Raw genomic sequence first — 69585 nt, forward strand, 5'->3', positions numbered from 1 at the left:
CACGATGTGGCGTCCCAGCTGCTGCTCTGCGCTGGTTGGTTCCTTCGTGCGCTCCGTTTTGTGCTCGTGGACACAAAGAATGTGAGTTGGTGTGATCGGTCGAGCTTCCCGCTGCACGAAGCCGTTTGCGTGTCGTTCTCAGGCGCAGTGACGGCCACCGGCCGGAGCACAGCCACCGCGCTCTAAATGGATCTCCAGCAGTATTTGACCCACTTCTATAAAGTGATTAATGTTGTGTGTCACTGAGAAACGAATCGCCGCGGGATCCCCCGGCCTCGCTCCGGCGCATACAAAAGGCCACGGCTCACCGTCGCCATGGTGAAGCCAGTGGTAACAGGAAGCAGCCCATAATCTGAGTTTCTCTTTGTCTTCTCCTGTCCAGAGGAGGAAAAGAGTTCATGTGTTATTTAGTGTCTAGATGCACCGAGCAGCTCGGAGCCTTCGCTCCTTCTGCTCTGCAGTTCGTCTGACGTCCAGCAGAGGCAGCGTGTTTGCAGCCTGATACACAAACTGTTCTCCAGAGATCATTTCCTCCTGCATTACGCCCGTTTTCATCACTCACCTGGATTAGAGGCGTGGCCTCTTTGGTGGACGGTGACCCAGGCGGCTGTAGTCTGCTCGGCTGAATCGCATCATGTGACCACTGATGTCCGCTGTGAGGTCACACTGAGAGTTTGATGAGTGAAATTTGAGGGTTTTATTTGCAGCTTATTGAAAGGTGACCGTGGAGGTAACGGAGCTGACGGTGGAGCCCGTCGGCTTTCTTAAAGCTCTGCTCGTCTCTTTCAGGGGGAGACTCCCAGGCAGCGCGCCGCCAACGCCAACGACCCGGAGCTGGCTGATTATCTGAAGAGCTGCCAGCATTACCAGATGATCCAGCGAGAGGACCAGGAGACGACCGTGTGACCTCCCGAACACCTCGCTCCTCCCGCCCTCCTTCGTATTTATCTGCGTCCTCTGCAGAGAGGCGCCGGGTCTCGGCGTAGACGGCAGCGTCGTGCTTCTTGTCTGCTGTGCGGGGGCAGGGCGAGTTATTGTTGTGTTTTTGTCCAAACGCCTGAAAATCCTCCAAAGTACCCAACGTAACAGCGTAAACGCGCCTGGACACTAAAACAAAGTCAAACTAGTTTCCTCTTCAGGCCACAAAGACTCTCAGATCTGGCTCAAACTGCATTTTGAATACGTCTTTATCGACTGAACATTAGCGCTCTGACCTCCGCGTGAAGACGTGCGACGGCGAACAGTGGCGGCTTTCATCCATCTGCAGCTGAACGCTTTCGCCGCATCACAGAAAAGCTGCAAGCGTGTCTTCTTTAAGCTTCTAGTGACCTTTTGGATGTATTTGTTTACTGGACAGAAATAAGTGTTTGGATATTTAACTTAGGCTCACTCAGCTTATTTATGAAGTCTTTGTAGAGATGTAACGGATTTTGTTTGTGATCAAACTGAACTTTAGAGATTTTAGTCACATACGAGCGTATTTCTTGTAACTTGTCACCTGACTGTAAAGCGCGATGCTTCCTGTGATGTGTGTAAATAGCTGAGACGCCCGGTAGACTGGTCAGTGTTGGAAACGTTAAGCTGAAGCTCTGCCAAAGCAGTCACGCCGTAGGATTAATAATCACCTTTAGATAGCAGGCAGGATGACATGATGCTGTATGATATTCAACTAATAACTGTTTGGTTTGATCATTTCTGAGTGACCTGCAATAAAGCATGTCAGCAACACTCTCCACGCCCATTTATTCCCATAAATAATCATTGGTTTGTTCATGTTTATGTTACTTCGTCCCTAAGAGGACCAGAAGTCTCGAGTAACAACAACAAAAACACAATCTCACGCTTTGTGCTGCATCCAGTGGGCGTCTGTTTCCTGTCAGCACTCACCTGTGGTTTTTAACCCCGCCTCCTCCTCAGGTGTCAGGCTGTCCCGTCACTGAAGAAAACACCACCTGTGTCAGCTTACCTGAGCCCGCAAGAACCAGAGCGCTGTCCCCAAAACCTGGGATGGGCTGAAGTCACTGCAGGTCTCACTGATAATGTGAAGTTTATTAAAAACATGATAATATTTTGAAGATACAGAACAAAGACACAACTTTTAAAAAGCCATTTGACAAAAATAAAACATAAGAAAGAGAAAAACCAACATGACAAAGAAAAAAATGCAACACAACAAACTGAGACGTTCAGCAGATCCAGACTTTGTCAGCACAGCCGGAAACGTCGACCTGCTCCCGGCACCAGGAACAGGAAACATGACGCAAGCTGGGCTGTTAACAGTAATTCAGCCGCTTCTTGAGCGGCGTTTGCAGCCTGAGGTTGGTGCTTCTGCCTCACCTGAGAGCCGTTAGCACCCAAACAGGAAAGGCCCTTCCATCAGCGTCCATCGTGGATCCTCTTTTATTTTCAGCGTGTGTGTTCCCCTCCGCATCAGCTGTCAGAAATGCTCAATGCTCTATCAGCCTTCTGCAGATGACGCCTGAAGGTGGCGCTGCACTCTGTCGGCCTCACGGAGGCCTGTAAAGCATTTCTGCTGGTTTTAAAACTCGATCATTGTGTTATTAGGTCGTTACTGATGAACAGCTCCTCGCTCTTTTTGTGCTTTAGTCTAACATCTGACCAAATCAGTTCAATAAGAAAAACAACACCAAAGCACCGAGATTTTGCTTTAGTGAAACCTTTTGTGTTTTTACATAAAGAGAAATCTTCAGAAACCTGGACGTCATAAAGCGTCTGACACTTCGATTAGTGACACTCGTGTTTTACACACAGACTCATAATCACCGTTCACGCAGATGAAATAAAGTCTGTTTCACGACTGTTAGAAGTGAAAGAGAACAGCAGAGAAACCCACTGACACTAAACTCTCGTGGAGTCCTGAGGGCGGAGGAGGACCTGATGGAGCACAGGTTTCGTCTCCAGCTGCAGTTGTTGTGCCAAAAAGTGATTTCCAATGTTTTTGTGTATTTTTTGTGTGTAATATCTTTACGTATGTTGGTAAACGGACAAAGAGCTTTTATACAGAATAAAATTATCTTCATAACGCTGTGTTATTGTACTGACATTGTAACCAATCCGCTCCTTTATCCCCACTTAAAATGTTTTTACTGAACTGTCGTAATGTCGCTTCTGTCCTCTTGGTCAGCTTACTCTGACAAAAGACGTTTTTAATGTTAATGAGATTTGTTTTAACGGCATAAATAAAGGTTCTATAAAAGTCGCTGCCAAAAACTGATCGCAGCTTCTACACGGATGTTGTTTGTGGCTCCAGATGACTTTATGTCATCCATAAGCGATGCATTTGACATGTTTCACATGTTATAGCCCAACAAGTTACTTATAGCAGTTTGATACGAGCAATCAGTTTTTGGCGCACCGTAACAGGGGCTTCCACGCGTGACTGAGCCATCAGCGCGCCTCGGCTCGGCTTTCACTCTGCTGCCCCTCAGAAGGGCTGAACATCTGGCAGCTCGTGCACAGTTAGCGCGAGCTTACACGTTTCCTTTGTTGTGCTACAGTCAGAGGCAACACCACGGTTACTGTTACCACACAGAACAAAGACGCGCGCCACCATCAGGCTGTGGAACATGTTGCCATGTTCACTCTGACCCAAGAAGTTTCAAATCGTCATGTTTTTAAAAAGTATCCCATTACTTTTGTAGTTAGATTCCTTCTTGCTGCTGGCAACACGAACAGTTTCTCTTTGTTTTTTAAGAAGAGTTGCCTCGTGCCCTTTCACCCACACCGAGTGTTTCCTAGAAGCCGTTCCACCTGAAACTCACCTGAAAGTCACCTGACACGCGTCTGTGGGCTGACGCGCACTCCACTCCGCAAACATTCACGCACACATTCTGCATTTCATGTAAATGAGCGGAGCTTGTTTTGTTCCTGGAGACTGGATTAAAGTGTGTGATGTCACCGTGCGCGTGCGCGTGCACGCGAGGGGTTGTTCGGGAGCTGCAGCTGAAGCAGCGACAGAAAGCGAGACTGCACCGCGCGACCGGCCGCTCCTCTCCAGCCCGAAGTAAGTGTCCGCGTTTGTGCCCATACTTCTGTTTTCACACTTTAGGTTGATTCTGCTGCTGCGGCTCATCGGCGACGCGTTTGTTTGCTTGTTTGTTTAGCTTCAGTTTAATCTTGTTGTTTGTTTACTCTTGAATGTGAAGGAAGGAAAGGCAGCAAGGGATTAAGGAAGGAGCCGAAACAAAGACATGAGACAGAAACGGGAGCGAAGGAATCAGAAGAAAGACAGGAAGCGGAACGAAAGCTCGTTTTACTCAAAGCTTTACGTTTTTGACTCGTCTGGAGCGTCTCTCTCCAAGTCACCTGTGTGCGCTCTGATTGGCTGCGGGCAGGTGAGGGGTTCGTGCGCGCGGCCTCCGGTCGGCCTCCGGATGCCAGAATGAACCCCGAGATCCAGGAGGAAGTTCTCCTGATGTCGCCCCTGCTCCTGAACCAGAGGGAGCATCCCACTGCTTTTCTTTGTTTTCTGATGCAAATACGTTTCCATTCAGGGCGGGGGGCGGAGGGGGCTCCTCGGGGGTGGCACAGAATCTGTGTTAGGCTTTAGAGAAATGAAACCAGGCTAGAAGAGGCTTTGTTTTGGGCCAATGAATCAGTATTCTTTTGAGGGGAACTCTAAAGAGCTCATTCAGACGCTGCTCGGTCGCCCCCTCCCCCTCCTCCTCCTCTTCATTGATGGGGGGCAGACTGGAGACCTGCTGAGAGCCGGTTCTCTCCTCATAAAAGGCCGCAGGAGGAGCGAGAGGAGCAGGATTTGCTGTGCCAGCTGACATGTGAAAGAGGACCATTGCTTTAATGGAGGCTGAAAGAGGAGTCTGTCATCTCGCAGCACAATGACAGCAGCGAGGGAGAGCAGGGCCTTCTGGGTAATTGACTCTCTCTCTTTGGAGGCTGCTCTCCATTTGTCCCCCGAGCCGACGGCTGCTGTTGCTGTGTGATGATTGCTGCCGTCAAACACCAAAGGAACGTGCTAATCCTGCAGCACACCACAGATACGTGCAAAACAACAGCCGAGTGTGTGTGTGTGCGCTGACAGCAGCTTCTGCATACATTAGCCCACTTTCATAATCCCACTGCTGCTGCTCTCACTACAATAGCCAGATTACTGGGCTGAGGCGCTGTGATACGGGAGGAGGTGAAAAGATTTGGTTTGGTCTGAATGTTTGAACCATCTGGCTCGATGACCCGCGTCCAGGCTGCGGATCAGCACACACACCACAACTCAACTCACATTCCTGTTTCAGCACAGACAGAAGTCCTGCTTTTCCAGCTCTTTGTATTTTGGCTGTGGATTCGTGTCTCTGTGATTCTGTGTTTGTGTTTCTGCGTAGTTGCTCTCGTGCTTCTTTGTGGCTTCGCTGTAGCCTTTCCGTGTCTCTGTCTCGCCGCGTGGCTCTTACTCGATCGGCTGCAAACATTAGAAACAAATGGAAGGTGTGGTTGTTCGTGGCAGCGCGTCCAGGCCTCTGGCTGCAGGGTGTCCACCTCTTTCTCACTGCTTGTGTCTGACTGACGTTGTATTGTGATGAATAATGTGTAAGTGTGAGTGTGTTTTTGTTTCTGCAGAATGCGAAGTTTGTTCTCAGTGACGCTGCTGCTGCTCCTGGCCCTGACGCTCACCGCTGAGGCCAGCAAAAGAGCCAAACATCACAAAGGTGTGGCTGTCCTTCATGTTCTGTCACCACACCGGGAAAGTCAAGTTTCTCTTCTTCTTCTTTTGTTAAAAAAAGTGCATTCCCAGGAATGCCTGTCACCACAGCAGGCATGCACTCAAGTAAAGCATTAAAGGTTAACGAGCATGAAAAACAAGTTTTTCCTGTCGGAAAACATCCAAAAAACGCTCTTACCAGTTTTCATCTTTAAATTCCAGACTAACTCAGGCAAAGCTTTCCCTTCTGCTTTAGTAATGATCTTTGTGTAAATGACTGGAATATAGTGACTGTGAAGCATTCAGTCCAGAGAGCTGCTGGAGACTAAAGAGGAAAAAGTTTCACGAAATGGACAAAAACACAATAAGACGTGTTTCAGGTGCAGCTGAGCTCGGCTGTCAACAGATTTGTTTTTCTCAGCGTCTCATGCTGATGTACAGGAGCTCTCCCCATACGGAAAAGAAATAGTAAAAACTTATATGTGATTACTCATGAAAGTGGCCACTTTCTCATTACTTTCATACATTGTTTTAGGAAGTATCCAAAACATACAAGTTTCATTATATAATTTTTCAAGGGATCTTATATCTGGTTTCACTCTTATATGCTTTTCATACAAGTTTCACACAAGACAGATACAAACTTTATAAGATTCATATATATCTTTTCCATATGGGTAAGCTCTCACTCTATTTAAATATGACATTTGATGACCTCGCTGCACTTTAATGACGGTATAAAGCCGTGGTTTGACCACCACTGGGATAGTTTCCGGGTTTTTCCAAGACTAGCTGCACAGGCAGCGGGCTGGAATACAACAGGAAACAAAAATCTGTTTGAGATCATAAAGCGATGCAAATGCAACGACCTGCAGAAGCTCACGTTAACATCCAGCTGAAGCAGACAGTGATGTTGTTGCTGTGAGCGGAGTCGTTTTCATCACAGCAACGATGTGCAAACGTGTCTGAGCGGGCCGTGGCGGTTTGGAGACAGGTTTCCTCCCACCAGGTGACCTGACCTGTGCAGAGGGTGAGAGTGTTGCAGGTTCATCCTCTGGGCAACTATTTGCTCACTGCAGCTATTTGCAATCAGTTGATGACGGTGCAATCACAGATCATTCCTCGTCACAAGTCCTAGTTTTATTCCAGTGTGACTGAGCTATAAAATCCCTCCTCACCTCACGCTGTCAGCACAAAACAAACATCAAAGAAAGAAACACTCTTCAGATTCAACAGAAACGTCTTTTAAGAGGCAGAAAAGCTAAATTTATCAGAGTGTTCAGTTATCCAGGTGGAATTAAACCACAAGTACAAACCTGTTCTTCTCTTTAGCTGAAACAAAGCAAAATGTTCTGCATGAAAACATTTTATGAGGCCACAAAACGTGAAACAGAAAAATGGCCTCCGGTGTGTTTAAACCATGTTGTGTCAGCGTGTTTGAGCCGCTGCAGGTGTCTGACCGACTCTCTGCTCAGCAGGCAGGCATGACAAGTCCCGGACGACCTCCGAGTGCTCCCCTGCAGAGACTCGGTACGGGAAGTGCATACCTGAACACGGAGACTGCGGGGACGGTGTGAGAGATGCCACCTGCAAAGATCGCACCGACAAGATTCCCTGCAAGATCCCCTGCAACTGGAAGAAGGACATCAGTAAGACTCCACACAGCTGACACCACACAGGGCAGAGCTCCTCCGGATGGTCACAGGGTGGAGCTCAAGACACAAACTCTAACATCTACACATTTACACTCGGGGTTCGCTGCCCTATTAAACGCTCTGAATTTATCTCCAGGACATGATTTCTCCTCTAAAAGACAAAAAGCTCCAATAATGCATTTTATTGTCTTTGATTTAAAACAGTCAAACTACTCTTTCAAGGATGTTTGATATAAAGGAAGGTTGGAGATTGGCCTGTAATTAGCTAAGACTGCTGGGTCTAGAGATGCTTTTTGAGTAAAGGTGTAACTACAGCCAGCTTGAAGGCCTGTGGTACATAGCCGATCATTAGAGATAGGTTGATCATATTTAAGATCGAAGCATTAATTAATGGCAGGACTTCTTTGAGCAGTTTTGTAGGAATGGGGTCTAAAAGACACGTTGATGGTTTGGAGGAAGTAATTATTGAAGTTACCTCAGTATTCTTAAACTTAGTTACAGCGCTTTCAGAAAGACGTCTACTGTGATCAAGTCTACTCCCCACTGCTGTGTAATCAATTATTGTAAATGTAAATGTTATCAGGAAATGATCAGACAGGAGAGTGGGTGGGTTCTGACAACACCCCCGAATGACTTGGGGGTGTTGATTCATTTAAAACAACACAATCATCCTGCTGCAACCAGGTTTCTGTCAGGCAGAGTAAATTGATCTGTTGATCAATTATTAAGTCATGTACTAACAGAGACTTGGAGGAGAGAGACCTAATATTTAATAATCCATATTTCACAGTTTCACTCTTCGGTGCAGAGGTGGATCTTTCGTGCTTCTCCAAAAAATTTCATATTTCTTACTAAAATCACTGAATGACCCTGTGAAGCCATGAAATAACCACCAGGAAACTCAAATGTTTCAAAACGGGTGTTTATTGAAAGAAAAGATTCAATCTCATTTTGAATAAATGAGCTGTAATTGTATTATTTTTTCTACATTTGGCATTTTTGTGACTTTATTCAGGTTTTATAGAATAAAAGAAAAATCCCACTGATGATTCAGAGAAGTCAAAAAGTCATGTAAATGTGCCAATCAATGAAAAATGAATCAATTTAAATGAAGCTGGCAGCGATGCGTCTGGGAGGCAGAGGGGGGAACGTGCGGCGGCTTTGTGGGTTCAAAGTTCAAATCTTCTTTCAGGTGACTGCAAGTACAAGTTTGGGCCGTGGGGAAACTGCGACGCCACCACCAACACCAAGACCCGATCAGGGACGCTGAAGCGAGCGCTGTTCAACGCCGAGTGCCAGGCCACCGTCAAGGTGTCCAAACCCTGCTCCCCCAAAGTGAAGAAGGTCAAAGGTGAGAGTCCTCAGTAACCTTTAACAGTCACTGCAACAGACGACGACACGATCAAGTCACGTGTAGCTTCTGATGATGCTTTCGTAGCAATACTGTGCAGCACCGTCGTGATAAAAATAAAAAAGCCACGTTGAGCTCAGACGCCACCAACATCGAGAAAATGGAGGAGGAGCTTAATGATGCCGTTGGTGTGCAGTCAGAGGCGGATCCTTCACTCTTATACAGAGACGAAAGGTTTTAGAAAGGATTTCAGGCGAGTAAAGCAAAGAGAACATTTGACTTTGTGTTTGTAAAGCAGCCACAAGATGCCAAAAATCGCTGTTTCTGCAAACCTGATCAGAATCTCTGAGCGTTTACAAAAACTACACTGAAGTTCTGAAGGAGGCAGGGCTAAAGGCCAGGTGAAGGTGGCTCACCTGGTTCAGCTGGAAACTCACGTGCACAAGGCTGCAGTTTCCACGTTATACTGTCAGATAAAGACTCAACAATAATACTCTGAAAACCAGCAGGAGACAAAAAAGTTTCTCTAAAAAAGGAGTTTTTCCTTCCCACTGTCCTACTTGCTCATAGGAGGTCGTATGATTGTTGGGTTTTTCTGTGTGTATTATAGTAGCGTCTACCTTACAATACAAAGCACCTTAAGGTGACTGTTGATGTCATTTGGCGCTAAATAAATACAGTGGGGCAAAAAAGTATTTAGTCAGCCACCGATTGTGCAAGTTCCCCCACCTAAAATGATGACAGAGGTCAGTAATTTGCACCAGAGGTACACTTCAACTGTGAGAGACAGAATGTGAAAAAAAAATCCATGAATCCACATGGTAGGATTTGTAAAGAATTTATTGGTAAATCAGGGTGGAAAATAAGTATTTGGTCAATAACAAAAATACAACTCAATACTTTGTAACATAACCTTTGTTGGCAATAACAGAGGTCAAACGTTTACTATAGGTCTTTACCAGGTTTGCACACACAGTAGCTGGTATTTTGGCCCATTCCTCCATGCAGATCTTCTCGAGAGCAGTGATGTTTTGGGGCTGTCGCCGAGCAACACGGACTTTCAACTCCCGCCACAGATTTTCTATGGGGTTGAGGTCTGGAGACTGGCTAGGCCACTCCAGGACTTTCAAATGCTTCTTACGGAGCCACTCCTTTGTTGCCCAGGCGGTGTGTTTTGGATCATTGTCATGTTGGAAGACCCAGCCTCGTTTCATCTTCAAAGTTCTCACTGATGGAAGGAGGTTTTGGCTCAAAATCTCACGATACATGGCCCCATTCATTCTGTCCTTAACACGGATCAGTCGTCCTGTCCCCTTGGCAGAAAAACAGCCCCATAGCATGATGTTTCCACCCCCATGCTTCACAGTAGGTATGGTGTTCTTGGGATGCAACTCAGTATTCTTCTTCCTCCAAACACGACGAGTTGAGTTTATACCAAAAAGTTCTACTTTGGTTTCATCTGACCACATGACATTCTCCCAATCCTCTGCTGTATCATCCATGTGCTCTCTGGCAAACTTCAGACGGGCCTGGACATGCACTGGCTTCAGCAGCGGAACACGTCTGGCACTGCGGGATTTGATTCCCTGCCGTTGTAGTGTGTTACTGATGGTGACCTTTGTTACTTTGGTCCCAGCTCTCTGCAGGTCATTCACCAGGTCCCCCCGTGTGGTTCTGGGATCTTTGCTCACCGTTCTCATGATCATTTTGACCCCACGGGATGAGATCTTGCGTGGAGCCCCAGATCGTGGAAGATTATCAGTGGTCTTGTATGTCTTCCATTTTCTGATGATTGCTCCCACAGTTGATTTTTTCACACCAAGCTGCTTGCCTATTGTAGATTCACTCTTCCCAGTCTGGTGCAGGTCTACAATACTTTTCCTGGTGTCCTTCGAAAGCTCTTTGGTCTTGGCCATGGCGGAGTTTGGAGTCTGACTGTTTGAGGCTGTGGACAGGTGTCTTTTATACAGATGATGAGATCAAACAGGTGCCATTCATACAGGTAACGAGTGGGGGACAGAAAAGCTTCTTACAGAAGACGTTACAGGCCTGTGAGAGCCAGAGATTTTCCTTGTTTGAGGTGACCAAATACTTATTTTCCACCCTGATTTACGAATAAATTCTTTACAAATCCTACCATGTGAATTCATGGATTTTTTTTTCACATTCTGTCTCTCACAGTTGAAGTGTACCTCTGGTGCAAATTACTGACCTCTGTCATCATTTTAGGTGGGGGAACTTGCACAATCGGTGGCTGACTAAATACTTTTTTGCCCCACTGTAAAGTTGAATTGAATTAAAAACCTGTTTCTTACTCGTGCTCCAAGCATCTGAGCTCTGAGCCATAACGCCGTCTCCCAGAGATCTGATTGGTCAGTAGGTGTTGCTAACCTGAAGCATTAGCTGCTGAGGCCGGTCGGCAGCACCTTCAGATTCAGACCTGATGATAAAACCTGATCTTCCTCGCCTCCACCAGAGCAAACGTGCGGGATTCATCATGGGGAACGATGTTGTAACATGAATGTCTGATGCTTTGCTTCCTCAGGCGAGAAGAAGTCCAACTGAAGGATGTACCGCGACAGAAGACGGCGGCGTTTCGTCCTCTTCCTCAACGATCGTCTTCCCTCCTTTGAATACACAAAATGAGAGACTCCTCCAAAACACACCGACCGCCTCTCCTTGCTTTTGATTCTTGTTTTTCTGGTTTCTGATTTGATGTTTTTCTGGATTAAAGCTTTTCCGACACTGTCCCGCTAGATGATGAGAATAATCCTCGTAGCTGATAGTTTGTTAACCATTACACTGAGATAGTCCTAAAGCTTGTACAGTAGCCACCTGTGAATTCAGACTAAACTGGACGCTGGTCCTCACGGGATCGTCACGAGTTTGTTTGTAGGCGAGTTTAGTTTTAAAGAATCTGAGAAAATCCTCTATGAAATCTATTTTTTAAACTATAGATTATTGTTGCTGCAGGATGAAACTGTACAAATAAGCAAAATAAAGACTGTACATTGCTTTGGTGAAGACTCTGGCGTGATTACTGGTGCACAGACACGATGGCTGTCATAATAATAAAAGGTTCGTGCATATTCAAGAACGGGGTTCAGTTTGGAGGCACAAATCACAAGCTTTGTTCACTACAGGAACTCAGTGACCCGAATCTTTAAGCAGACAGATCGACTTCTCCACATTTAAAGTGTCGGTAAGTTCTCCAGGAGTTCCTCAGGGTTCTATTCTCGGTCCTCTACAGTTTCAACTAAAAACACAAAAATCTGCTTTAACTCTGCTTCTGGTCTCCACCAAGCAACCTCTGAGGCAACCAAAGTCCACTAGAGGCTCCAGCAGAGTCATAGACTTTCATGTTAAAACTTTCTACCAGAAATAAGCATGTTCACAGCCTTAAACGTGTTTCTTAGCAGTAATGACGCTGTTTTATTTCCTTTATTGTGCTGCATCTACCAAACACTTTCTTAATAATAAAGATGAACAGTAGCTGCAGCCTTGACAGCATTTATGCCTTGTTACATCAGTCACTGCTCATTAAACACATCATGGAGAAGCAGCAGGAAGTAGATGGATTAATTAACTACATAAACATCAAACATTTACAGCCCAAATTGTGATAAGAGGCCATGTCATCTGAGCTGGAAATGGAGACATGATGGCATTATCTGCTTTGATTTAAGGACGTTTTGCACCACCGGCTGTTTGTCAGACCAACCTGAGCTGCAAGGATGGAAACAACCTTTTGTTCGCATTTGTTTTGCCCATCTTAAATCTCCTTCTACATTTAGATGGAAACCTGCGATAGGACCAAACTCCATGAAAGGAAAGCAAAAAGCCAGCTGCCAAAAACAAAACAAAAACGCACCAGTGCTGTTACAGCCGCCTGCAGCGGCAGCGCAGGAGGCTGCAGAAGGTTTTTCTGAAGGTCACGTTGCACAGGGCATAGCAGCCGGGGTTGACAGTGCTGTTCACGTAGCACAGCCAGTATCCTGTGGTCCACAGGGCGTCAGGAATGCGGCAATGGCAGAAGGCAGCAACAACGGCCATGACATTGTACGGCGTCCAGGTGAGGACAAATACCAGGATGATGGCCAGGATGGTCCTCGTGACCCTCCTCTCCCTCGCCATCACTCGCTGCCGCCTCCTCTCATGTGAGCTGATGTCGGGGCAGGAGGAGAAGACTGCCGAGGCCGCCCTGTGGAGGTCAGCGTTGAATGAGTCTTCAGATTCAGTCTTGTTGTGGTCTTCGTCTCCGGTGGGTTTGACAGCAGTTTGAGAGGGATGCTTCTGAGGAGACAAACAAGCCACCTTCACTTCTTTTCATCAGGCGGCCTTACAACCAATCTCTCTATTTGGATTGAACAGGGAGCCAATATAGTAGACACATGCTCTCTTTGCATTCTTTGTCCATTCTCTTGCCTTTTAGACTACAGCCATCTTTGGGATGTAGAGCAGGTCATCTTAGAGTCATTTAAATGACTCCAAGGTTTCCTTACAGTGTCACTGAAGGCTGAAGTAATGCTATCCAGAGGAAGCGTCTGGCTTCATAAGGCATTTCTAAGATTTAGTACAATAACCTCAGTTTTATCTGAATTAAGAAGCAGAAAGTTAGCGGCCATCCAGGTCTTTATGTCTTTAAGACATTCCTGCAGTTTAACTCATTGGTGTGTGTTATCTGGCTTCATGGACAGATAGAGCTGGGTGTCATCAGCATAGCAGTGTAAATGTATGCTATGTCTTCTAATGATGCTGCCTAAGGGAAGCATGTATAATGTAAACAGAATTGGTCCTAGCACTGAACCCTGTGGAACTCCATAATTAACCTCAGTGTGTGAAGAGGACTCTCCATTTACATGCACAAACTGGAGTCTATTAGATAGATATGATACAAACCACTGCAGTGCAGTACCTGTAATACCTACAGCATGTTCTAATCGCTCTAATAGGATATTATGGTCGACAGTATCGAACGCTGCACTGAGGTCTAGTAGGACAAGCACAGAGATGAGTCCACTGTCAGAGGCCATAAGAAGATCATTTGTAACCTTCACTAAAGCTGTTTCAATTAGAGAAAAAGAGTCTAACTTAACATCAATGGTACTAAGAGTAGCTGTAGATAATATTACATCTGTGGGATGATTATTGGTCATTTTTTCTCTAATGATAAAAATTTTATTTGTGAAGAAGTTCATGAAGTCATTACTAGTTAACGTTAAAGGGATGGTTGGCTCAACAGAGCTCTGACTGTTTGTCAGCCTGGCTACAGAGCTGAAGAGAAACCTGGGGTTGTTCTTATTTTCTTCAATCAGTGATTAATAGTACGATGTTCTGGCTTTGCGGAGGGCTTTCTTATAAAGCAGCAAACTATTTCTCCAGGCTAAATGATGATCCTCTAAATTTGTGACACGCCATTTCCTCTCCAGCTTACGAGTCATCTGCTTTAGGCTACGTGTTTGAGAATTATACCACGGAGTCAGGTACTTCTGATTAGAGACCTTAGTTTTCACAGGAGCTACAGTATCCAGAGTCGTACGTAGGTAGGAGGTGAAATTATTAACAAGATAATCGACCTCTGTTGGAGTAGCATTCAGATAGCTGCTCTGCTCTGTGTTGGTACAGGGCATTGAAGATGATAACAGTGGGTGGATTATATTCTTAAACTTAGTTACAGCGCTTTCAGAAAGACATCTACTTTGATAAAGTCTACTCTCCACCGCTGTGTAATCAATTATTGTAAATGTAAATGTTATCAGGAAATGATCAGACAGCAGAGGGTTTTCAGGAAACACTGTTAAATGTTCAGTTTCTATGCCATATGTTAAAACAAGATCTAGAGTGTGATTAAAGTGGTGGGTGGGTTCTTTTACATTTTGAGAGAAACCAATTGAGTCTAATAACAGATTAAATGCCATGTTGAGGCTGTCATTTTTAGCATCTACATGGATGTTAAAATCACCCACAATAATTATTTTATCTGAGCTCAGAACTAAATTAGATATAAAGTCTGAGAAATCAGACAGAAACTCTGTGTAAGGCCCAGGTGGACGATAGATGATAACAAGTAAGACTGGTTTCTGAGTTTCACAGCTGGGGTGGACGAGGCTAAGCATCAGGCTTTCAAATGAATTAAAAGTCTGTCTTGGTCTTTCATTAATTAATAGGCTGGTGTGAGAAACTGCTGCCACACCTCCCCCTCGGCCTGTGCTTCGAGATTTCTGGTAGTTAGAATGACTCGGGGGTGTTGATTCATTTAAACTAACATAATCATCCTGCTGCAACCAGGTTTCTGTAAGGCAGAGTAAATCAATTTGTTGATCAATTATTAAGTCATGTACTAACAGAGACTTGGAGGAGAGAGACCTAATATTTAATAATCCACATTTCACTGTTTTACTCTTTGGTTCAGATGTGGATACTGTATTGTTCTTTCTTTGTGATTGTTTATGTTTAAGTTGTTTGTTGCTGGTTTTTAGTTTGTTTTTTGTCTGTTTGGGAGCTGACACAGTCTCTATGGAGATGGGTTTTTGGGGGGGTAGCAGGAGGAGAGAAGCTGCAGAGAGGCATGTAAGACTGCAACTCTGCTTCCTGGTCCCAACTCTGGATAGTCATATTTTGGGGGGTTTAATAAATTTGTCCATATTTCTAGAAATGAGAGCTGCTCCATCCAAAGTGGGATGGATGCTGTCTCTCCTAACAAGACCAGGTTTCCTCCAGAAGGTTTGCCAATTATCTTTGAAGCCCACATTGTTTCTGGGACACCAGCAATTTAAGGAGAACATGCGGCTAAACATGTCACTCCTGGTCTGATTGGGGAGGGGACCAGAGAAAACTACAGAGTCCCACAAAGTTACACACCGATTCAATATTGATTTTAGTGACCTCCGATTGGCGTAACCGGGTGTCATTACTGCCGACGTGAATTATGATCTTACTGAATTTACGTTTACCCTTAGCCAGCAGTTTTAAATTTCCTTCAATGTCGCCTGCTCTGGCCCCTGGAAGACAATTGACTATGGTTGCCGGTGTCTCTAGCTTCACATGTCTGAGAACAGAATCACCAATTACCAGAGTTTGACCCCCGGCGGGTGTGTCGCCGAGTGGGGAAAAACGGTTAGACACATGAACGGGTTGGTGGTGTACCTGGGGCTTCTGTTTAGGACTATGCTTCCTCCTCACCGTGACCCAGCCGCCCTCTTTCCCCAGCTGCTTGGGGTCTGCCGGGGAACAGCTAGCGGGGCCTACGCTATCTTCGGCTGCACCAGCTACAGGGGCCTGGCTAGCTACGGGTGAATGAAGGGTGCGAAGCCGAGTCTCCAATTCAGTAATCCTGGCCTCCAGATTGAGAGGCTGAGGAATAACCTCCAGCACTGTCAGAGTGCTTATTTACAGTCCTAATATCATCTCTTTTCCTCCATAACCTCCGCTCTGACACAAATGTGCTGCAGTGCAGTCACAGATCTGCCATCCGAGTTCCTCGACCCTCCGAGCAGCAGCCCGGACTCTCAGCCAGCCTCCAAATATTTATGCAGAGCTCATTAAAGTGGACAAAATGCCGCGTTTCCTCCTCCGCCTCATAACGATATCATTTTAAACACTAATAAGGAGCTCAGGATCACTCGGCTGCTGTGCTCAGATCAGCTTTATTAATGTCAAAAAAGGCATTTTGTTTGTACCCACACATTCTGCAGCCTGTAAACACTCATAGATATATAGAACAGAAATATGCTTTATTGTGGAAATCCAGGTGTTCCAGCAACAAAGTGACAGGAAGTTGGAGCGTTCAGAAATCGGAAGACACACTGCTGCATGTGAAGGCCCAGCTCAGTGAGCTCAAAGAAATAACTGGAAGAATGATAAATGTCTAAAAATGATCATAATGTGAAGCCTCGCAGCGAGGTCACTGCTCCTCTAACTAAACATGTGACACAATGTGCAGGAAAGTGCAGGACAGGTAAAGATGCCATGGGAACACCAGCCCATCCACATCAACGGGTCAGCAGCTTCAAATTCCTTGGAGTCAACATCACAGAGGACTTCTCCTGGACCCTCACACAGACACTGCTATCAGGAAAGCTCGCCAGTGGCTTTACTTCCTGAGGAGGCTGAGGAAGTTTGGCATGAACGCCAACATCACCTCAAATTCTTACAGGTGTGCGATCGAGAGCTTGCTGACGAGCTGCATCACAGTTTGGTACGAAGCTGCTCAGCCAGCAGCCAGAAATCACTACAGAGGGTGGTGAAGGCAGCAGAGCACATCACTGGCACGAGGCTTCCTGCCATTCAGGACATTTATCTCCAGCCTCCATCATCAAGGACCACAGCCACCCAGCACATCAGCTGTTCTCCTTGTTACCATCTGGCAGATGTTACAGGAGTCTGTCTGCTCGGACTACAAGACTAAAAAACAGTTTTTACCACCAAGCCATACGACACCTCAACCACAACACTTAAACACACACACACAGTCCACAGGACGCACTCAGAAGCTACCTGCAGCTTCACAAGTACTCTGTATAATCTGCACTGGTCACTCCACTTTATTGTCATTGATATTTATATTTAAAAGTGCAATACTGTAATTTTCTGCTGCTCATTCCTGTGCAATATCCCATCTGCCCCCCCTCACATTCCTGTTTAAGATTTTCTTAATTTAATCACTAGTGTACATATATTTATACATACATATATATATAGTCAGTTAACTGAAAATCTCTTTTTCTTTTACTACATCTTATTAATATTTTGCTCTTTTCTATTTTTCTATATATTTTTTATTATTTTATTTTATTTTTTCTACTATACCATGCTGCTGAGTGACTGCTGCTCATCAAATACATTTCATTGCGATGTTGACCCTGTGCTAATTTGCATATGACAAATAAAACTGAAAACTGCTAGCGAGTTGGCTATGAGCTAAGCTAAGCTAGCGAAACCCTAAAGACGAAGCGAGTAAAGTGCGTGAAGATATGAAAAGCGAAGTTATCTATACGGTTTTTAATAAACTGCTACAAGAACACCACTGTGTGTTGGAACAGGAACAGGAAGTGATACTCTACCGCAGAGAGTGAACAGGAAGTGACAGCGCCCCCTGACAACAACATTAGAGACGGTAAACAGATGAAACACATCCTTACCCAGTGTCTCCAGCTACTCTCGGCCTGCGCTGTATCATCTGGACTTCTACATGTCTTCTTCTTCCTTCTGGTCTTTGGCGTGCAGGACTGGAGCTGGTTCGGGGTCAGGTCTGAGCAGGGGTCACTCGTCCCCATGCCTCGCCGCCTCAGCAGGAAGTCTTTCAAGGAGGGACTGGAAGCCCTGAGAGCACCCTGGTTTGGCATGAGCACACTCATTCGGCTGTAGCTGGCAACTGACAGGTGGCTGTAGAGGCCGATCATGATGATTGCCGGCAGGTAAAAGGAGGGAAGAGTCGTCCCCATAGTAACAGCAGGGCTAACAAGTAGACGGATGTAACACTGATCGTGAGGGACGACGCGCCCGCCCTTATCTGTCTGCCAGGACAGGATGGCGGGAGCCCAGAGAATGAAAGAAAGCAGCCAGGCGGCAGCAATCATCAGGCACGCCATCCTGCCCGTCCGCCGCACTGGGTAGCTGAGCGGTCGCGTCAGGCAAAAGTACCGATCCAGACTGATGAGCAGCAGGTTCAGGACCGAGGCGCTGCTCGCCACGTAGTCAAGGACGAGCCACGCGTCACATAGCACGGGGCCCAGCAGCCAGCGGCCCTGCAGCTTATACAGCGTGTACACGTTCATGGAGAACAGGCCGATGATCAGGTCGGCCACCGCCAGGCTCAGCAGGAAGTAATTGTTGACCATCTGCAGGTGACGGTTCACTTTGATGGACAGGATCACCAAAGTGTTGCCGAGAACGGTGAGGATGCTGAGGGAGGTGGTAACCATGGCAATGAGGACCAGCTGAGCGGTGCTGTACGGATATGGTGGTGAGAGCGGAGGCACACGGGAGGTGTTGACGGAGAGGCGGAGCAAAGTAGGCGTCGGTTCCATGTTTCCTAAAGTCACACACAAGAAGACTTTGAAATTATTGAACTGAAACGAGATCAAAGTGACCACAAAATAATAACAAGTGTTAAAACAGAAAAGACAGCGTTCCTTAAATCAGTCAACACTGAACCGTCAGCCTAGTGTGTGAAATTCAAAGAGTTCCTGATGTACTGGTTATTTTCCCATCAACTCAGGAGATAAAGAGCAAATCAAAGAAGCGAACATCAAATGGTCATCAATGGATGTTAATGACTTTTACTAATATAATTAAAAGAAAGAACTTTGTATACTTGCCCTGAAAATGAATCAGTATCTTCCTGAGAATGATTTCCTCTTCCTCACAGAAGCTGTTTTATTGCAGCTCACACAGAAACGATGAAGCTAAACAGTTTATACGAAGTTCTCCTCGTGCAGGATTTTATTTTCTTGCAGCAAAAACTGAAGATGTTTGAAGTTTATTATAAAGATCTCGTTACATTTAATGCAAAATGTTGAAACTCCTGTGATCATTCCCAAACCTCAGTTTGGACCACATGAAAGATTTAAATGTGCAAAAGGAGCATTCATGTGGAAACGACGGATAAATGTGACAAACTAACGATGAGCTGCAGCTCTGATCAGATACAGTCACAGCTGTGTCACACTCACATCGACATTTACCTGCTCGAGGTGCAGCTTTTGCACTTCTGTGTTATTACCTTGGTAAAAGTACTTTCACTTCAGAGAAATTTCCTCCAGCTCTGAGGAACTGACTGAAAAACACGTTTAAGCCTTCAAAATAAAAGCAGATTTCCTGACAGAATGAACCGGCAGGAGTTGCTGCGAGCGCGTTCAGAGGTTCGGTCCAGCTCACCGGGGGTGTTGGAGCTGCTCAGCTTGCCGCTGTCTGCCTGTCCATCAGTCCATCTGCAGCAGTTTACATGCAGCCTCCGTCCTGACGTCATTAGATGTGGGATGTAATGACACATTAGAGAAGATGAGCCCAGCTTCAGTTACCACCACACGGGTTTTAACTTCATCTTCCTCCCAGCATTACCGTTAGTGAAGACACTGCAGCAGGCACAGAGAAGCAAACGGAAACCTCCAGCACTGTCAGAGTGCTTATTTACAGTCCTAATATCATCTCTTTTCCTCCATGTTATCTGATTAACCTCCGCTCTGACACAAATGTGCTGCAGTGCAGTCACAGATCTGCCATCCGAGTTCCTCGACCCTCCGAGCAGCAGCCCGGACTCTCAGCCAGCCTCCAAATATTTATGCAGAGCTCATTAAAGTGGACAAAATGCCGCGTTTCCTCCTCCGCCTCATAACGATATCATTTTAAACACTAATAAGGAGCTCAGGGTCACTCGGCTGCTGTGCTCAGATCAGCTTTATTACCGTTTTCCTCGAGTGCTTAAACACAGTCCTTGAAACTATGCCTCGTATTCCCCAAACAGTAAACACAAATCCATGACGTCTCACCATATTTCCCAAACATCGTGTTATCAGGTTGAAATGCAGCTCTACACTCAAAACCATTCATTCTGAAAAACCAAACTTTGCCACAGACAGCACACACAAGGCCTCAAAAACACACACACAATAACATAGTCGTACACATTGAACACAAAAAATGCAACCAATGTACAGACGTAGACAAAGGTGGTACCCACAATGGTCCCAGAAATAACTTTAATCTGACAAAAGTAATAATAAATAAAAATTCTATTAATCTTAACCAATGAAAGTTGGACACTGCTTTTCAACCATGCTTCAAATGAATTATTTAAAAAATAAATGCATGAAACAGGCCTGGACAAAAATGATTAAAGGTAAAGGATATAAGACCATCTCCAAGCAGCTAGATGTTCCTGTGACTACAGCTGCACGGCATTCACAAATTTCAGATCCATGGGAGCCAACCTCCCTGGACGCAGGAGGGAAATTGAGATGGATAATCCGAATGGTAACAAAAGAGCGCAGAAAGACTTCTAAAGAGATCCAAGCTGAACTTCATGCTCAAGGAACATCAGTGCCAGATCGCACCATCCGTCGTTGTTTGAGCCAAAGTGGCAGGCGTCGCCTCGGCCTGGAGGTGCACACGACATAAGGCTCTAAAGTAACTCCTCGGAGTGACCACAGGAACGGTTCATAGTGTTCATAGCTCAGGGAAATGGGTGTGCTCTTTGGAAAGTGGCATTATGCTTTTGAAATTTGGCTTCATTAGATTGCTTAAACACTATAACCAATCAAGAAAAACTGTAATCCCAAAGAAGGCATTTTTACCGCCTACCCACACATCCTGAAGCCTGTAAACACTCATAGAAATATAGAACAGAAATATGCTTTATTGTGGAAATCCAGGTGTTCCAGCAGCAGAGTTACAGGAAGTTGCAGCATTCAGAAATCAGAAAACTGCTGCATGTGAAGGCCCAGCTCAGTGAGCTGCCCTCGTGGTTACTGCAGGACTTCATGTTTTAATAATGAAGCTGACAGGTTATCCCAGATAAATGCACCGCGGACATCAGCTGGGCTTCGAACAAGGCTTAAATCATCGAGTCAATAAAGAAAAGATGCAACAAATCTGTGAGCACGAACAAATAAAACCACAGATGAAGTTCCATCTCCATAGAGACTGTGTCAGCTCCCAAACAGACAAAAAACAAACTAAAAACCAGCAACAAACAACTTAAACATAAACAATTACAAAGAAAGAACAATACAGTATCCACATCTGAACCAAAGAGTAAAACAGTGAAATGTGGATTATTAAATATTAGGTCTCTCTCCTCCAAGTCTCTGTTAGTACATGACTTAATAATTGATCAACAAATCGATTTACTCTGCCTTACAGAAACCTGGTTGCAGCAGGATGATTATGTTAGTTTAAATGAATCAACACCCCCGAGTCATTCTAACTACCAGAAATCTCGAAGCACAGGCCGAGGGGGAGGTGTGGCAGCAGTTTCTCACACCAGCCTATTAATTAATGAAAGACCCAGACAGACTTTTAATTCATTTGAAAGCCTGATGCTTAGCCTCGTCCACCCCAGCTGTGAAACTCAGAAACCAGTCTGACTTGTTATCATCTATCGTCCACCTGGGCCTTACACAGAGTTTCTGTCTGATTTCTCAGACTTTATATCTAATTTAGTTCTGAGCTCAGATAAAATAATTATTGTGGGTGATTTTAACATCCATGTAGATGCTAAAAATGACAGCCTCAACATGGCATTTAATCTGTTATTAGACTCAATTGGCTTCTCTCAAAATGTAAAAGAACCCACCCACCACTTTAATCACACTCTAGATCTTGTTTTAACATATGGCATAGAAACTGAACATTTAACAGTGTTTCCTGAAAACCCTCTGCTGTCTGATCATTTCCTGATAACATTTACATTTACAATAATTGATTACACAGCGGTGGAGAGTAGACTTTATCAAAGTAGATGTCTTTCTGAAAGCACTGTAACTAAGTTTAAGAATATAATCCACCCACTGTTATCATCTTCAATGACCTGTACCAACACAGAGCAGAGCAGCTATCTGAACGCTACTCCAACAGAAGTCGATTATCTTGTTAATAATTTCACCTCCTCACTACGTACGACTCTGGATACTGTAGCTCCAGTGAAAACTAAGGTCTCTAATCAGAAGTACCTGACTCCGTGGTATAATTCTCAAACACGTAGCCTAAAGCAGATGACTCGTAATCTGGAGAGGAAATGGCGTGTCACAAATCTAGAGGATCATCATTTAGCCTGGAGAAATAGTTTGCTGCTTTATAAGAAAGCCCTCCGCAAAGCCAGAACATCTTACTATTCATCACTGATTGAAGAAAATAAGAACAACCCCAGGTTTCTCTTCAGCACTGTAGCCAGGCTGACAAACAGTCAGAGCTCTTTTGAGCCAACAATCCCTTTAACGTTAACTAGTAATGACTTCATGAACTTCTTCACAAATAAAATTTTTATCATTAGAGAAAAAATTACCAGTAATCATCCCACAGATGTAATATTATCTACAGCTACTCTTAGTACCATTGATGTTAAGTTAGACTCTTTTTCTCCAATTGATCTTTCTGAGTTAACTTCAATAATTACTTCCTCCAAACCATCAACGTGTCTTTTAGACCCCATTCCTACAAAACTGCTCAAAGAAGTCCTGCCATTAATTAATGCTTCGATCTTAAATATGATCAACCTATCTCTAATGATCGGCTATGTACCACAGGCCTTCAAGCTGGCTGTAGTTAAACCTTTACTCAAAAAGCATCTCTAGACCCAGCAGTCTTAGCTAATTATAGGCCAATCTCCAACCTTCCTTTATATCAAACATCCTTGAAAGAGTAGTTGTCAAACAGCTAACAGATCATCTGCAGAGGTTTATTTGAAGAGTTTCAGTCAGGTTTCAGAGCTCATCACAGCACAGAAACAGCTTTAGTGAAGGTTACAAATGATCTTCTTATGGCCTCTGACAGTGGACTCATCTCTGTGCTTGTCCTGCTAGACCTCAGTGCAGCGTTCGATACTGTCGACCATAATATCCTATTAGAGCGATTAGAACATGCTGTAGGTATTACAGGTACTGCACTGCAGTGGTTTGTATCATATCTATCTAATAGACTCCAGTTTGTGCATGTAAATGGAGAGTCCTCTTCACACACTGAGGTTAATTATGGAGTTCCACAGGGTTCAGTGCTAGGACCAATTCTGTTTACATTATACATGCTTCCCTTAGTCAGCATCATTAGAAGACATAGCATACATTTACACTGCTATGCAGATGACACCCAGCTCTATCTGTCCATGAAGCCAGATAACACACACCAATGAGTTAAACTGCAGGAATGTCTTAAAGACATAAAGACCTGGATGGCCGCTAACTTTCTGCTTCTTAATTCAGATCAAACTGAGGTTATTGTACTCGGCCCTGAAAATTTTAGAAATATGGTATCTAACCAGATTCTTACTCTGGATGGCATTACCTTGGCCTCCAGTAACACTGTGAGGAACCTTGGAGTCATTTTTGACCAGGATATGTCCTTCAACGCACATATTAAACAAATATGTAAGACTGCGTTCTTCCATTTGTGCAACATCTCTAAAGTTAGAAATATCCTGTCTCAGAGTGACGCTGAAAAACTAGTTCATGCATTTATTACTTCCAGGCTGGACGACTGTAATTCATTATTATCAGGATGTCCAAAAAACTCCCTGAAAGCCTTCAGCTAATCCAAAATGCTGCAGCAAGAGTCCTGACAGGGACTAGAAAGAGAGAGCAGATTTCTCCTGTTTTGGCTTCCTGTTAAATCCAGAATTGAATTCAAAATCCTGCTCCTCACATACAAGGTCTTAAATAATCAGGCCCATCTTATCTTAATGACCTTGTAGTACCATATCACCCTATTAGAGCACTTCGCTCTCGCTCTGCAGGCCTACTTGTTGTTCCTAGAGTATTTAAAAGTAGAATGGGAGGCAGAGCCTTCAGTTTTCAGGCCCCTCTTCTGTGGAACCAGCTTCCAGTTTGGATTCGGGAGACAGACACTATCTCTACTTTCAAGATTAGGCTTCAAACTTTCCTTTTTGCTAAAGCATATAGTTAGGGCTGGACCAGGTGACCCTGAATCCTCCCTTAGTTATGCTGCAATAGACGTAGGCTGCCGGGGGATTCCCATGATGCATTGAGTTTTTCCTTTCCAGTCACCTTTCTCACTCACTATGTATTAACAGACCTCTCTGCATTAAATCATATCTGTTATTAACCTCTGTCTCTCTTCCACAGCATGTCTTTATCCTGTCTTCCTTCTCTCACCCCAACCGGTCGCAGCAGATGGCCCCGCCCCTCCCTGAGCCTGGTTCTGCTGGAGGTTTCTTCCTGTTAAAAGGGAGTTTTTCCTTCCCACTGTCGCCAAAGTGCTTGCTCATAGGGGGTCATATGATTGTTGGGTTTTTTTCTGTATCATGAAGCGCCTTGAGGCGACTTATGTTGTGATTTGGCGCTATATAAATAAAACTGAATTGAATTGAATTGAAGTTCTGGTGCAGACTGACATCGGTACAACTTCTGCTGTTAACCCTTAAGAACCCAGACCTATTTCTACTTTCATGTAAATTACGGGGGTTGTAAGTTATATCAAATGAATCATATATAACACATTTCTGAAGTTTTTTTTGTAATAGCTCCACCCACTGCCCCAGATCTGAAATGTCACATCGGGCATACAAGGTACATTTGTTCCATATTTAGAAAGTAATTCTGTAAACACTTTCTTGCTTTTAAAAACAGAATTTCCTTTTTATTGTCAAATTCTTAACATGGATAATGATGGTAACACTTCTTGGTTTACTTCAACAAGCTTCTTGGAAAAAAAGTAAAATAAATCAGCCCAGTGTTGGAGGTACAACTCGAACTCTCTCGGGTGGTGGAGGTGGTGATGAGATGTTTTGTGATGGGCCCCCCTGTGTGATTTCCAAAGGATCAGGCCTGTGGCAACTTCTGCCTGGAAGCTTCTTTGTTTCAGTGGCTTTTGGACACAAGTAGCTTGCAGTCACGACGGTAAATCAACCATGCGTTGACAACACCGAGCATGATGGCAGGACAGGTGGAGATACCACCTCCGTGACTTCATGTGGTATTGTACCTTGCAATGCAGGCGTCAAGCAGGTCGATACCCCCCATGAATGTGTTGTACTCCACAATGTGTGGCCTTTTGACCTCAACAAATGCCTTGCCCGATTTGCTCCAGCGACGGACTGTATCTTGAGGCTCAGTTGCACAATAGGATGAGATGAGGGTAACAGATTTGTTGTCATACCACTTCACAATAACCATGCTCTCCTCCTTAGTCACCCTGGCATCAACAGATCCTCTGCCTCTCTGGGCAAGACTTTTTTCATCTTCAAGCTGACGACCTGCTAAGCGATTTCCACGAAGTGTTCCTACAAAGTAGATCTGTCGCTGAAGAAGTGTGAGCACAAGTGAGGCTGAGGAGAAGATGTTATCAGCAAATCTTTGTAGTTTTGCTCAGCTGGCAGAGTTTCACACAACTTCACCACAACATCTCCTCCAATCCCAACTAAAGTCTTCTTCCCAGTACCACCTTGATAAACAACAAAATCATGGAGCATACCACAGGATGAGCACCGGGCCCAGGTTTTCAATCCCCAGGGGTGGGGCTTTCCCTTCACATACTGCCTGATTGGGCCGTGTGTCCCTTGAAGGGTACCATTTGCTCATCAACAGAGTTGTACTCCTCTGGGACGAAACATTTCAAGCCATGGACGGATCTTCCAGCACTTGTCTTCTGCATCTCTGTGTAATAAATCTGTATTGTCAGTGAAATGTAGAGATCCCAACAGGGTTTGAAATCGGTTGCGGGACATGTTATCTGCTACCATAGGACACCTGGTGTCATTTTCCCAGTATGCTCGATTTCCAGGCATTTGGCATAGACCCATCCTCAGAGACCAATGAGTATTTGTAGTTCTTTGACAGCGGTATTTACATTTCTCAGATGGTTGGAGTTTTGTACACTGTATAAATTTGTTTGTTCCATTAACAACAGCAGCATATCATCTGTGATGAAGTTTTTGAAGTTCTCCAGTGGAGTGTGGATCTCATCTGGAGGTTTGGCACAGGGTCCCTTGAATGTGATCTCAGGGGCTTCGAACATCTTCTTTCTCCAGGAGAATTTTTGTCCTTTGATAGCTGCCTTGGGCTGCCCAGTGAGAATATGGCTTGAATGTGGCTCTGTCTCAGAATCACTTGAATCACAACTGTCTGAATCACTGGATTCATCACTCTCCACGTCTTTGTGGGGGATGTAATTAGGGTCACCAGAATCTTCATCTGAGCTACTTTCACATCCCTCATACTCACTGTCCTCTGCAGTGATAAACTCCAGCGCATCTTGAACACTATGTTTTTTCCTTTTATTCATTCTACAAAAGAGTGAAAATGACAAAAAAAAAAAAAAAAAAATGGGGGGTAACTGAAAAACGCCTCGACAAAGTTAAAGTAAAGTTCCATCACAAATTCAGGTAATTTAATAAATTAGTTATGCTTGAATTTAGTTAAATATGACTGAGAATTAACAACAAAGAATACGTTTACTTAAAATAACTGAATGAGCTAAACTGACTAAGCAAAGGATCAGTTTGTCTTTTTGTGACAAATATGTCACATCACCTTTTTTAAGAAAATTTGAGTTTAATGCCCGATGTGACATATTTGTCACAGCGATATTTAACAAACTGATCCTTACGGAGCCCCGCAGGGGACATGGGAGAAAAAAAATTAAGACGGACTTTTGCGAGATCTCGCAAAACTAACTGAATTCCAACAATGGCGGCAGCTACTTAGTTGTAATGTTACTCTTTCTGGGTCACAAAATACACATAAGATATTTTGAGGCTTGAATGTAGTTGTGTAAACATCAGATACCTGCTCGGTTTACAAGACATCACATATTTGCAAAAGTGCTCTGACCTGACACCCACTACCTCGAAGCTAACGGGAGGTCGAGACCTATTACAGCCGGGAGGAACACCGCTTTCCCGGCACATCGTGCCTCGACCTCCTGGTCGGCTTCGAGCTGGTGGCCTCCGAAGAATGCGGCTAAAACTTTTGCGAGATCTCGCAAAAGTCCGTCTTAATTGTTTTTTCCTCCCATGTCCCCTGCGGGGCTCCGTAGATTCTAGATCAAATTGTTTCAGAAATATTACCAAACTAGGTTACAAGTGACCTATGACATCTTATCTAAAGTTTAGAATTGCTGAATGAGTAAAAGCTTACCTTTGCAAAAAGAAAAGAAAGTTTTTAGAATTAGCATAGTGGTCTCATTAGCTAACCAGGCGGACCAAGACTTTGAAAATGGTGTCTTGAACACCCAGAGTGCCTCACTTGTCACATGACTGAACTAGTTTGTGCAGTAGACGTCACATAGGGACTTTATTAGTTAGAGAAAAACTATAATGGTTTAACTTTTAAGTGTAAAGGGGCGGTGACACCAGTGTCACTGTGGGTCCTTAAGGGTTTTAAATTTAAAATGTTAATTTCTGTAACAGTGAAAAAATGAAATCAAACTTTTCTGTCATTTGTTGTTCATCTGCCAGTGAGGGTGGTGTAATATGGGTGGATGACGTATCTGCTGCGTGTTTGTGATGCAGTGAGCTGAAGAAACGAGGAGCACAGAGGAACTCTCAAAGCTCTTTAATTACATCTAAAAGTCAAAGCAAAGAGTCACGTTAGCGCTGTACAAACTCCACAGTCTGACACACAGGTACCGATCGGACTCACACCGCTGCGCTATTCACATCCACCCCCCCACCCTGATCTCAAACACACACTCTAAAATCTTCACTGATCAAGTAAAAAGCCAGGAGGAGCATTCAGAGTCTCGCCTGCAGAGTAAAAGCTTCAATAAAAAGTGTCATGAATCCCAGAGCTCCACTCAGCACCCCCACCCACAGCCCCACCTTAAAATGCCATCAGTACATGAACTTCTAAGCACACGTGGAAACAAAAAGGACAGCTGGATGCTGCAGGAAGGAAAAGTTGCGCTTGATCACAAAAATTCAAGTTTTCTTCTGCAGGATTTTGAAGGATGAGGAAAGGTGTGTGTGTGTGTGTGTGTGTGTGTGTGTGTGTGTGTGTGTGTGTGTGTGTGTGTGTGTGTGTGTGTGTGTGTGTGAGTGTGAGAGACCACTCAGACATCTTCCACTACAGGAGCTCGGTGACCCGACTCTTAAAGCTGACATTTAAAGTGTGGGTAAGTGCTCGAGGTGCTCCTCAGTCTCTATACGAACAACATGAGCTGCACCAAACAGCAACGTCCACACCGAGACCTGCAGTTCCTCTGACGTCCAGCAGAGGCCCCACACACTCCTAACGTCTACAGCCTGACAGACAAACTGTTCTGGTCTCTATACATCACTTCCCCTTTGTAACACCTGTGGGGCAGGGCTCTATAACTCACCTGTCTTAATTGGAGAAGGGCTTGTATTATTAGGGGTGTGGCCTCTGGACCAATAACATGGCTGCTGTGAGGTCACTAACAGGCTGTCCAAGAACACTGAGTGAAATCTGAGGGTTTAGATTGGATGTTACCGAGCAACAGCAAGTTCCTGTAGTGGTAGACACACACACACACACACACACACACACACACACGCATATTTTGACTCTTCAGCTCATTAACCCCCCCCCCCCCCAAAAAAAACAACAAAAAAACCCAAAAAAAACCCCAAAAGGAAGAAAACAAAAGTCTTGGACTTTATTTTGGTCGTTTAACAGAAGACGACAGCTGTCAGGGAGACTCGTCTGCAGTTCTCCGTCCTTAATAAAAAAGTCATAATAATAATGATGATAATAAATCCACTCATCACGTCGTTCCTGCACGGAGGACAAACGCCGCAGCTTCCTGGAACGTTTTGGTGTCGTTTCTACATTTAGAGCGTCGGTCAGTGCGGCGCCCACGTGACCTTTCACCCAGCTCGTAGGGACCGTAGCCCGAGAGAACCCCACGCCCCTGTGAAACCCCTAACCACGCCCCCACCGGCTAAACATGTCGTGCAAACCCCACCTCGCAATCACCTTCACTGTGAACTGAGACCGCTCCGAGATGCAAACATCCAAACGTGATGAGGCGGACAGGAAACGACGCTCAGCTAACCCCCCCCCCCCCCCCCAAAGAAAAACAAAAAACAGACAAACTGTGGTTTCAGTGAGAACACACACACACACACACACACACACACACACACCTCGGTTAGCACCAAACACACTGTAGTGCAGCTGGGTGGGGTTGGTGGGGTGGGGAGGGGTCAGAGCAGGTGAATCTCCGCCTCCTCGTTGCCCTAACAGGAAGTGATTCTCCTCGTTTCCAGCCTTAAACACAAACATGTGTTCGATGAGCTGCAGCATTATTTCGAGACATGCAGGAGCTTCCGTTTGTTTAGTCGAGCGTGTGCGTTCAGTCATCGGTGGTCGCTCGCCGTCCTGCCTCAGGCACACGCAGCAGTGACACGGTACAAAAACGTAGTGCTGAGTTCAAACACTTCAATCACTATTTCACATCTAAGGTAACGTCACATGGCACCAAACGCAGCACGTTGGAGTAAATGTGAAAGAAGCCACACCCCCACCCCTCCATCACCAGGTGCAGCGCGTCAGGAACCTCGACCGTCATCGTGCTGGGAGAGAATCAGGTGGGGAGGAGCTCCGTGCCTCCGTTCAAGTAGGAGCTCCTGTGAGGAATGATGACGGTCCAGCTTCGGTCTGGGTTCACGAGCGCCAACGCCACTCAACAGAAAGGCTAGGGGGAGGGGGGAGGAGAGGTCTTTGTGTCCCTTCGTTTCCAGGTGGGAGACCCTGTGTGGGGTCGAAGCAGCACCCATTTTGTGAGATAAGGCTTTGAGGAGCCCCCTTAACCGTCAGCCAATAGGAGGACTACCTGCTGTATGGGTCACCGGGGTAATTGTTGGGGCCGCCACCGCCAGGGAGGGGGCTGTGAGAGGAAGAGGAGGAGGGACCCGGCAAGGAGCTGTCGTCCGCCCGCCCGCCGTCGAACACGTCGTCCACGTCCACAGCCAGAGAGAGCGTGGGTGGCGGCGGAGCCCACACGGGACCGAGCTGTTCGCTGGCCTGCGGCGCTGGGCGCAGGTAGGACTGGGGCTGCGAGGCGACGAGGAGCGGACCGGAGGTGCAGGGGGCCGTGGCGACGGGCTCGGCAGTGGGCCTGGAGGCGCCCGTCTGCGAGCCTCGGTGGATGCGGTGGCTGACAATGATGTTGTTCCCAAAGCCGCCCATCGAGGCCATGGTGGTGCTCTGCTCCCGCTGGACCACCGCCGTCATGCCGCCTTCAGCAATCAGCCGGCGGATTCGTGCCAGAGCGTCCTCGCCAGACCCGAACTCCGAAGACTCTCCTGAAGCAAAGAGAGCAACAGAGACAGCGTGAAGATAAACACGTGATCGTCATCGTGTCTCCCCTCAGGTCATCTGTTTATAAATATTCATCTTTAAATACAAACAGTCACAACATTTCACCCAAAACACACACACACACACACACACACACACACACACACACACACACACACACACAGACAGACGCGCACACACACACACACACACACACACACACACACACACACGCACACAGACAGACGCACACACACACGCACACAGACAGACGCACACACACACACACACAGACAGACAGACAGACACACACACACACAGACAGACGCACACACACACACACAGACGCACACACACACACACAGACGCACACACACACACACAGACGCACACACACACACACACACAGACGGGCGCGCGCGCACAGACAGGCGCACAGACAGACACAGACACACACGCACACACAGACACACGCGCACAGACACACAGACAGACACACGCGCACAGACACAGGCACACACACAGACAGACAGGCACACACGCGCACAGACAGACAGACACGCGCGCACAGACAGACACGCGCGCACAGACGCACGCGCGCGCGCACAGACGCACGCGCGCGCGCACAGACGCACGCGCGCGCGCACAGACGCACGCGCGCGCACACAGACGCACGCGCGCGCACACAGACGCACACAGACACGCGCGCACACAGACACACACGCGCACACACACAGACAGACGCGCACAGACACACAGACGCGCGCGCACACAGACACACACAATGTTTGATGTAAATATTTGTAACAAAACAAACGAGGTAAAAACTGAGGATCAACATGGAGGCAGAAATGAGACGATGATGACGCAGTAACAGGTTATTATGAGGTTGTGTTGAGAAGTCAGTGGGTGGAGTACCAGCAGCGGTGGAGGTGCCGGTCTCTGCTTCAGCTGGGACTTCCTCCTGAGCTTGGCTGCTCTGAGACGCCTCCACCTGAGCCTGAGCTGCTCCACTGGTGGACGGAGCTTCAGGAGGGACACCTGGGAAGAAACACACCTGATGAGACCACACACACACACACACACACACACACACACTTAAAGTGGACGGGTATGAACATCTTCATGGGGACCAGAAAAGTTTACTATACTTGTGGGGACAAACAGGCCTCGTGGGTCCTCACGAGTTTGAAGCATTTTTGAGACTCAAAATGTGGTTTTAGTGTCAGGGTCACAACTAGGTTACGGTTAGGTTTGGGGTCAGGGATTCATTTTTAATGGTTAGGTGCTAGGGAAACCATTATGTCAATGAAGGTCCTCACTAAGATAGATGAACGGGGTTGTGTGTGTGTGTGTCAGTACTCTGAGCAGGCTGCGAGGCGCTCGGCTCCGACAGCTCCCTCTCTGTTTGAGTCTCAGCGTTTTGCAGCTGGATGATTGGCGTCTGGGTTCCTTGCGATGTCACTGAAGGGGTGGGGTGTCGGGGCTGCAGGCCAATGGCGTTCATCAGTCCCATGTCTCTGCCCGGCGTCCAGCCCGAGCGGTTCGGCCTGAAAATGAATCACAGGCCAATCAGAAACTCAAAGATCCAGACACGTAGCGATAAACTCTCACCAGCAGGGAGCAGCGATCGATGGAGAGGTGTGAGGAGACTGAGCTGTGTGCGTTTCTTTTTAGCCCCGCCTCCACGCTGTTCTTACCTGGTTCAGTTTCTGCCGAAGCTTTGAATCCATTTTCAAACAAATGTACAAAATGCAGCTTTAACCCTTCAAAGCCCAGCGTTTCGTATGTGTTTCTGTGAGCTTTCAGGCTTCTTCATCATCAGTGTGACTTCTTTACTCTCAAAATAAATGATATCAAAGTTTTTAATGACTAAATTGCAGAAATATGGTTATGTAACAAATTAGAATGCCTACATGCAGATTTGATATACTTTGTCTCAAGGTTCAAACACTCCACAACGTGAAGATTTCACGTTTCAGGTTTTAAAAGGGTCAAATAACCCGAGCGCCCGTCACCTGCGACGTCGACCACGCGTTACGAGCAGATAAAAAGCAGGCGCAAACATCGCCGCAGGCCCTGAACTCACCCCGGCCTGTCGGAGCCTCGGCTCCGGCTCGTTCCGCTGTTGTTGACGCTGAACAGTGGCTCGCTGCTCGACTCGCTGGGGCTCTCGCCGTCGCTTCGATAGAACCTACACACACACACACACACACAACCAAAGCTGGTCAGTTCACTTCCACTCAGGAAGCCTCACGGGGGGGGGGGGGCTTCGTGGACTCACACAACTGCATTAAAACACACTAATCGGGCTCTTCCAGTTAATGGTCTTCCTGCTCGGTTTGAGGATAATCAGATCAGAAGACGCGAGGGAGCTCTGAGAGCAGGACAGCTGAACGCGTGCTCGGTTATTTAACGTCACGCTCAGTCTGCAGCTTCTCATTCGCACAGTCAGCTGCAGAAGCCTGAATCTGCACGCCGACCTCCATCCCCGACCAGCGTTTTTGAGTCTGAGATGTCTGACTTAGCGGGACTTTGTTTTCGTGCCTGCAGACTCACACAGGCCGGCAGATCACCAGGTCTCCCTTGTTGGTTCCGTAAGCCAGTCCCATCCCTGGATCCGGCAGCCAGCGAGCAGAGTTGATGCTGACGTGGCGCCTCTGGTCCGGAGCCATGGGGTAGACCACGTTGAACACCATCTGAAACACAGACACACTGCAGCTGAAGCACATGCCACAGCAAAGCTGCGTAAAACCAGCTTTTCCCAAACGACGGGATGTGGAGCTCGTCCTGGATCTGAGCTCACCGCTCACTTTTGTTTTCTGGAACGTGGACTCTGCAGCGCAGGGAGCGTCCCATTCTCTGTGCTCAACTTTAGAGAATGTTCTCCTGAAAATAACGAAACACTGGCAGTGGGCGGTACTACTTGCTATTCAGGATTTTTTAAAAAGTTGACCTCTGACTAGGGCTGGGCGATATGGCCTAAAATCCATATCGCGATATAATTTTAAGCATGTGCGGTAACGATATATATCACGATATATTCTTTTCTTCTTTTGGCTGCAGAAATCTGTTAAAATGTTTTAGTACAACTGTGGTAAGCCGCACAGCTTGATGGATGGTCAGAGCATTACGGCTGCTGTAGTGAGGAGCTTCAGAGTAATCTGGGTCCAAAACTCCGTCAACTTCAGGTCCAAAAGTCAAACGAACACTGAGAGTTAAAAAACTCTAAATTCTTTCATCTTTAATTAAATCATCAGCGTTGCTGCTTTATCAGGTGTAACAATTAAGTTTAACATCCAGGCATCCATGAAAACAGAAGTTATTAAATTTAACGGAGTTAGAAGTTAGCAGGAAGTTAGCTCGCTAGCTTCCACCCAAACATTTCATACCATGTTCTGACTGAGATTTTTGAAACTAATTCAAACGTACAGCTCTGCTACCACTTCCAACATAAATGAAGACAGAAACTAAACAGCAGTGACGTTTGCAGGGTTACTGAAGTTGGGCTAGCTGGTACATAATGTTGTGCTAAGTGATTGCTAGCGACACAGCTATGTTAGCATAACATTAGCACAGTGAAGCTGGAGGATGAACGCCAACTTTTTTCCACTCGATAAAAGTTAATGTGAGGGATTCTGGTGGTCAGGGACAAATGTAATCGCATAGCAGGATGCTGTACACGGGCCAAACTTCAGTCAGGAGAACAACTGAGATTATTCATCCACAATACGAGGTTAGTCATTAATATACTGCAACAACATGGGAACAGAGCAGCTGTGAGAGGATTCAGCATTAATGAATCAATGTTACTGAAGTGGAGGAAGCGCAGTTTTTGGCTTTCCCCATATTTCAACAGTGCTTCATCTCTTTGCTGTGACTGTCGGCATCATTTGCAGATGATAATGGTTGTAGCCGCTGCGGTGCTTTCGACCAAAACAGGCGCAGCTTGATGACATCATCAACATGCGCTTTCGGGATAGCGCGATATAGTCAAAATCTCTATCGTTGGACAAATTTATATCGTTTCTATCGCCCACTCCTACCTCTGACCTTTACTGAGATTCAAACTCGCCTATGGTACCAATTTCTAAATCCTTCTCAGGTTATCAGACTCACACCCCAGCAGCCTTTTACAGTGAAACATGAAATAAGACTTGGTGAGTTTTCATGTATGTGGAGGAAAAATTCCCTTAAAAAAAAAAAATAAATAAAAATCTGAATTTCACACAAACTCTTCAACTTGTCTGACATCCTCATCGTTTACATGCTGCCCGCTGATCTGACATCAGTTTTTCGATTTGTCCTCTGTAAAAACAAACCTGACCCGCAGCTTTCTATCAAATAAATCTGAGGCCCCTCTCACCCTGATGGACGTCTCTCCTCCGTGCGGCTGCTGCAGGCGGAAGACTTGCGCCACCATGTGGTCAGTGGTGGGATGCAGCAGGATCCTGCGGGAGGCCAGGCCCACCATCACGTAACAGCCCATCGGAGACAAGCTGACGGAGATGGCGTTTGGACCTGAGGGAGAAAACACCGCTGTCACCGTCACCATCCTACAAACCTGGACGTGTGACAGAGAGAGCCGCCGTCTCTGTGAGGACGTACCGAATCGCTTGGTGTACAGCATCTCTCCCAGGTTGTGGGGGGCGAGCGAGTAGATGGCCAGGATGCCCTCGTCTGGGAAACCGCGCTGGCTGCTGGGAATGAAAACCGCCAGCAGCTGCCCGTCCGCAGAGATGTCACAGCTGGCGTCGTTGTAGATTTTACAGTTTGGCACCAGAACGTTGACTGAGGCTGTGGGGGGGGCAGAGAGACGGAGTCTGTGAGGCGTTCAGACAAACAGACTCAGAGCGGCTTGTTTGTTAAACCCCGTCAGAGTGGGTGACCTTTAACCCCTCCAAACCGGGCTGAGCAGGAACTGAACAGAAAAAGTTGAACTAAAGCGGAGGACTCAAACCCTCGGCCTCGCGCTGTCGTACCATTGCTGATCTCAGGAAGGTCAAACTTGGTGAAGTCCCACCACTGCAGGCGGTACGTGGTGTTGGCGATGTTGCTGGCGACCGCAGACTGACCGTCCCCGATCGACGCCCCTGTGGAGGACAGGAAACGGCGTCACTGGGCATGCTCGGTAACCCACATCTCCATTTGAAGAAAAAAAAAAAAAAAAAACAACTTTGTGGTCACCGTGTCCTGACGGAGGTCGGATATGAGCCGCCTTCTTTTTAAATAAAGGTGTGTGTGTGCATACCTGCGAGCACCCTGTTGACAGAGGAGTGTGTGGCGAGCCCGGGCTGCCCTCGCTCGTGGAAGATGCCGGCGTAGGGCAGGTACTCGGGCAGGAGGAATCGGCTGCAGGATGACAAACAGGAATGAGATGAGAACCAAAGCGGCGAGCGCGAGTTTACCAGGTTCAGCGGCGGGTTCGGAGCCAACTCACCGAGGGACGAAGCGGCCCAGCGAGGGCGCAGACATCCTGGCGTTTCGAGGCGTCCGGTGTCGCGTTCTGTCACTGTTGTCGCTGCAGAAACAAAGAGAAGGACTGAACAACCGCGACTCAACCAGCGTTCGGACGCATCAAAACTCGTTACTGCGGTGATGTCATTCATCGCTGTAATCACATGATCTGAACCCGCCAGCATCGCCAGTTTCCCGTCTTGGTTTTGATTAAACAAAAGTAAATTAAATTCAGCCTCTTCTGAAAACAACTGAATTTAGCTGTGGCCAATAAGAGGGCAGCTGAGACGCGCTGCACGCAAACATATCTACAGCGCGGTGAAAAGAGCCCTGCCCACCACGGGAGAAGCTGGGACGGAAACACGAGGACTCGAGTCAACAACATCAGGGCTGCACGCTGCGTTTCTACAGGACAGCTCAGAGCGGGGCACAAACGCCGTCTGTGGACCCGCCTACCTGACGGCACGTGACAATAATTTACGAGCTCACGTCTGATTTCAGCGATTTTAAACATCTGAGGAAAATTCCTGAACGGACTCCAGAACAGCGTTTTGTCCCGATTCATTTTCTAATCTTCGATGATGGACCGCCATTACACAGTTTTAACCACTCCTCCTAACGCACGCTCAATAATCCACCAGAGCCAAGGGCCAGGGCCTGTGGCCACGCCTTAATGATGATGTCACATCCTGGACAGGGAGGAACGCTGGTTTGAGTGAAAAGGGAAAGACCATCTCTGAATGGAGGAGGGGCCTAAGGGTACATCTGTCGCCATCTTACAAAGCTGTGATTGCAGCCATTCCCCAGCTCTCTGTGACCGGGACTGATGGTTATTGATCAGTGATCATAAACTGACCTCACAGCCTGTTGTTAGTTTCAGTCATTGTGCAAATAAGGTTGAAACCTGCAGTCACCTGGACCAGTGATGAAACGTCCCAGTGAACAGAATAAACTTCTGATTCGTTTTACTCGAAACGAGCCAACCTAACGAGCCAACCTAACGAGCCAACCTAACGAGCCAACCTAACGAGCGGCTGCGCTGACAGGATAAGACCGGCTCAGGTCACAGTGTGCTGTGTGAGCCATGAGAGGAAGGCGACTGAAACTTACTCGAGATCCTCAAAGTCCACGTCGCCACTGTCCATGGAGCTGGGCGGGTTGCTGGCCGGGCTGTCCGACGAGGAGGACGACATGGCCCGCAGCCGGTTCTGCTGGTAGCGGAGCGAGCGCTGGCGAATGCTGTCGCGCCTCGACAGATACTGGATCATCCTCTGAGCGTAGTAAGCTGCTGGAGAAAGCCTGCACAGCAGAGGGCAAAAACTCTTTATCAGCAAGCGTCTGCAGAAACCTCTCAAACTCTGACCTCGACAGAGGCAAACCCAGCGACCTCGGCTTTGTCCATCATTTACCCAGAAACACAAGCGTGTGCAGCAGCTCACATTTAACCCCCGCTGCAGCGTTCAGGTCTTATTGGTGGGCGTTCACTTTTTTTTGACACTGTAATTTTTATTGATAGTTTTGTCACAGTTTAAACATAGACATGTATTGCATTACAGGAGAAATAACCATGCAAACACACAGTGAAAACAAACAGAACTAAAGCGAACAAAAGCTGTGGGTGCCAATTCTAATCAACTACCGCATGCCTGCCTTTACTCCGCAGCATACATACTCCAGCTTATATACGTACTTTTATACAGGCATGCATCAATAGATATACAGAGTTATAGACCTTAAATGTTTTGTTCGTTCAGTAACTTTCCTTGGTGCCATATAATGTCCACTTCTCCCACTTAGCAACGAAAATATCTTCCTTTAATCTGAGAATGTAAGTCATTTTTTCCATTGCACAGATTTCTCCAACAATATTTAACCAGTCTTTTGATGAAGGCGGATCCAGTTTGTACCAGTTTCTTGTTATAGCTTTCTTTGCAGCTATCAATAGGATTTTTGTCAAATACAAGTCGTCGTACAGAACATACTCTAATATTCCCAAGATATACAGTTTTAAAATTGTGTGGTAATTGATAGCCCAAGATATTGCCTATTACAAGAGTCACGTTCTTCCAAAAATGATGCAGTTTCAGGCACTCCCAAAACACGTGCGCATGGTGTGCTTCCATGTTACCACATCTTCTCCAGCATGGCAAACTGTCTTGAGTCTGTTTACTTTTGATTTTTGGTGTAATAAAGAATCGAGTAAGATGTTTCCACCCAAATTCTCTCCAGCATCTTGAGTTAGTGGTTGTGTTCTGGGTGTCACACATATCTAACCATTCCTCAGTTGAGATATCAGTTTTTATTTCCTGCTCCCATTTCTTTTTTATGTATTCAGTTGATGTTGCCGTGCTCTCTCTTAGATTTTTATATAGTACAGAAATCTCCTTGAATTGGAGGCCCCTGTATGATTTAATTATACAATTCAGGATGCCATAAGACTTACGCGAACTTCGTACTTCCTTTGAAAAGTAGTCTCTGAGTTGCAGGTACCGGTAAAAATCGGTTTTCTGTAGACTATACCGATCTTTTAAATCTTGGAAACTCATCAAATGGCCATCTTTCATTACTGTACAAATTGCTGTTATTCCTTTTTGTTCCCACTTCCTGAATCCGGCGTTCACATTTTTAAGAACTAGTTTAATGAGCTCAACGTGTCAGCAGCTTTTTCTACGTTTAGATCTGTGTGATGTCACAGAGAGCAGACACCTCTAATGCGGTCCAGTGTGAGATAAAGGAGGATTATTCTGAACTGCGACTCATGCCAAGCTGGCCTGGGAGAGTTAAATCAAAGCCCATATTGAACCTAGACTCGAGGTACACGGCGGTGCTTCTGTACCTGGCTGGGTCGGGGTAGATGGGGTGGTCTCTGGAGCCGGACATGTCGTAGCGAGACAGTGACAGGAGAGAGGATTCCAGCAGCCGCCTGGGCGAGAAACAGAGGCACACAGAGCGCGCTCAGTGTTCGAGACACAGATGGTAGCTGATTATAAGCACTGCTTTCATGCTCAGCTGACTGTGTGATATCAAGCAGATAGACTCCAAAGTCACCCTCACAGTGCTGCCTTAAACCTGCATTCTTCCTAAAGCCCAGCAGGGGGCTGAGCTCAGCTCAGCTAACACTCTCCTGGTGAGTTCACGAGTAAAACAAGAGGCTCGTTTAGGAGCTACGGTCCGATGGAAGGACCAGAATCTGACCTCATAAAGCTGCGATGGTGAAAAGAAAAGGTGACGTACCTCCTGAGGGAGTCCTCGTCTGGCGGGTCGACGGGCATTTCTTGGCTTAAGGCCTCTGGTGGCTCCGCCGGCCGGCCTGACGCAGCCTGCCGGTACACCCTCTCCCACTGCGCTGTGTCCTGGTTGTACACCAGGCCCACCGTCTGCTCCCCGGGCTGGGTAGAGGATGGGGCAATGGGGAAGGCCACTCCTGTTCCTCCCACTGTTGCTGCTGGGGGAGGCGGCTGCTCGCTGGACTCAGGAGGCGCCCTCCTCTCCTGTGTTTGGACTTCTAGCATCCTTCTGGCCTCATCGGGCTGCCAGTGAGAGGAAGGAGAGGGAAAAGAAGCAGAGGAGGAAGAGGGAGGCTCCAGCATGGAGGTGGAGGCGGAGGAGGTCTTGCGCTCCCAGCGCTGGGAGTCGTGGTTGAAGGTGAGCAGGTTGTGGCAGGCCCGGCAGCGGTTCAGGTGACCACGGGAGGCGGGGGGAGGGACGTTGTTCTCCAGGCTGTGGGAGCTGGGGGGCGGGGGGAGGGGAGGCTGGTAGTGGATGATGGTGGGGGTGGAGGAGGATGAGGAAGGCCCGGGCCGGTCCGGGTCCATGTTGTTGTTGAGCAGTTCCTGACTCTGCTCCTGGCCTCCGTCGGCCATGGCGCCGCCCAGCGCCGGCTCCATGTCGATGGGGCCGATCTCCAGGAAGTAGCGGCTCAGGTTGCACTGCAGCACGTTGCGGAAGGAGGCCGTGTTACCACGGGCACTGTCCCAGAACGGGTGATGCCCGCTGCTCGTGCTGGCGGTATCCCGGGCTCCGGGCTCTCCCTGCTGGGGGAAACCCCGCCCCTCGGTGGCGGAGGTGTAGACGGGGGAGTGAGAGGAGCCCTCCTGCTGGCGGAGCACAGACAGAAGGCTGATGGAGGAGGAGGCGGAGGTTCTGGGAGGAAGCATGCCAGGATTTATCCCCCCCTCCCTCACACTCAGCAGGTTGCGAGTCCAGTCGGGTGCCGGTCTGGGCGTGGAGTGTGGCTCGTGGCCGCCCGGAGGGGCGGGGTTAAGAGAAGCGCCGGCGCTGTAGTAGACAGAGGTAAAGGCGGAGGTTCGCTCCGAGGGCTGTCTGGGCTCAGTACGAGCTGAGGAGAAGGTGGAGGCCGGGGGAGGCTGGAGTGAGTCCGATGATGCCCGTGGATCGGGCGGAGGCACAGAGGCTCCGTCTGGCTGGGGCGCCGTTCGACTGATGGAGCAGCGACTGCACATGCACACCATGCCCAGGTGCTGGGTGCAGCCGGGCAGGGGCGGACCGCGCTCCGAGCTGGGGTACTGGGCCAAAGGGATGCTGGGAGACTCGGCCATGTTACTTCCATTTTCCCCGAGAGGCCGCGGCTGCTCGCCTCCGGCCTGAGCCCCAGGGGAGCGGGACGACAGGATGTGGAGGAAGTTGTGGAGGATGGGCGTGCGGCGAACCGGCTGGGAAGGCAGGAAGGAGCGCTGACGGAAGTGAGGCATCTCAACGCTGTCCATGGGAACCTCCGAGTCCTCCTCGCCCTAAAGGAGGCAAAGAAGAAGAAAACATCTGATCACTGAAGGCAGGTTAAACGGCAGAGACAGGACGACCTCTTCTACTTGTCACCCAAAACCTGCCATGGTGATGTCATCCTCAGCAAACGCATCTGCAGTCACCTCCCAGAAAAATCAACCAATCGTAACACAGACACAGGAAAACTGTAACGACCAAACCGAGGATCCACACAGGAGCGAGGGGGCAGGTCCACCTGACTCGGTGCTAGCTGTGCCTCAGACCTCTCAGTGCTCGGCACGCCCTCAGCTCCATGACATAATACAGCGTGATGTTCTTTTTTGCATTACTCGCTCTCTTGGTGAGGTGTGCAGCTGAGGTTGTAGGTGAACCATGGCGGTCATCCTCTGAAACATGACGCTACCTCGCTAAGAAATGGCTTCAGATCATCTTCGTACCTGCTGATTGGATGGATTCACGATCGCCGTGAGCAGGTTGTGACCGAGAGGGTCGAAGCGTACCAACCTGACAGACACAGAGAAGAAGTCGATGAAAACACCTGGCTCCAGCGATATGTTAATAAAAACGTAACAGCAGCACGCTCCGTTATTACTGTCACGTCATGCACACGCTCAGACTCGACCTCTGACCAGCGGCCGTGTTTAACCCACCGCACTCTCTCCGTGTCGCTGCCCGTTTTCACCACGGCGAAGGGCTCGGGGCGGCTCCAGTCCCAGAAGTGGAGCTCATTGTTGGTGGCGATCAGGAGCAGCTGAGCAGTTGGGTGGAAGGCCAGGGAGGCGATGGCGACGTTGCTCTCGGTAAACCAGCTCTCACTCCCGCCCTGCAGAACACAGTTACTCAGTTACGTCTGATGTAGAGCAGCGCGATACGACCAAAAATATTTATCACCATATACATTTGAAAATCTGCGATAACGATATAACTGACACGAGACAAAATACTTTACAACTCCACAACTTTATTAGTGCAAAAAACCCAAATCAATGTATCTTCAATTAAACAAGCAGCTGTTTTTTTATCTGCATTAAAGTTATATAAACATTTAACAGTGCAAATGCAAATTCCTCGCTGACAGTTTAACCAAAAGGCATTTCAGTGGAAACTGGCCGACACATCCTCAGCATAACCATGTATAACATCCACAACACTTAAAAAGAGGTTATACACACACAATACGGTAACATTATGTTGAAGCACAGCACGTATCGCTCCGCCTACGATAGCCGTAATGCTCCGACAATCCATCAAGCGGTGCGGCTTCGTAGCTTAGCAAAGTCGTACTGAAACATGTGACAGATTTTCGAGCGCCGTGCACATAAAATTTGTCTCGAGATCAGTAAACACAACCAGAGGTCATACATAAGGCACACGGGATTATAAGGGGCTCTGTCGACTTTCACAAAATCAAAGGATTGATTTTAAGTGCGCCGTATTTTCCAAACAACACGGTAATAACGACGGCCCGCTAGCATGCGCTACCAAAAATAGTGCTTTGTTGTGTATCTGAGGGACAAAAGCTAAACCAGTTCCACACCAGTGAAGCTGCAGCATTTTTACAAACCAGTTCAGGTTCATTGTTTCATTCAACGATCTGCTTTCACTCTCCTCATTCTGTGTCGCCTCCATGTGCGTATGTAAACAAAGGCGCTGCACATGCGCGTTTTACCCATATTCTATCGCCATATTTCATTTTCCTAACGTTGCCCAACATTACACCGGTAGTACCGTGACATGATACGGCCCAGCCCTAGTCTGATGTCCCGCTGCGTGAGCGAGGACACTCCAGAGTGCAGCTCGACAGAAACACCGACTCCATGTCCTCATCAACAGGCTGACATGAAAGCATTTAGCACCCTGCCCGACTGCTGCACTGCTGTACAATGTTTGGGGGGGGGGGGGGGTACTCACATGCAGGTCCCAGATCCGGACTTCGCCATCAAGGCACCCAGAGGCCACCAGGCCAGGAATTGTGGGGTGAAAGGTCACACACCAGGGGGTTCTACGGTGGCCCACTAAGGAATGTAGGCACTTTCCAGTCTTCACCTCTGTTATGTAAATGTTGTGGTTGACGTGGGTCGAAGCCATGAGGGTCCTGCAGACACAACGTTTCCTCTGAAAGGCCCAGCTGAGACTCTTTACTCCAGTAAAGAGTCTCAGCTCCACCTACTCCACCTCAAACTCAACTATATACACTTTAGCTCATTTGTGTCTTTTTGGTAAAGTATCCTGATTAAACACCACTACATCGATAATACTCTGGTAAAAAGATCCAGTACTGATGGAGTCTCCGCCTCCACCTGTGCTCTGACTTCACTCACCTGTCAGGGCTGAAGGCCAGCAGGAAAGTTGAGCGAGGGCTGTCCGGCAGCTCCACCTTCTGTTGGAGACACAAACATTCACAGTCAGTGGGAAGCGCTCACAAGCACACACTCAAACACATCAGCAACGCCGCCTGCTACGAACAATCCGACCGCTCCCCACCAACGCCCTCCTGAGCCCTGCGGGCTGGAACTGGACGATTTTGTTTTCAGTTCCTCCCCACAACGCTCTGACCCCCACAGCTCTCACTTCTCTAATGTGCAGCAGAAGCGCCTCAGACGGGCATATTTGTCCCACTGTGGCCAAAGCTGGTAGGCAGGCGTATCCTGGTGTTAAACGGCCTCCATCACATACATCCCAGCAGCTGCTGGGAAAACTCAAGGAAAAACAAAGTTGATAAAAACTGATTCGGACCCATTTTTAACGATGATTCTTATCTGAAAAGCACTGATGAGTGCGTCACCGCACAAACAGGAGGAAGGCACAGAGCCATCAGAAAGCCTGAGCAATAAAAGCTAAATTATTAGCATGTCATTTGGGAGTAGGCTGTAGGGGGCGCCGTCTGAAAACGGTTTGGTTCTTAGAGGAAAGAAGAAGCTGAAACTTGCCTGACTCTGCCATTTCATCCAGCGGACTTTCTCCTCCACCAGGAGCTGCAGGAGGCGCTGCGAGCCAAAGATCTGCGAGCCGCGCTCCCGGCTGGACAGGATCCGGACAGAGTTCCTCTGACGAGACGCCATGATGCTACCGGTGTCCTCGGCTGATTGGCTGCTCACTCCCGCTGCTGCCAATCCGACGCCATGCAGAGTCTGGGCTGAGAAAAACAACCTGAAATAAATCGAGCTGAAAGAAACGGTTACTATGACGCTGCGGCGCAAAGTTGAGGCCAGGAGAGCGAGGGGGCGGGCTTTGGGCAGGAATGTCTGAACCATGAATTTCTGATTTTGTGTCAGAATGAAAATAATCATCAGCTGCTGTGTTAGTGTGAAGTCAGCTGGACTCTTTCATCAGTGATGGTTTCATTTCCACACTTTTTCCATCAAATTCACCAAAATTATGAAAACAAGTTTTTAATAATTTGGCCTTAAAGGTTTATTTACTCAAAAACAGGAGTGAGCCAGTCACACACAAACCCAGATTTATCAGCTGACTGATCTCAATCCATCACTCGGCGTATTAAAACTATATTAAACTGATAAGAAGAGCAGCGATGATGGCTGAAGGTCGCACCATTAAATGGCCTTCATCAGCCGAGCTTCAGTAAAGATCAGTTTACCGTCAGAACACATCAGAATCGTCTCTCAGCAGCTGGGAAGGTTTCACTGGTTTCACTGGTCGCCTGCAGCTGGAACAGATGCTGCAAACACATTTACTGACGACGCTGAAGCTGAGCTTCCATTTAAAACTTAGACCCAAATGGCGCGTGCAGCTGCAGGACGAGGGAGCGCCGTCAGCGTCACCAACCGGTGGAGATCATTTAAATCTAACCATGTGTGATTTTCAGCACAGTAAGAAAACACTCGGATTTCATGGCGTCACACGCTCCACGGCGCCACCTACAAAATTAGACCCCACTACTGAAAAGAGGAACGTGCCGAGCCCGGACAGGAAGCTGGAGACATCCTGCAGAGACTTTGCTGCTTCCTCACCCCCACCTTTGAACCTTTCCTTTCACTGTTGCTGCCATCCTTCTGTCACACATCTCCACCCACACTCTCTTTGGATGGTCGACCAAACTTAAACCCTCATTACCTCGGCTCCTTCCACCACCTTCAGAGCATACCTCCACCTGCTCCTCCTGTCAGCCTGTCCAGCACCACTGCAAACAGGAAGAAGCTCAGAGCAGATCCCTGACGTAATCCCACCCCCACCTTCAACACATCTGTCTCTCTGAGCGCACACCTCACCACTGCCTCTGTCCTCACACATGCCCCGCCCTCAGATGCGTCCTCGTGCAGCACCACAGTGACCTTCTCTAAACTTTCCATCAACACTCAAAGCAAACATCACGTCTGTAGAGCATGAAGCCACACTGCTGCTCACGGATCATCAGCTCTCTTCTTGCCCAGCTTCAACATCTCTTCCTCACATCTTCATCCCTCTGCAGTTACTACAGCTCAGCCTGTTCTTCAGGACCAGCACACGTCTTGTATGTTAAACAGCCTGCCCTCTCTCCTGGATATCTCCACACCTGCACAGGTATGTCATTAGGACCAACCACCTTTCCCCTCCTCCTCACTAGTCCTCTGCACTTCCTGGTTCACTAACTAGCTTTCATCCATTCCAAGTACCACTTCCATCGTTGCGGTACAGTCTTTTCAGTCATTAGTAGTCTGCATCTCTGTCCGTAATTACTCCAACCTGCTGCGCATCCTTTCCATCTCCATCCTCTGTGCCCAGCCAATCAATACCAGTCCGTCTCTCCATCCTCAGTGTCTAGCCTCTCATACAGCTCACTGTAAGTCTTTCCTGGCCTCCCAGTACCCCCGTCTTTTTTCATCCCACTTTTTATGTACCAGCCACTTGATCTAAATATTATCCTGTTACCACAGATACTGCTGGCGCAGTAATTATCACAGTATTTGTACTCTGAGACACATAACACTTCACAGTTTCAGTTCTGAGGGAGTCTGTCTCTGTGTGTCACTGTGCTCCTCTCATGAAGAGTTATGTGCAGACTGATACCAGCTGTGCTCAGTCTCTACAAACATCTGCTTTGGAACAAACAGCTGTTTTTGTTTTTTACATGAGCTTAGTCAGGCTGTTTGTTTCGTCTGTACAGGGTCTGAGACCCACAGACCCGGTGATTTAACGTCATCACTTTGCAATTTGCCAGGTGAGGCTGTTCTGGTTCCTCAGGTGACCCTAACCCAGAGCTGAGGCGCGTGAACCTGAAATAAAGAGGTTCGGAGGCAGAAACGTCATCACCGTGAACACACCTGTCACAGTCCGAGTCAAATGATAAAAATACAGAAATGTTTCAGCTTCACACAGCTGACTGTGAGCCTGAGGGCCTCCAGCCGGCACAAAGCCTCACACCCCCGCTCTGCTCACGGAACCAGAGCCGCGGTGAAGCGAGCAGAACCCAAGAGTGGACCTCAGCTGATCGGAACCGTCCGAGGAGCCCCTCAGCGCCTACATGTAGCTCCCAGGCAGCGTCGTGCCGAACCGAGCCCACAGATCCAACACTTTCACCCGCCCGGAGTCCATTCAGAGAGCAAACAGGGCGTGAATGAGAGGCTGCTGCTGTGAGCCGGGCCTACCTTCTTTTATGGATCCATTGCGGCGCTAAGAGCTACTGAACAGCTAGCTCGGCCAAAACGGAGACCGTGATCAACGAGCGCCGGTACGCTAAGATCCTCCGCTTTATCCCGATCTTCTACCGAGCACCGACCGCTGGCCTCAACGGGCAGCGCTCGTATTACAAGACGGGGGCGAACAGAGAAGCTTTTCTAAGGCATTGGTCCGATTTTAAAGAGGCTGCCCGACGTCAAACTGCTACTGCGTAACCTGCTAGCTGTTCGCTAGCCACATACTCAGACCTACCAACAGAGCCCAGACACAAAATCGTCGATCACGAAAGAGTCTGCTCACCTGCGCCAGGGCTTTAATAGCGCTGCCCGGAAACGAAGCCATCAAAGAAACTGTTTTCAAGAAAGGCGGTTTCACGCTTTATTGTGAGGGTAATTCAAGCACTGGAGTCCTATCATATATTGTTGGGCAGCAGGAAGCAGCTCTGACATCGATTAGAAAGCCTGGAAACAGTTGCTTTTATTAAAGAGATCAGAAATGTTTATTTATTTGTTTTTATTTGGACAGTTCATACACATAAACATCATTAACACGATAACCTGCCACAGATGGATCAGACACAGTAATTATTAAAATCTAAAATAAGTAAAATAACAAACAAGATTAGATTTTATTATTAAATAAAGATGTGCCATACGCAAGTATTTTTGTGAAAAAGTCCAAATTTAGGTTTAGTATCCTAACATTTCAAATTAATAAGTCAAACTTTTCATAAAAATCACTCAGAGAAAAGTTTTTAAAAATAGCTTTTTTTGGTTGACTTTGTTTACTCGTGGATGGCATTTTTTTTTTTCCAGTAGTAGAAACAAGCTTCCATACAAACCCATAAGGTCCATAAACATTACTGGGATATTTCTCTAACCTGTGCAGGGAAAAGTCTCACTGAGAGACCAGGTCTCTTTTTTTCCAAGAGGGCAGCAGAAGTTACAACAAATACAAATGCAACACAAATTGTCTTTATTCCACTTTGACAGGAAGTTCCTAGGGCCAGTTTCTGATAAAGAAGGATTATTTTGAGCTGTAAATCATGCGAAGCTGCTCTCACGATAGGTCACTTTCGACAAAGCCCCATACTCTGTGCGTCACACCCCCAAAAAGGAGGCGGGTCCAACAAAATGTGAACACATAAAATGATTAATGTCTCCACAACATCAGCGATACACGCACACACGCACACACACACACAGCTGCAGGTGTGTGCTGACGGCCCGTGACCTCCTCAGAAGTTCTCCTTGTAGAAGTTGAAGCCGAAGTGTTCACACTGAGCTTTGATGACTTTGGCCAGAGTGGGAGCGCCGCAGTAAAACACATGTACCTTCCCTTTGTTCTCCTCAGACACCTTCTGAAACACCTGAAACACACACACAGAGTATTTTATTAGGAGCTGATACTGCAAAACACACCGACGCTCCTTGATTGATAAAACTAAACCGCTATTGGAGAACCATCATGTCTCGGTCTCCCCTCTACTTCAATAAAATAAACTCCAGAAGAAGTAGTTTCCTTTCCAGGAACTAACATCCAGGACCTTAAATGTTTTAAATGGCCATCCATGGCAGCCTGAAACCTCAGAGATAGGTTCATTGCTAAATTTTTCAGTCTTTACAAAATTTTAAGGAGAACTTTCCGAATTTGTGATGAACTCATGTGTGGTGACTCCTGACAGAGTCTGGTGCGAATGTCCCCCCGAGAAGCAGATGTCCATGGGCGCTATTTTCTGTTTGTAGCCTCTATTTAAAGCCAAAACATTTTCGCCGTGTTGAGCCTGTCTGATTTAGCCCAACGTTACTTTATCAGGTCCAGGATCACATGTCACCCAAAGAGGACACTCTACCAAAACCTTCCAAAACTATTCAGGAAGGGTCCCAAACTCTCCTTGAAAAATACCAATAACAGAAAAGAAGAAGACCAAGTTAAACCAACGCAACGCCTCACCTTCCCCCACTCGGGTCGGCCCGGTTGGGTTCTGGTCCTCAGTCCAGTGATCGAGTCTCTCTTCTCCTTCTTGGCCAGAAGGTCGAGCGCCATCTGCAGGCCAATGGCCTTCATGTCGTTCTTGCTGAGCGCTGACGTCATGTACATGTGCATCTCCAGGAAGCGTCCTAACAAACATCAGCATTGTGTTAACGAGCGCACAGCAGCGTCTCTGCAGGACTTTAAACACCACGTGGAAGGAAATAACTCAATAATGAAAACTATTATTAGTGTCTTCAAAGTCTGTCTACATTTCCAGACGTTGTCCTGAATCTGCTGCTTTGTGTCTCTAATGACATCATCATTTCCAAAATTAATTCGTTTTATTTCTTAAGACCTGAAACCAGCGGCTGAGACCATAAACTCATCAGGAAAGTGTTTACTGAGCTCAGAGATGAAGACTTCCCTCACAGACGTCTATACGATCAATATTCACAGGAGATATTGGACGTCCGGTCGAGTGAACGTTGGCGCGCTTGCTGCCGCTGCTCACCGGTTGTTATTATTATCTACTATTACTATTTTTATTATAATTTTTTTTCAGTTGCTGACGACAATTTGAACCAAGTATCTAAGGCGCAACCCTGCTTTGACTTGTTTTCGCAATATCTGCGGGCTTCTATTGCTTGCGCTGCAGCTGTCAGTGTTCGGTCCCTCCGTCTGTGCTCAGTGCTCGGCCCTGATTAAGATGCGGATCCACAGGGTGTTGGTGTGGCTCACCTGGAGTTTTTTTATCCATCATTCATCACCCGGCGACAGCTCCTCTCCAGTACTCTGCTACGGATCTTTTGCAGCTCTGTTTCTGCCTGGCTGTCTCTCCACCTGTGGCTCTATACTTCTACCCGGACATCGCCTTCCAGCCCCGCCGCAGGTATATCCACCGAGGGCTTCGGCGGAAGTTCAACATCAGTGACACTAACTCAATATTTTCCATCTGGTCAAAAACTCGTCGTCCTCCCTGCAAGACTGACCACAGTGTGCTGGCCCACCTGGCTAGATCAACTAAGCCCACTGTCAGGCATGGCAACTCCAGCATCAAGTTCGGTCTATTAAACATCCGCTCTCTCACTGGTAAGGGACATCTCGGCCATGATCTCCTCTGTGATCGTAAGTTGGACTTTCTTTGCTTGACTGAAACATGGCAACAGCCCAATGACTTTGTTTCTCTCAATGACTCCACTCCTGGCGAGAAAGTAGCTGTGCAAACATCAAATATCTGCTCGGTTTATCAAGATATCGCATATTTGCAAAAGTGCTTCGACGTTTTCGGAGGCGTCTGCTACCCACCAGCTCGACAGCTAGCCAGGAGCTTGAGGGTCACTGAAGCCGCCGAGAATGGCACAACTCCCGGCACATCATTTTCAGATCACCGCGGAGTTTCGCTACTCGGGTTAAATGTAATATATAAGTCACTTAGACAACCTAAAAATGCTATTGTTGGGCTTTTTTCAGTGTTTTGTTTGTTCGTGAGTAAATCGGTTTGGCTGAGATTAAAGTTATTAGATTAGATAAAATAAAACTTTATTAATCCCCCGGTGGGGAACGTCAAACAGAAAACTGATTAAACAGAAGTATGAGCCAGTCGAGAATTTACGCCAGTGTCCTGTTATATTTTAGATAGCAAGAAGCAGACGGCTGAGTTTATTAAACTCCACCGAGACAGCGGCGACGCTAATCAGAAGGCGAGACCGTCCAATTTCACAGCCGTTTACTTCCGGCCTACCCGACCCTCTGAGGATCCGGCCTACGTAGACCGCGAAGGCTGGGTCCTCAGGAGGATGCAGCCCATGAATTTGGACACGACTGAAGTCTACACCGCCACAGCCTTAAAATTCAGGGAAATGAAGGACGCATTTGAGGGCCGCATTTCGAGCAGCCTTCAAATTGGGACAGCCTTCGTCGCGTCGCTGTGACGTAATCGGCCTTAAAATGCGGCCTTTAAGGCTGCAGACCCTGAATCGGGATACAGCCCCTGTCTCTGCCCCTCCCTCCCATTCATTTGAATACACTGCACTACAGCTCCCTGGATCTACCCCCACCATCATATGTACTGTTTATCGGCCACCTAAGCCAAACAAGGAGTTTTTAAATGAATTTTCTGCTCTTCTCACTCATTTCTCTGTACTTTCTCCAAATCTCATCATTGCTGGTGACTTCAATATTCATATGGACAATAATAAAATCCCTCTTTCCAGAGATTTTACCTCCTGCCTGGAAAGTTTTGGGCTTCTACAATACATAAAATTTCCTACCCACTCTAAAGGTCATATCCTGGATTTGGTCTGTTGTTCTGGCATTACCCCCACCCATTGTAAAGCCACATTGTTTCCCCAGTCTGATCATATATTTATTTATTTTGATGCAAACATAACCGCTTCCAAAACCTGTGTCTCTTGTAATATCACTTTTAGGAAAATTAGTAATATCAACCCAGCTGTTTTTTCATCTGCCGTCCACGACCTTCCATCTATCCACTGCTCCTCAACCCCTCACGAACTCGTTTGCCATTATAATGTCAACCTTCATAACCTTCTTAACATATTTGCTCCCCTTAAACATCGAACTGTCTCATTTTCCCGTTCAGCTCCATGGTTTACCTCCGACCTGCGTCACCTTAAAGCTAAAGGACGCCAACTCGAACGTCTATTCAAGAAAACCGGACTTACTGTACATAAAGAAATGCACAATGATCATGTTTTGTTCTATAAGGACTGCATTGCCTCAGCCAAATCTGCTTACTAGTCTGGTTTAATTAGCTCTAATGAAGGTAACTCCAGGTCCCTCTATTCATTGTTCAGTAAAATTACAAAACCTCCAGACACATTCCCCTCCCACATGTATTCTGTTGATTTTTGCAATTCTCTTATCTCTTTTTTCACTTGTAAAATCTCAGATATCCACCATCAACTTAACTCTGTGGGAGCTCCTGACTCTGAAGTAGACTTCCTGTTTCCCCCACTGTCTTCCTGTCAGCTATTTTCAAGCTTTACTCTTCCCTCCATAACTGATGTATCTAATCTCATTAAAAAATCTAAGCCATCCACCTGTCAACTTGACCCTCTCCCTACTGAGTTAGTTAAAGCCTGTCTTCCCTCTTTAGCACCTCTCATAACCAATATTATTCATTCCTCCCTGAACACTGGGATTGTTCCTGAAGCACTGAAAAAGGCTTCTGTTATTCCAACTCTCAAAAAGCCTGGTGCAGACCCCAATAACTTTGATCATCTTCGCCCTATATCAAATCTCCCCTTTATTTCAAAAATTCTTGAAAAAGTTGTCGCCGCCCAGCTTCATTCACATCTCAATGACCATAATCTCTATGAACCATTTCAATCTGGTTTCCGCCCCAATCATAGCACAGAAACTGCTCTGTTAAGGATTACCAATGACCTTCTGATGGCAGCTGATTCTGGCCTCCTATCCATTCTCATCCTTCTTGATCTTAGTGCGGCGTTTGATACCATTTCTCACAATATTCTCCTGAACCGGTGAGCTTCCATTGGTATTAGTCATACCCCACTTACCTGGTTCACCTCCTATCTCTCAGACCGCACTCAGTTTATCCAACTTAAATCCCATTCTTCAACTCTCTGTCCTGTTTCTGCTGGTGTGCCCCAGGGTTCAGTATTAGGGCCTCTTTTATTCATTACTTACATGCTCCGTCTTGGTTATATATTCCGAAAATATAATATAAATTTTCACTGTTATGCCGATGACACCCAGCTCTGCCTTTCTTCTAAACCCAGTTCATCCCTCCCACCTTCCTCCCTCTCAGACCGTCTTATTGAGATTAGACCCTGGTTCTCCTCCAATTTCCTCAAACTCAACAGTAATAAAACTGAAGTTTTACTTGTTGGTACAGCTTCTATCTTAACCAAAGCCCACAGCTTTTCCATTAACATTGAAAATTCTCCCACCCTTCCCTCCCCTCAGGTTAAGAGTTTGGGTGTCATACTTGATAATACTCTTTCATTCCAGTCTCACGTTAATTACATAACCCGGTCTGCTTACTTCCATTTACGTAATATTAACCGACTCCATCCCTTCCTTCCTCCCCATGCTCTTTCCCTCTCTAATTTGAAGCATCTCTCTCACCTTCCGGCTCCTCGTCGGCCTGGTCCATCTCCAGTTTGGTGAGCAAACTGACAAACCACTCGAAGGACTTCTGGTCTCTGTTGATCCAGATGAAGTCAACCTGCAGGGTGAAGAACATCCTGGTGTCCACGTGTGCTTCATTGCAGTACAGTGAGCTGTTGTTGGGATGCACTTTTCTTACTTTGCGCAGCTTCATCTCGCTGTCTTTGATGTTCTCGCACCACGAGTATTTACAGCTGGGACAGTTCTGCTTCCTCATGCGGTACCTGAGCCGCAGAAACACCTGGAGTCAGTTTTATATTCATTTCATGATTTTACTCACTGTAAAAAACAAACGGTGGAGAGGGTGACTGAACACGAGAGACGTAATTATAACGCGTCTAACCTTCTGAGTCCTAAAAGTAAAAAAAAATGAACAACTTTTTATTTATTGTTGAAAATGATCCAGTATCACATAACTCTATTTTCTGGCAAAGCTGAAAGAGGACATCACTGGAGCTTATTCTCATTGATTATATTATCACAGCAGAGCAATGAGGAGAGATCCTGAATAAACGTCCAGCATGTCGACAGATTACAGCTGATTATAAACTTGCAGTTTACACATGACTTGAACTGAACAGCTGGGCTGATGGAGGGACTGAGGGGTGGAGCACAGGTCTGTGGGCGTCTTACCGGTACATGATGCTTTGCAGGATGGAGGCGAAGGGTGTGATGCCGATTCCTGCCCCGATCAGAACGGCGTGTTCGGAGGCAAAGATCTGCCGTGTCGGAGTCCCGTACGGCCCGTCTACGTAACACTGTCACATGGCAGACATTCAACAAGAAGCTGCGTCTGAAACGAGCGATTCCTGACAAACTACGCCTGTGTCAGCTGAAGGTTAACGGTTTCACCCACAGTGTCAGAGGTGTTCCTCAGGGTTCTACTCTCGGTCCTATGTAGTTTCGGCTAAAGCTGTAAGTTTTTCAGAAACAGCACAATGACTCTGACCAATGTTCGCTCTCTTTGAGCTCTATTTTCCCAGCAGAGTCGGTTTTTACACAAACTCTTTCTACAAAGAAATACAGATGATATAAACAGTGCTGAGAACGAAGCAAAGGCAATGTGATGGATCTGCCAGGTCTCACTGCAAAAACATGGAAAAATCCTTTTTGTGTGCACATAGTAAGTAAGTAAAATGTATTTATAGCACATTTCACAGATAAAAATCACAAAGTGCTTCACAAAAAAATCAGAAATACAAATAAAAAATGTTTTTTTCAAACTCATATTAAATTATTTTAACAGGAAGAAAATTTCACATCATAGAGAAAAACGTTGCAAAATCAAACCTGTCAGTGTAAACCAGGGGTGGGCAATCTCAGTCCACGAGGGCCGGTGTCCTGCAGGTTTTAGATCTCACCCTGGGTCAATCACATGATTAGTTCGTTACCAGGCCTCTGGAGAACTTCAGGACATGTTGAGGAGCTAATTTAGCCATTTAAACCAGCTGTGTTGGTTCGAGGACACAACTAAAACCTGCAGGGGACACCAGCCCTCGTGGACTGAGATTGCCCACCCCTGGTGTAAACCCAAACCAAGTTTTTCACACATAAACCGAAGAATCTGAATCTGAACATATGAATCTCTTGCTGCCCTATAAGGAGCCGAAACTGCCTGAACTACCAACTGTCAGGGAGTTTAAGTCCATTTTAATAACATGTTCCTCCACCCAACCTCCAAATTTTGGGCTTTTTGGACTTTCAGGGGAAAACCTGATACTGTGTGCGAAGGCTGATAAAATAATGATAATAATTGTCTGCTGGTTCAACACTGCCACAGAGCTCTTCTCACTGTAACTTATACACAATCATATAAAAACTGATTCATGCTCTGAGCTCCTCACCTTGATGTTGCAGAATCTGTGGTTCTCAGTCAGCTTGGCAGAAACCTGCAGTTTAGAAGAAAACCAGAAACACATGTACTAAAACTCTTCTGTCAGTAAACCAAACACACATTGAAGGTGTCATCAGATTTCTGTAAGTTTACTGGGCAAAGAAAATGGTTCAAATATATTTCAGTAAGGAGGGGGGCAAAGTGGCTTGCAGATGCAGGTGTTATTTAACTACATGTTTTCTGGAACTAATAACAGAGATTTCCAACAATATGATCGAGGATATTTGTATTTATGTTGCTGATTTATTGAAGCATGTAGATAAACTTTACATGTCTGGCCCTTCATAGCGATCATTACGACGCAGGGATGAATGTCTCAGACTTATGATGTGGTTCGTTCTTCTCAGTGCAGTAGATTCATATTTGTTAAAGGCTGAACTCTCCTCCTGACCTCTCCTCGCTCTGCTGATCCCAGACCGTCTGGAAAAGGTTGCACGAGTCCCTGATCTCCGGACTCGGAGGCCTCCCCCGACGGCGAGCCGCTCTGTCGGTACATCGTCAGCTCGATGGCGCCGTCCTCATTAGACGCCACGGCTCCGTTACCATCGGCAGAGCTGAACATGTCGTCCTACAGGAAACCACATTGGAGATGTCACGCACAGGAAGCAGGCGGAGACCCAGCGAGTGCAGGTGTGTCAGAGTCTAACCTGAGCTCTCGGCAGCTGCCGGCGCTTCCGCAGGCTGGTGGCGAGTCTGTTGGGACCCAGAGCCTCGCTCTCCAGCTCTCTGAAGTACTCATACAGCCGGGTGGTCCACTGGCCCAGCGAGCGGATGTGCAGCCACAGAGTATCTGCAGAACGACAAGTGAAGACACAGAACTTACACCAGTTTCATTAGATGGTTAAAACCCACCCAGAGAAACTAAACAAAAAGGAGACCGAAGCTTTTACCTGAAATCTCATCAGAGAGGATCAATAAACACAAACCAACGTTCTAAGCTGAAAGGTTCTGCCATTCCCATCCACAGTTATACCTGCTGGAGTCTTTCAGCTCATTGTTCTCAGTGTCAGCAGGTGGAATCTGCGGGTTTTTTTACTAGAAATGTTACCTCATGTGTAACGTAGAGCTCAGACTCCACTGCAGTCCAGCGGACAGAAAGCCCTGAGAGCGCATCCAAAAGTCTGGGACCGGCTGAACCTATGAGGACTGTTTCAGTGCTGAGAGTGTGAGGTGTACCTGACTGCTCGGGAGCGCTGCTGATGGTGAACGGGTGCCACTCATATTTGGCGATCACTGGGATGTTGATGAAGACATAATCTCCAGGTTTGAACTGGAAGAACTGGGGACGCTTGATCACCAGATGAGTCACCTGACAGACAAAAAACACCATCAGACATCGGTGGACCTCGGGCGCCGATCGGGGCGCCGGGCTCGCTTTGTGTTCGGCACCTTGGAAGGCAGCAGGTTGACCTCCACGATGTAGAGGCCTCCCATATGGGACACGGCAATCCCCACGATCTTCTCCAGCACGAACACCAGACCTGGAACCACGAACCACTTCCAGAAGTTTGCACAGTGAATGATCAGCAGGATCCAAACCCACACATAGGACAGGTGAGACCAGTAAAAGACCTGCGGAGGAAACGGCGGTCAGCATCTCGCGGCAGGAAGCAGACCACGCACACAGAGAAAACCGTGTCTATTACCTCGAAGTGTCCACTGCGGCGCACGAACGTGCTGGAGCAGAGCACCATGAGGCAGATCAGCACCTGCAGGACGACTCCAGTCAGCGAGGCTGTCCCCTTCACCCAGCCAATCCCAGGGCGGGTGGTCAGCAGGTACTCCCACAGGCTGTACTCACCGCTCTCCGTCATCTGGACTGAGACAAACAGCACCGGGACGCCAGTCTACACCTGTTTACACCTGTATACACCTGTGTGCTTGTGGGTGTGTGCTTATACCGAAGTTAAAGGCGTGTGCGGCGGTGTGCACCAGCGTGAATCCGAGGATGGCGCAGCCCACAATCTGGTGCAGCAGGATGTTCTGATCCAGAGGAAACACCCTCACCACCCACGTGGCCCTGAGCCAGGTCAAACAGCGCCGCAGCATCAGCACCTGGAAACGAAGACGCCACCACAACACGCGTGTGCTGAGATTTCAGCTGGACTTACGCTCATACTGTCATGTGACACCACTCTGAATCACAGGATGGTGCAGCGGGTCCAAGCTCAGTGATGCAGCTTACGTGCTGATCTGACTCCTGGGTGTTTCCTCTTTCCTGGCTTTATCTGAGTTTGCAGGCAGCTCTGATTTGAATCAGCACATGTGTGTTTTGTTTTCAGCTGCACTGCACAAGATAAATAGAGAAGGAAACGTCTGTGCTGCCCTCTGCTGGACACTAAGACACAGCACAGCCCCCTCTCTGCTGATTCCTTTCCTTTGTGTGAAAGTACTCAGCTGTGGTGCAATGATTATTGCCTCACAGGTTTAGCTGGGTTAACTGGTGGCTTCATTCTGCTGGGTGATCATGAGTTTAATGACTGTGATAAATACTGTGGTTGGTACAGACAGCACCCACATAAACAGGAGCAGCTGCACGTTTGTTACTTTATTGCTTTTGTTGCTTTTTTTGTGTAGACAGAAAAAATCAGTCAGCGTAAAATTACTGTTTTATATCCACAATCAGTTTAGTTCTCCTCTGATACAGCTCTGATAGGTTTAGGTATCATCTGCTGTGAGTAGTGCATCAAATTTAAAAACCTTTTCATGAGTGTTATGTGTAGAAATGTGGCGCCATGTGGTGCTGGCGTTAGAACTGGTTTCACTGCTTCCAACTGGTCCAGACTGGACCCGATGGTGGCTATGTCAGGGGTTAATGCAGCAAAGACGGCCTTTTAGATGTTCCACTTATGCAGCCCACATCGCATGTCCACCATAGTGTGGATGGAACATGATGCTAATGGAAATGCAGGCTGAAGCCGAAAAGGCACGGTGGGAGAACCGGCTCTCGACCGGAAGCCATTTCTTGCACCGGCACCACGATGGAGGGAAAGAGGCACAGACACGTAAGGATGCAGTTTGTGTCATACCATGACGAAGGTGCAGTTAAAGTTGAGGCACTGGCCGCAGCCTTTGGCCACCATGAACCAAGGCCCACCGTAGCTGTGGCGCAACATGGCGACGATGAACAGCAGCAGATTAAGGAGGGAGTACACAGCCAGGAACAGCAGCTTCCGGCTGTTGTTCTGCCAGTAGGCCCGGGTCAGGTAGCGAGGGGTGTGACGCTTCTTCTGGTCCAGATCAGGAGGCTTCAGCCAGTTAGCAGCGCTGAGGGGAAGATGAAAAACAGAACAGGTGTATTAGCAGGTCTGCAGGTTTACAGGTGTATTAGCAGGTCTGCAGGTTTACAGGTGTATTAGCAGATCTGCAGGTTTACAGGTGTATTAACAGGTCTGCAGGTTTACAGGTGTATTAGCAGGTCTGCAGGTTTACAGGTGTATAAACAGGTCTGCAGGTTTGCAGGTGTACAAACAGGTCTGCAGGTTTACAGGTGTATAAACAGGTCTGCAGGTTTACAGGTGTATAAACAGGTCTGCAGGTTTACAGGTGTATTAGCAGATCTGCAGGTTTACAGGTGTATTAACAGGTCTGCAGGTTTACAGGTGTATTAGCAGGTCTGCAGGTTTACAGGTGTATAAACAGGTCTGCAGGTTTGCAGGTGTACAAACAGGTCTGCAGGTTTACAGGTGTATAAACAGGTCTGCAGGTTTACAGGTGTATAAACAGGTCTGCAGGTTTACAGGTGTATTAGCAGGTCTGCAGGTTTACAGGTTTATAAACAGGTCTGCAGGTTTACAGGTGTATAAACAGGTCTGCAGGTTTACAGGTGTATAAGCAGGTCTGCAGGTTTACAGGTGTATAAGCAGGTCTGCAGGTTTACAGGTGTATAAACAGGTCTGCAGATTTACAGGTGTATAAGCAGGTCTGCAGGTTTACAGGTGTATAAACAGGTCTGCAGGTTTACAGGTGTATAAACAGGTCTGCAGGTTTACAGGTGTATAAACAGGTCTGCAGGTTTACAGGTGTATTAGCAGGTCTGCAGGTTTACAGGTGTATAAGCAGGTCTGCAGGTTTACAGGTGTATAAGCAGGTCTGCAGGTTTACAGGTGTATAAGCAGGTCTGCAGGTTTACAGGTGTATTAGCAGGTCTGCAGGTTTACAGGTGTATAAGCAGGTCTGCAGGTTTACAGGTGTATAAGCAGGTCTGCAGGTTTACAGGTTTATAGACAGGTCTGCAGGTTTACAGGTGTATAAACAGGTCTGCAGGTTTACAGGTGTATAAGCAGGTCTGCAGGTTTACAGGTGTATTAGCAGATCTGCAGGTTTACAGGTGTATTAGCAGGTCTGCAGGTTTACAGGTGTATAAGCAGGTCTGCAGGTTTACAGGTGTATTAGCAGGTCTGCAGGTTTACAGGTGTATAAACAGGTCTGCAGGTTTACAGATGTATAAACAGGTCTGCAGGTTTACAGATGTATAAACAGGTCTGCAGGTTTACAGGTGTATAAACAGGTCTGCAGGTTTACAGGTGTAAAAACAGGTCTGCAGGTTTACAGGTGTATAAACAGGTCTGCAGGTTTACAGGTGTATAAACAGGTCTGCAGGTTTACAGGTGTAAAAACAGGTCTGCAGGTTTACAGGTGTATAAACAGGTCTGCAGGTTTACAGGTGTAAAAACAGGTCTGCAGGTTTACAGGTGTATAAACAGGTCTGCAGGTTTACAGGTGTAAAAACAGGTCTGCAGGTTTACAGGTGTATTAGCAGGTCTGCAGGTTTACAGGTGTAAAAACTGGTCTGCAGGTTTACAGGTGTATAAACAGGTCTGCAGGTTTAAAGGTGTATTAGCAGGTCTGCAGGTTTACAGGTGTATAAACAGGTCTGCAGGTTTACAGGTGTAAAAACTGGTCTGCAGGTTTACAGGTGTATAAACAGGTCTGCAGGTTTAAAGGTGTATAAACAGGTCTGCAGGTTTACAGGTGTATTAGCAGGTCTGCAGGTTTAAAGGTGTATAAACAGGTCTGCAGGTTTACAGGTGTATAAACAGGTCTGCAGGTTTACAGGTGTATAAACAGGTCTGCAGGTTTACAGGTGTATTAGCAGGTCTGCAGGTTTACAGGTGTATAAACAGGTCTGCAGGTTTACAGGTGTATTAGCAGGTCTGCAGGTTTACAGGTGTATAAACAGGTCTGCAGGTTTACAGGTGTATTAGCAGGTCTGCAGGTTTACAGGTGTATAAACAGGTCTGCAGGTTTACAGGTGTATAAACAGGTCTGCAGGTTTACAGGTGTATTAGCAGGTCTGCAGGTTTACAGGTGTATAAACAGGTCTGCAGGTTTACAGGTGTATTAGCAGGTCTGCAGGTTTACAGGTGTATAAACAGACATCAGTACTGACCTGATGGTGAGGTTCTCCATCACCTCGGGGAACGTCTCCAGTTCAGCTTTGAGCTCCTCAAAGGTGATGGAGCCGCTGTTGTCCTTATCGGCGGACTCAAACAGAGCCAGTGTGAGGTCATCCAGCTTCTCCTCCGGCAGTGAGATGGCGCTCTCACGCAAACATGACTTCAGAACCGTTTTCAGCTCGTCTGGATCTATTGAACCGCTGCCTGTTTACAGAAAGCAAAAAGGATTAAGTGAAACTGCCCCGTCACCTGGCGGGCTGACGATGATACCCCATCAGCCTTTTACAGAGTTATAAAAATGAAACATGGCCACAAAACTGATAACTGACCTCTACCTGCTTCAGGACGTCAGCTATCTCTTATCTACAACTGTTAGACAGACTGAAACATTTGAAAATAACTCTTGTTGTAAATGTTGTAAATGTTGATGCATGAGCGAATGCTGACCATCCACGTCGTAGACCTGGAACAGGAAGCGGAGCTTGTCGGTCTCGTTGCCGTGGATCAGGAGGTCCAGAGCTTTGAGCAGTTCGTCCAGGCTGATGGAGCCGCTGCCGTCTGAGTCGAACAGTGCGAAGAAACGCTCAGCAAAGAAAGACTGCGAACAATTAGAGGACACGAGTTATTGAGGCCCATTTCAGGTGTTTTTTCTAAACTGCTCACCAGTCCATTCTCACCTCTTTGACCTTGAGAGCTGTTTTGAACTCCTCCAGGTCAATCTCTTTGTCCTCTCCGGCGATGGTCTCAAACTGTTTGGTCACCCACTCCAGCCAGCGGGCGTCTTCGTCCAGACTCATGGTGACCAGCTTTGCTGCTGCAGCTGGTGGGGACAAGCCAGCAAGCATCAAACCTAGCTTTTTGTTTTGATCTGCCTGTTCATGTAATCCTAATTACTCTTCTTCCATCAGAGCGAACATGTGTTAACAGACCTCTCTGCATTGAATCATATCTGTTATTAACCTCTGTCTCTCTTCCACAGCATGTCTTTATCCTGTCTTCCTTCTCTCACCCCAACCAATCACAGCAGATGGCCCCGCCCCTCCCTGAGCCTGGTTCTGCCGGAGGTTTGTTCCTGTTAAAAGGGAGTTTTTCCTTCCCACTGTCGCCAAAGTGCTTGCACATAGGGGGTCATATGATTGTTGGGTTTTCTCTGTATTATTGTAGGATCTACCTTACATTATAAAGCTCCTTGAAGCAACTGTTGTTGTGATTTTTATAAATAAAACTGAATTGAATGAATCTGAGTTGCTCTGCTCTGTGAGTCTGCTGAGTCCCTCTGGGATTGATGGGTCCCATTTGAATCTCCTTTTACGTGTTTTATTAGCTCATATTATTACTCAGGTTGTCTCATCATATGCTTAGACTTGGTCAGAAATTCTTCTTGTCATATTTTAAAGGGTGAAACTCGTCCTGGTCCTTATTGTGTCACGGCCAGGCGGATCAGCTGCACGCTGATCAGCCCTCTCTGTTTCTCTTCCTCTTCTCTCTCGCCGGGGCGGAACTCACTGTGGGTTCACGCCCTCGGCCCACGCCCTCGACCCACGCCCTCGGCCCACGCCCTCCGGAGATGAGACACCTGGGTCTCATTAAGGGGAGCAGCATTTAAGCCAAGAGGTGACTGCTGTTCGTCGCTGGATCATTGTCTACCACGCGTTAGTGAAGTCAAGCTACAGAAAGTCTAGTTAAGAGTGTTTTCCTCTGTGCGTCGTTCTTAACCCTGTCTCCCTGTCTACAGGATTTTCCCCCGTGTGATTCCCGTGTGGCAGTGTCGGAGTGTGAGCCTGTGATCGTGTGTGTGGATGATCTGAAGAACGCGTGCTTTCCCCTGGACTTCCCTGGGGACCCCTTCTCCCCTCACTCAGCTGTATATAGCACCCCCCCGCACCTTCTTGTATATACACCTGGTGACTTGTAAATAAATCCTTCTTGTGAGCATCAGAACTGGAGTCCTGCGCTTGAGTCCTCCTCCAAACCGTAACATATTGTCCTTGTCGAGACGCAGGGACATCTCTTCAGGGTCAACAGTGTTAACGAATTTAAGATGAAACCAGGTCGTGCAGAAATTCAAAGAGAACGAGAACCAGTTCAGAGTTTCACAAACCCTTTCCCGCATCTACTGTCACAAATGGACAACTGTACCCTCAAACACACAATAATAACATGGACTGAACCACCACTCACAACCACCAGCACTTTATATACCTCTGTAGAAACTATCTACACCCTCACTTATCTGTAGGAATTATATCTCACTTATCTTAACTGCACTACTGTATAGCTCTGTGTAAATAATCATTCTGTACATTCGATAATTTTTAATCCTACAACTGTTTACAACTTGCATAGTTCCCATTTCTGTATAGCTGTATATCCCAGATTCTGTAAAGTTATTTATTTCATATTTATATCCTGTTCATAGCCTGTACATACTTATAGTTATAGAATATTCACAACATACTTCATACCGTGTACATTATAACATACCATAATAGACCCATTTCTGTAATATACTCACATATCTATATTATTGCTAATATATGTTGTAATATATCTATATCACTAAAGCACTTCTGGATGGATGCAAACTGCATTTCGTTGCCCTGTACCTGTGCATGTGCAATGACAATAAAGTTGAATTCTATTCTAATTCTATTCTATTCTAAACGACTTTACTCTGTGCATATGCAAAACTAGGATTGGATTAATGAAATGAGCACACCGGCCTGTTTTGTAAATCATCATCATTTGGAAGCAGGACAAATGTGCAATCTGTGTGAATCTGAATGTCTAAATCAGCGTCATTATTGTAAAACAGGCTCGGGCTGAAAGAACGGGTGTTTGGATATCATCTGGCCTTTAATCTTTATTCTTTGCACCATTTCTTGTTACTGCAGCAACAGCACGGCTATGTGTCCTTCAGAGGCTGAGGGGTTCCCTCTGCCATGTACAAAACAGGTTATTACTGCACTACATGAGGAATCACTGAGGCCGGCGCTCCTGACACTCAGCAAGGCAAATAAAAGGAAAAGCTCTTGTGGAGCAGCTGTGTAATAAATCTTCGGACTGCATCAACCTTCATAAGAGGAGTGATGATTGGAGAATGCAAACCAGCGTGCAACCAGCGGTAAAAGTGATGATGACGATCACATGATTCTAATTTTTCCATCTTTCTGTAAAGCCGGTGTGTTTGGTTGCTGATGTCATGCAGACATTTGATTGGTTGGTGGTGATCGAGTCCAGATTTGGTTCTGTGCAATCACTTTTCCAGGGAGATCATTTAAACTGTGTTAAAAACAGCATGAGTCTCAGTCTGAGGCCTGCAATGCATTCTGGGAAACATTCAGGCTCTTCTCAGCAGGTGGGACAGGTGTGTGCTCAGAGCAGGTGACAGTAGGTGAAAGGTCTCCTTTTACCCACATTTAGAGACGAGCATCATCTTCCAGTTGAGGTTGTGTCAAAGCCTCTAATGCAGCTGTATTTGAAGTCTTTTCCTCCCCGTGGCGGTAACGATGGCGTTCCCGTTCTGTTAAATCAAACTTGAGCTTCTCACGTTTGTAAAGTTCTTGAAGGTTCGTGATCGCAGAGTCTCCGCTGGGATCTGAGTGGAATTTGAACCGTCAGCCTTCACGAGCAGCTGGACTCGTGGGCGTCCTGCTGGTTTCCCTCACGGGGACAATCTGCGGCGATGCCGTCGTCATGGAGACGTCGGATGCAGAGACAACAAATAATACACGTGAGGCGACGAAGCATCGCCACAATCAAACCTGAAAGTCCTTCAGAGTCCCAGCCTGAAAAATTTCAGCTGTTTTTTAAATAAAGCTTCTGACCGTAGAGTCACAGCTGCGCCTCACACCTCACCTCCCGAGATCAGTTCAGCCAATCAGAGAGCAGCAGGAATGTCCACGCGTCTGTACAGGTTCCATCCTTCTGCTTTTCTGTAGTCATTCGGGCATTATTTGACCTCCATACGGCAGCGACAGCTTTCAGTGTGAGCTGCTGTATGGAGGTCAGAAACCGCCCAGACTAATCATCCAAAACATTTTAAATCTGCCTTCAAAATAAAATGTATTCAAAATATGATCACGGGTTTCTGATAACTGACCTTTTAGTGTAAACCTGAAACTCTCACTGAGCCATGAAGTCTCTGAAATCCATCTTTTCCTGAAAATCCTTAAAATATTAGTTTCACAAATTAAAGTCAGACTCACATTTATCTGCTGCGGCGAGTCTTCCTCCGTCCTCAGCTGCTCTCTGTCTCCTCTGAGCTCCGTCCTCACCTCCTCCTCACCTCCTCCTCCTCCTCCGTGTCAGCTGGAGCTGACATCCCACAGCCCTCACAAAAACAACATGGAGCAGAGCAGAAACACGTTTAACCCCACAGTTGAGTCCGGGTTTGTCACATGGTTTAACTAGACTTTTATTATCTTTATAAGTTTGTTATTCCTGATACTGCTGACGTTCACGTCTTGACCTCACCGATCCTTTTGATATTCAGCTGGAGAAGAGTCACATGAAGCTGAAGTATTTTTCATCAAAGCTTTATTACCAGTGCACACTGGGAGATCCCACTATACACTCAAAAAAGTGAAATTTGGTGGTTATTGCATTTACAAGACTCTAACATGTAATTTGAACACAATGAATTTATGTTTCTAAGGTGAACGTAATAAAATCATATAAGATCTACATGAAATTTACCAACTTAGCGCCTCTTAAATTTATTCTTGTTGATATGACATGATAAAATCTAACAAGAGTGGTTAGCTGCCTTAAAGACTCGCGATATCACAAGATCACGTGAGATTCTAAACAACAAGAGGCAGGAAAGCACATGGTTTGCTTCACGGTCATCTTGGAAAGGTAAGAGTGAATCTATCTTCATCCATCTTGATGAAAATACTTTTTGCACAAAGGTATCATTAGTTTGTCGATTCTTTTCAGTTCTATTTATTCACATTTGTTTTTTTGTTTTTGTTTTTAAAAAATATCTGTTTGTTTATGCCATTCTAGCTAGCTAACACGTTAGTGCAAGAATATAGCACAATGTCATGCTAGCACGATAGCCTAATATGAAAGACTTAGCTACTCCAAATATAGATATTGTTTATAACTTAACCTCTGCACATAAGCTAGTTTGGCTCTACCACAGAGACTGTTGTGATAAATTTACATTTTACGTGTGGGTTGTTGAAATTTGTAAGTTTGTAAGTTGCAACTGATGGACAGTGGTTTATTTAACAATTTATGTGTTTTTAGTACACTGAGGAGGAAAGACAAAACATGAACAGATGTGTTTTCCTGTTTTTTAATTTTTTTGAAATTAAATATTTTTCTACTTAATAAACTTGGAGACTTGCAGTTCCCTCCTGTAAAGATAATAAATGTTTAATCTTATCAGGTGGTGAAAGGTCTGGAGAGCTGGCAGGCCAGTTCATCAAATTCATGGTGAGCTAATATTTTTCTTAAAAATTATCACATTCCCATGTTAAAAATGTAATATATTCATTTGTAAGTGACATATAGTTTTGAGACCAAGAAAACATTGCATTCTGATTTTATGTACACATCATCTAAACTTTCTTGAATTGGGGGTATGGCATGATTAAATTAATACACAATTTACAAAACAATATTAAAATGACAGACTTGTCTAAAATGCATAAATACTATTTGAAAAGATTAAGACTGTAAAACAATAGCCTCTGTATTTCTCACAAATTCCTGGTAATTCAACTAAAAGTTCTTTAATCCCACTGCTAGGTCGTTGAGATGGATTTCCGTATATATTTGTTTTTTTTCCCCCTCTGTGTATAAAGACTGATGCTGTTGAAATCAGAAGAGAAAACATCACCAAAGGTCTTTGCGTGTACCTGAATGAAGATCCTGAGAAGCTGGTGAAGAATTACCTGGTATGTTAACTTGCCTGTATCCTTAACTAAGGAGATGATCAAAGATAAGCTTGAACTACATAAAAGAGTTTCAGGGGATGGGGTTTTCCTATAAATTACCGGTGGCTGTAAAAAAATACCTTTTAAAATAGGAAAAGTAAGAGCTTTAAGTTTCTCACTGGATACTACACACACCATTCTTGAGTGTTTTATACTATCATTATTATAATATCATTATAATAACCTCATTCATACACACATTCATACAAGATTTTTATGTAACATTTACACTTCAATGGATGTATCAGGAGCAACTTGGGGTTCAGTATGTTACCCATTGATAGTTTTAGTATCAGATTAGAGAAGCCAGGGATTAAACCAGTAGACAACTTGCTCTACCTCCTGTGCCACAGTCACCCCTATCACAACTCAAGATTTTGAAAGACATTGTTGAGGTATTGAATGAACTTCTCTTGAGTCAGGAAAAATATCGGGCAGTCATTTTTGATTACATTTACATTATTATAAGGCTTGAATGAATAAAGCTTTTAGGTATTTTACATTAATGTAAAACAGATATTTACTTTTAAAACTGTTTGCAATGGACATTAGTGAGAAATCATTATCTTTTTTTTGTTTGTTTTATTGTCACAGGAAGTTGATAAAAGCATCGCCACTGCCATAGCAGAGACAGTCTTTGGAATCTGTGTCATTCGGTCAGAGGGTGCGGAGCCTGGCGATGACCCTCAGGATGTTGTGATTGTTCTAGAGGGGGTGGAAGTGATGGGTGAGTTGGGCAATGTAGTTTTTGCAGTGACAATGTTGCTTGGTCTGGTCTATTCACTGAACCTGAGCTACCCTCTGGAACTCAGGTACACCTTTGAGGTCCTGCAGAAGATTCTTATGGAATTAGATGCACACGAACTATCCAACAGCACACAAAGTACAGGTTCTCAAAACACTATTTTCTCGTTGAGAAATGTTTCCATTACAACAGCTACACCATGTATCTGGACCATGAACCTAAAATAATTGCAGATATTTTCTTTTTTGAAAGTGCATCTGTTGACCTTCAAAGTAGTTGTATTGGTCATCGGAAAATCACCTGCTTCAGCCATTCATTGTTGTTAAAAAATTGTTTTAACAGGTTAACTTTCCACTTTGTCCACTACTTTTTTTTCTGTTATGTAACTTGTACTTGCATTTCATGTATTCTTTATACATTATGTGAAATTTGCTATAAATTCAATAAATTGGAGAAAACAAAAAGATGTGTATGACAAATTTTTATTTACCTTTTAGATGTAATAGTGAAATGTATGTTAACCAGACTCTAGACTTTGTTAAATGCTCCAAAAAATGACTCTTTAAATTAACTTAAAATAATCATGGAAAGAATTTCCACGTGATTAAATTGCTTTCTATTAGCATTAAAGACTTGTGTTGGAATAACTTAATTTGTATGAGTTGGTTCAACTCAATTAACTTAAGCTGGGACCAAATTTAGTAAATTAGTTGGAGAAAACCTACTGAATTGAGTTGGAACAAAACTCTAAGTTGGATCAACACTATTAAAATATATTGGATCAAAATGCAGTAAATACGTTGATTCATCAATCTTTAATTAAGTTGGTCCAACTTGAGTGCATTAAGTTGGAGTAACAGAATTGCATAATGCTAAAATAAAGCAATTTAATCACGTGGAAATTCTTTCCATGATTTTTTTATGTTCATTTAAAGAGTTATTTTTTTGAGTGTACAGGGAGTGCAGAATTATTAGGCAAGTTGTATTTTTGAGGAATAATGTTATTATTGAACAACAACCATGTTCTCAATGAACCCAAAAAACTCATTAATATCAAAGCTGAATGTTTGTGGAAGTAGTTTTTAGTTTGTTTTTAGTTTGAGCTATTTTAGGGGGATATCTGTGTGTGCAGGTGACTATTACTGTGCATAATTATTAGGCAACTTAACAAAAAACAAATATATACCCATTTCAATGATTTATTTTTACCAGTGACACCAATATAACATCTCCACATTCACAAATATACATTTCTGACATTCAAAAACAAAACAACAACAAATCAGCGACCAATATAGCCACCTTTCTTTGCAAGGACACTCAAAAGCCTGCCATCCATGGATTCTGTCAGTGTTTTGATCTGTTCACCATCAACATTGCGTGCAGCAGCAACCACAGCCTCCCAGACACTGTTCAGAGAGGTGTACTGTTTTCCCTCCTTGTAAATCTCACATTTGATGATGGACCACAGGTTCTCAATGGGGTTCAGATCAGGTGAACAAGGAGGCCATGTCATTAGTTTTTCTTCTTTTATACCCTTTCTTGCAGCCACGCTGTGGAGTACTTGGACGCGTGTGATGGAGCATTGTCCTGCATGAAAATCATGTTTTTCTTGAAGGATGCAGACTTCTTCCTGTACCACTGCTTGAAGAAGGTGTCTTCCAGAAACTGGCAGTAGGACTGGGAGTTGAGCTTGACTCCATCCTCAACCCGAAAAGGCCCCACAAGCTCATCTTTGATGATACCAGCCCAAACCAGTACTCCACCTCCACCTTGCTGGCGTCTGAGTGGGACTGGAGCTCTCTGCCCTTTACCAATCCAGCCACGGGCCCATCCATCTGGCCCATCAAGACTCACTCTCATTTCATCAGTCCATAAAACCTTAGAAAAACCAGTCTTGAGATATTTCTTGGCCCAGTCTTGACGTTTCAGCTTGTGTGTCTTGTTCAGTGGTGGTCGTCTTTCAGCCTTTCTTACCTTGGCCATGTCTCTGAGTATTGCACACCTTGTGCTTTTGGGCACTCCAGTGATGTTGCAGCTCTGAAATATGGCCAAACTGGTGGCAAGTGGCATCTTGGCAGCTGCACGCTTGACTTTTCTCAGTTCATGGGAACTGTGTCACCCCTCTTCAGTAGTTTTCCACTAATTCTATTGTTCAGTCTGGGGGGGGGGGGCTTGTAACTGTGGCATTCATGACAGGCAGACCCCCACTGTCAATAAATCCCTTACTCTGCACAGTTACACACCAGGACTTACAGCTAAACCAACTGGTTTGAACAAAGTCCACTATAGTCCTGTAAACAGGGGTTGACAAAGTCATCCTAAAAAACACACTTATGAATCATTTCCCGTTCTTCCAAATTACAGTCACTCCCTGTTATCTAAGTAAACTTAAGCACATTCTGTTCCAATCATTGTTTTATTCTACTCACAACACACAGATTCACCGAACGTGCAGCTTTTCCCATTCTTACGTCACCGTACGGAGGTAAAATGAGATCAAAATTATAGGATAAAAACAGTGTGAATGAAGAAAAATATGAAAAAACAACGATAAAAGGGTGAAACATGTGACTCATAAGAGAAAAAAAAGAAGCTTAGTTGCTTTATTCTTGTATTTATTAGAAATATTCTTGTTACAGAGGAGCCCATCACTTTGTGTAATGTTGTTTCAGCACGGACAGACGAGAGGACTCAGACAGGAAGAAGATTTTTATCAAAGCAAGAAGAAAACCAATCAAAACAACAGTTTTTTGCCCACTGTGAAAACTGATGGATGTGAATCTTGTGTGCTGACGTAATGACGGTAAATGAATCTTATGTTGCGCATGTGTTATGTTATCAATGCTTCGCCTGACACGAGGCATCATTTGTGTTACACTGTGTTTTGTTGTGTGTGTTTGTGGTTCTTCGATGAAGTGCTCCTTCCATAATCCTTCTTCTACCCCACTCCAACTTGAAATATGACTTCAACAATGATTGTGATTCTTTTCCCCACACCGAGACATCACAGCTGATTTTATGCATTAACGTCAGAAACATGAT

The 69585-nt window shown here is 46.1% G+C and overlaps 5 protein-coding genes across 11 annotated transcripts in view; 2 read left to right on the top strand and 3 right to left on the bottom strand.

The window, feature by feature from the left end:
• Positions 1–1271, top strand: part of dgkzb (diacylglycerol kinase, zeta b) — an 18162-nt gene extending 16891 nt beyond the window's left edge. For all 3 annotated transcript variants that reach the window (XM_085358869.1, XM_085358871.1, XM_085358870.1), the window contains one exon: positions 790–1271. In XM_085358869.1, the coding sequence (XP_085214995.1) occupies positions 790–906 (117 nt within the window). In that variant the 3' untranslated portion in view covers positions 907–1271. The remainder of the gene's footprint in view (positions 1–789) is intronic.
• A 2595-nt stretch (positions 1272–3866) lies between these two features.
• mdkb (midkine b) lies at positions 3867–11686 on the top strand. Its single transcript, XM_085358872.1, has 5 exons — positions 3867–4024; positions 5590–5678; positions 7150–7320; positions 8519–8677; positions 11223–11686. Exons 1-5 carry the CDS (start codon positions 3867–3869, stop codon positions 11240–11242), a joined length of 597 nt encoding a protein of 198 aa, XP_085214998.1. The 3' UTR covers positions 11243–11686.
• Positions 11687–12556: 870 nt separating this feature from the next.
• On the bottom strand, positions 12557–19777 carry chrm4b (cholinergic receptor, muscarinic 4b). Of its 2 annotated transcripts, none has more exons than XM_085358873.1 (3): positions 19556–19777; positions 17818–18710; positions 12557–12970 (listed from the first exon to the last, which is right to left on the bottom strand). In XM_085358873.1, exons 1-3 carry the CDS (start codon positions 19668–19670, stop codon positions 12557–12559), a joined length of 1422 nt encoding a protein of 473 aa, XP_085214999.1. In that variant the 5' UTR covers positions 19671–19777. The 2 variants fall into 2 exon arrangements, with proteins under 2 accessions (XP_085214999.1, XP_085215000.1); XM_085358874.1 differs by lacking the exon at positions 19556–19777 and adding an exon at positions 19401–19463.
• Positions 19778–29458: 9681 nt separating this feature from the next.
• On the bottom strand, positions 29459–46652 carry ambra1b (autophagy/beclin-1 regulator 1b). Its single transcript, XM_085360228.1, has 19 exons — positions 46395–46652; positions 43740–43945; positions 43131–43189; positions 42721–42904; positions 41460–41632; positions 41247–41313; positions 39301–40817; positions 38903–38989; positions 37177–37365; positions 36050–36130; positions 35861–35961; positions 35592–35702; positions 35218–35406; positions 34976–35130; positions 33169–33308; positions 32699–32803; positions 31972–32159; positions 31528–31650; positions 29459–30614 (listed from the first exon to the last, which is right to left on the bottom strand). The coding sequence occupies exons 2-19, from the start codon at positions 43869–43871 to the stop codon at positions 30139–30141; spliced, it is 4077 nt and encodes a 1358-aa protein (XP_085216354.1). The 5' UTR covers positions 43872–43945; positions 46395–46652; the 3' UTR covers positions 29459–30138.
• Positions 46653–47662: 1010 nt separating this feature from the next.
• On the bottom strand, positions 47663–60644 carry nox5 (NADPH oxidase, EF-hand calcium binding domain 5). 4 transcript variants are annotated; one of them, XM_085358876.1, is made up of 16 exons: positions 60525–60644; positions 60295–60445; positions 59841–60051; positions 57478–57715; positions 56350–56503; positions 56095–56267; positions 55838–56020; positions 55625–55757; positions 55102–55238; positions 54828–55016; positions 54399–54443; positions 53188–53312; positions 52694–52778; positions 52513–52612; positions 48379–48545; positions 47663–47794 (listed from the first exon to the last, which is right to left on the bottom strand). In XM_085358876.1, exons 1-16 carry the CDS (start codon positions 60642–60644, stop codon positions 47663–47665), a joined length of 2343 nt encoding a protein of 780 aa, XP_085215002.1. The 4 variants fall into 4 exon arrangements, with proteins under 4 accessions (XP_085215002.1, XP_085215004.1, XP_085215001.1 ...); XM_085358878.1 differs by having other exon boundaries at positions 54840–55016; positions 55096–55238; XM_085358875.1 differs by having other exon boundaries at positions 55096–55238.
• Positions 60645–69585: the final 8941 nt, after the last annotated feature.

Source organism: Diplotaxodon limnothrissa, linkage group LG7, assembly GCF_057381915.1.
Source record: "Diplotaxodon limnothrissa isolate DT_005_m linkage group LG7, D_limnothrissa_male_GT1.1, whole genome shotgun sequence".
Taxonomy (NCBI): domain Eukaryota; kingdom Metazoa; phylum Chordata; class Actinopteri; order Cichliformes; family Cichlidae; genus Diplotaxodon; species Diplotaxodon limnothrissa.

Excerpts from the sequence above, each read along its gene's own strand:
- mdkb (XM_085358872.1), top strand. The coding sequence starts at position 3,867 with ATGAGCGGAGCTTGTTTTGTTCCTGGAGACTGGATTAAAGTGTGTGAT. Across the intron at positions 7,321-8,518 it reads CAACTGGAAGAAGGACATCA|GTGACTGCAAGTACAAGTTT; the intron begins GTAAGACTCCAC and ends ATCTTCTTTCAG. Across the intron at positions 8,678-11,222 it reads CAAAGTGAAGAAGGTCAAAG|GCGAGAAGAAGTCCAACTGA; the intron begins GTGAGAGTCCTC and ends TTGCTTCCTCAG.
- chrm4b (XM_085358873.1), bottom strand. The coding sequence starts at position 19,670 with ATGTGTCATTACATCCCACATCTAATGACGTCAGGACGGAGGCTGCAT. Across the intron at positions 18,711-19,555 it reads GAGCAGCTCCAACACCCCCG|GAAACATGGAACCGACGCCT; the intron begins GTGAGCTGGACC and ends GTGTGACTTTAG. Across the intron at positions 12,971-17,817 it reads AGAGTAGCTGGAGACACTGG|AAGCATCCCTCTCAAACTGC; the intron begins GTAAGGATGTGT and ends TTGTCTCCTCAG.
- ambra1b (XM_085360228.1), bottom strand. The coding sequence starts at position 43,871 with ATGGCGTCTCGTCAGAGGAACTCTGTCCGGATCCTGTCCAGCCGGGAG. Across the intron at positions 35,962-36,049 it reads CTGGGCCGCTTCGTCCCTCG|CCGATTCCTCCTGCCCGAGT; the intron begins GTGAGTTGGCTC and ends GTCATCCTGCAG. Across the intron at positions 35,131-35,217 it reads GCTGTACACCAAGCGATTCG|GTCCAAACGCCATCTCCGTC; the intron begins GTACGTCCTCAC and ends TTTCTCCCTCAG.
- nox5 (XM_085358875.1), bottom strand. The coding sequence starts at position 60,644 with ATGAGTCTGGACGAAGACGCCCGCTGGCTGGAGTGGGTGACCAAACAG. Across the intron at positions 56,021-56,094 it reads GCCGCAGTGGACACTTCGAG|GTCTTTTACTGGTCTCACCT; the intron begins GTAATAGACACG and ends TTTCCTCCGCAG. Across the intron at positions 55,017-55,095 it reads GGCAGCTGCCGAGAGCTCAG|GACGACATGTTCAGCTCTGC; the intron begins GTTAGACTCTGA and ends GGTTTCCTGTAG.